Raw genomic sequence first — 72,089 nt, 5'->3', positions numbered from 1 at the left:
AGGACGGTATAATGTAAATGTCTCAAGTAAAGATGATGGTTTAAAACATAATTTTATCAAATCAAGCCAATTCATGCGAATACTGTCGTATATGAACAAAGAGAAGACCTAGAGTTCACTAACATTACAGCTAACTGCAGGAAACAGATATCCGGGGTGAGTGTAAAGAAAACGGCATACAAAACATTACAATCCCAGCCGGCAATACGATAAGTGTTGCGATAGTGATGTTAAAAATTGTTGTTTCAGAAGAAATGCAAAGATGTGCTTTTTACGAGCGCCCGCTCGACACATGACGTCACATCTCCGCGCTGCTGTTTTGGTGCGCTTTATGGAAGTTTGAATCGTTCGAGTCATACACACACACACAACTGCAGCGATGGAGCTCGTGAACACAAGCAGTGTGAGAGGATTCCTGAGATCTTGCGACGATCTGACTGAGAAGATTCGCTGTTTAATACAGAAGAAACTCATCAAGAAGTACTTGAGCAGGTATAAAAACCTATTTTATTTGTGGATTAAAGAATAGAATAAAAAATAGCCATTTCTATAATAAAAGTATTTCTCTCTCACTATGGACAACCAATCCCATGCATGCCAAACTATCATTTGGCATAACTAATCATTATCAACATATATTTTTTTGATAAAAGAGTTCCAAATGGCACTTATTTTTGACCCCGTAAGCACTCCAAAGTTCACTTTGTCCACAAAAAGGAACTTAGCCTTAATTTACTTTATGGGTGTTAGGTAAATACATTTATTAAATTGTACACATTCATTCATGCACACATGTTATGTGTTTCTTCTCCTCTCACATTAAATCACAATTTAGAAAAAAAAGAAATTAGAAACAAGTTGATTATTTTTGTAGTTGTTTAACATTTCTCAAAACATTTGTCAAATATGAAATGTTTAGTTTAGCTACTTGCACCTTATCTAGCACTTTATGACCGTTATCAGCTATTATCAGATACTTTTGTCCTAACATAGACTATTGTTTTAGCTCTGGTTTAACCTGCTGTGCGTCTGTTCACCGTCCATCATGTGCTCTAACACTGCAGCATCAGCTTGTTCATTGACTTTGAACTGGTGTATGAATGTGTTTATTTTATGTTAACTTTATTTTTGCTATTGTACATACATTTTATTCTTCTAACTGTTTATCTTTGTTTTAACACAGTTGGAGAAGAACAACAGGGAGGTTGGAAGACACAGTAGAGGAACTACAGAATAAATATGGAGAGAAAACAGCATTAAAAAGGATCAAGTCTATAGTGAAAAAAATCAGAAAAAAGAATATCAAACGTAGGAAAAGATTTATCATTTTACTTTGTTAGTAGTGAATATGTTTCTCAATCTTCAATAAGTTTTACTATAACGTTTACATGGTTTTGGTTGTGTATTTAATTGTTAATTTTTTTTTTTAACAGATGGTGACGTTCAGACGCTGAGCATTCAAACACATTCTGGAAACATGACAAACCAACAGCCTAACAACCATCTACAACGACAGCATAATAATACTAATAATAATAATAATTCTACATCATTCGGACGGCTATTAATTCAGATCCCTAATCAGCTTACCTTCACAATTGACCAAAAGAATGGTGGGACAATAGTTGCTCCAATCATGGTAGAAAAGACAATTTATGGTGATGTTAACATCAGTGTGGTGAGTGTCTGATAAGTTAGTCCATAGAGTGTAGAACTTTGCATCACTACGGTGTGACAAAATACACCCAAAGATACTAAGTAGGAGAATATCTAACTGTAGATTGTGATCTGAGATCTCTTTAATTTTGTGCCGGATGTTAAAAGGTATTTGTTAATAACAAAAACTTTAAATTAACATAATATTAATAAAATATGGTTAAATTACATTTTGAAAATGTTTATTTACAACGTTGTGTGTTGTGATACCTCGCAATGTTAGAGAAATCTGGTTGCACTACGCCTAAAACTTAATCATCCACATCTAAACATTATCATGGTTTTGTTGTATTTTAAAACACTGTTTTTCTTATTTCCTGATTTTCATTTTTCAGGTCGATATTTGTAGAAATAAGCAAAATACATTTATAAAACAAAAAAGAACCGGTTAATGGCCTTGTGTCAGAACACAACAGGTTATTCTAACTTTGAAAAGTGTCATACAGTATTTGATTTTTACAAATACCTAAACCAACGGGCCTAAACCGTTGACCCCTGAAGTTATGACTTCTGAAGGCCTAGATTCGCTCGTTGAAAAAATTGTATTTTATTAGCTAAAATCATTGTCTGTATTCATAAAATAAGTCCTCACGGGTGTAAAATGATCTGTGCCAATGATCTGATTTTAAGAAAGATCATTTCTTATCTTTATTTGCATGGGACCAAGGAGGCTTCCGTGTCGTTCCGCCATCTTGAAACACTATAATACCAGAGAGGGACAAAAAGCGCTAGCCTAACTCAACACGTTTCATCATCAACACTACTATAGTCAACCACCAAATTATGACTTAAACACGTTTTAAGTATTACATTAAAAAGGCGTCATTGACAAAAATTGTAATTCTGAATTAAGTAATAATTATAACAAAAAGTTGAAATTACAATTATGACTATGCGTCATAATTATGAGATGAAAAGTTTAAATGATGATGTACTAAATTGAAATTATGATAGATAAAGTAAATATTCCATAGTGAAATTTTCTGAATTCTATATAATTGTATTTGTGAAAATGATTCAGTACCGAATCTTCAATAAACTGCTTGTTTCTGCAGTTCGTGTAGGCCTCTAAGACTATGAATTACTAAAAATGATTATTGAATAACTTGAATTTTGTTGACAATGTAAAAAAAAAATTGTCTTCCCATACCGGGAGTCGAACCCGGGCAGCCTGGATGAAAGCCAGGAATCCTAACCGCTAGACCATATGGGAGGCAATGATACTGCCCCGGCAAATTTGAAAGGCTGCACTGCACAGTACATTATAATGCAGGATCATACTTATGCCGAGCCACGGGAGAAGGAATCCTCATCGCCTAAAAGCTAACATTTAATTTATCGGTATGTAAATAAATATCAGGATAGCTTTTCCCCATGTGGAAAGATCTAATGAAGGAGAAAGACTTTGAAAGGGAAGTTGCCTGATTTCTTCTCGACAGGCAAGTCAAAGGTATGGTCTAAATTACAAGCTTTTTTCATTGCTTGGTTGTGTAAATCATTATATAGCTGCCATAACAGTACAAAAACATGTATCGTTAAACTCAATGAAGCGCTATTGGAAGCCATGTTGTCATAGCTTCTTGACACATTACGGCTACCGCAGTTGCAACACGCATTTGAAAAAGCGAGTAGATGGGAGAACCACTAGATGGGAGAAATTCTTTTTGGAGAACTAACTTGTAGTTGGGTCTTTAACAAAAAAAAAAAAAAAAAAAAACCAACAAGCCTCCACAATCGAGGAGGTCAAAGGGTATGCTTCCTGCTATAGATAGTATCATCAGCTCTCCCCAAAGTCTATTCATGCGGCCAGCAGACAGATTTTAAACACCGATTTTACACTTCTACATATATTTTGAGTAGATAACCGATAGTATATTCTCAGTAAAGGGTTTCACCCTGTGTGATTCCACACTGATTAAGGATAGTTCGGGGAATACAAGTTAAAATGATCTTATACGATCGTATACTTATACTTTGAATTATGACTGATAAAATTAAATATTCGCTCAAGACCAACTTTACTTATGCCGCGTCAGTGATTTTGCAGATGATACAACTTAGTCTAAATAAGAGCAATGTGGAGTCCTCGGATTTCTTAAAAACAACACAACAACAAAACATTGTGACAAACTATGACAACATGTTGTATGGACAAAAGATCTAAGATGCCCAAGGACAGTTTTTCAACAATCAACAACTAAACGCTGTTTAGTAAAAATTCTACTTTAGGTTACCGTTAAACAAAATCATTACAGTAATCTTCTAAGAAAATAAATAGAAGATATGATTTTAATAAAACTTTAAAGATTTCTTTTAATTTTAAAATACCTTATTTAAACTTGTATGATTATGCTTTTAAATGAATTTAGTATAAACTCTGGATGTACTCTGTAAAAGGCGTTAGCAGACTAGATTTACTGTGACATTGTCCCCCGAGACTCATCTGGTCTGATACCCTGTTTCCTGAAGCTTCAGATCACACTGTGGTTTATCTCTGAAGGATCTGGGGCTGTAGGGTGTTTTTGTTTATATATTTATTTAGCTAAAACTTTGTTTACATTTTAGTAACATATGTTATTAATAATAATTTAATTTAAAATAGAGATTAGTTTATTTTTTAGAACCGTGTGTGTGCACAAAATGATATTAAATGATTTATTTATTTATTTATTTCATTTTGAAAATGTACAAATGTAGTTTTCTGTGTTTAGGTGTACGGTACAAAATTCATTATAGCTATGGAAAGCCCCCACCATAAAAATTTAAACCCCGCATGGACAAAAAAATGCTGATTGAATCTTTTCATATAAATGAGATTTAAAACGACTAAAAAGTACAGTTTTTCTACAATCTAAAGTTTTTGAACAGACAGACATTGTTTAATAACAATTATACTTTAGGTCACCATTAAACAAAATCATTACAGTAATCTTCTAAAAGATAAATAGAAGATATGAATGTATTCAAACTTTAAAGATTTTATTTAAACAGTCTTTTAATTTTAAAAGATCATATTTAAACTTTTACGATTATGTTTTGAAATAAATTCAGAAAGATGACGGCACGCTAATTTACCGGAACCTGTCACAGACACACGTACGCACACACACACATACACACACACACACACACACACACACACACACACACACACACACACACACACACACACACACACACACACACACACACACAAACATACCATTTGTCTGGTGCTTCATGAAATCTTCAGTCAGCAGACTTAGATGAATTTTATTTTTATCTAAAACTGAAATTTCAGTAGATTTTTATTTTTTATTTTTTTATATACTTTTAAAGAACAGAATGTTTTTCAACTTTAGTTAAATTAGCAAGATAACCATTTTAATGTATACCCTTTTTTATGTAATATGATTTTTATTCTTTTGTTTATCAAAAACAATTGGATCAATAAGATATTTATTTTATAAGCATTTAATTATATACTTTTATAAAGAACTGAATGGTTTTCAACTTTAGTTAAATTAGCAAGATAGCTATTTTATTTTATACACTTATAGGCCTAAAGAACGGAATGTTTATGTAATATGATTTTTTTATTCTTTTGTTTATCTAAAACTGAATTAAATGGTTTCAGTAGATTTTTAGTAAGATATTATTGCATATTATTTGTGTGAAATATAAAACATGATTAGGGTAACTCTCTTTTTCTCACTTTCACTGTTACCTCAGGAATGTGGAGGGGGTCATGTCAGAGGACACACACACACACACACACACACACACACACACACACACACACACACACACCCACACACACACACACACAGGCACACTACTCTGGCTGGAGAGACATTCAGAAAAACAGTGTTTTTGTTTTACAACTTTTAATAATGTATTGAATTTAAAAAACATTATTACGACTTTTAATAAATGTATTAAATTTAATTAAAAAAATAAAATAAAATAAAAACAACATTTTATAAAGATATCATTTAAACTTTGAAATAAATTTAGCACTATTGTCTCATTCTGATCGCTGAATAAACCTAGGAGGAGAGAGAGAGAGAAACACTGACATTTATGTTATATTATTTTATAATCTTTTCATTTATACTTTAAAAGAACAGTATGTTTTTTCAGCTTTAGTTAAATTAGCAAGATAACCATTTTAATGTATATAAAGAACGGAATGTTTTATGTAATATGATTTTTATTCTTTTGTTTATCAAAAACAATTGGATCAATAAGATATTTATTTTATAAGCATTTCATTTATACTTTTATAAAGAACTGAATGGTTTTCAACTTTAGTTAAATTAGCAAGATAGCTATTTTATTTTATACACTTATAGGCCTAAAGAACGGAATGTTTATGTAATATGATTTTTTTATTCTTTTGTTTATCTAAAACTGAATTAATTGGTTTCAGTAGATTTTTAGTAAGATATTATTGCATATTATTTGTGTGAAATATAAAACATGATTAGGGTAACTCTCTTTTTCTCACTTTCACTGTTACCTCAGGAATGTGGAGGGGGTCATGTCAGAGGACACACACACACACATACACACAAATACACACACACACACACACACACACACACACACACACACACAAACACATAACTGAACTGGACAACAAAGTCAAACTTTCTGTCAAAAAACAGATCACAAACACAGAAAATACACCCAGCTTGTGTGCACAAGAGATAATGCTTGTGTGACACAGTCTTCAAACTTTCTGTCAAAACCACATGATCTACGACTAGCTAGGACAATAGGGCAAACCATAACAACATATGCCGGAAAGACACCGGTAGATAAAAACAACATATGCGGTAGATAAAACTGTCAAAACGCATGATCGAACGGTCGATAGGACCAATCCATATCCATATCTATACACGCCAGAAAGGGCGGGACAGCTCAACGGACAACCGGAAGGGCGGGGACCAGATGTCTTATCTAGTGGGCGGGACCGGAAGTCATCAATCATTTTGACACATGGTGTAGGGTTATCACTACTCAAGTCACTGTAGAAATTATGAATTTCTTTGCTTATTATTGTAGGATCAGTATTTTCAATATTATTCACCATTAGGGAAATAATACTGTTTTTAGACTGCCGTCTTTTTTCTAACCTACAAAAATAGGACGTGCTTTTCTCTCCCTCCTCTATCCATTTGGCCTTTGATCGAATGTATGCACCTTTAGCTTTCTTGATATACAAGTTATCCAATTGTGTTTGAAGAGAAATAAAATTACTTTTTTCAACGCTACTTAATACATTTTTACTGCAATACTTATTAATCTCAAATATAATCTTGTTTTCATGTTGTCTTCTTAATTTGGCAAGCATTTTACTATAGTTTATAGAAAATTCACAAATTTTAAATTTAAGAAACTCCCATCTGGCTTTATGAGAACTGAAATCATTACTATTCTCAATTACTCCAATTAAATCTTTTATCTTTGCACAAAATCCTTCATTTTCAAGCAAATCATTTTCAAGCATTTCCAATATCCTTTTTTATATGAAATCTTAGTCTTTGGCTTAACAACCAAGACAATAGCACAGTGATCTGTTAGAGGCGCTGGTGAAATAGAGCAATCCTTAACAAAATGTAACAAATTATCTGAAATTAACCAATAATCGATCCTCGATTTACTAGATGCATTAGGTCTAAACCAAGAAAACTGTTTGATGTTAGGGTTGAGATGTCTCCATACATCCAGTACTTTAAGGTTGTTGCAAAAATGAGTAATCATAGAGTTTGGTTGAGGGGAACTACTTTTAGGTGGATGCCTGTCAAGCGATTCATCTGGTGTAACATTAAAGTCTCCACCTATGACAATATTATCTGTTGGGAATAATCTTTTGAAATTACAAATTAAAGCAGAGACCTCAGCAAAAAGCTGCTGATTTTGTTTTGCATTGTTATGACCATATACATTAACCAAAATAAAAAAGATAGATTCAATATCCAGCACAATTGCAACCCAATGTCCATTAGAATCAGTTTTAACAGAAATCACTTTACCTGGACAGTTGTTAAATAAAATTGCAGTCCCTGCAGAGTGGGAGGATCCGTGGCTTAATGTCAGTTTATCTCCCCATTGACTCGACCAAAAAGCAGCATCCGTTACGGTAGAGTGTGTCTCTTGTAAAAAAATACAATGCGAACCAGTTCCTTTACAAAATAAAAACATATAGCCTTTCTTTTGACCTTATCTTGAATGCCCCGAACATTTAAAGAGAGTAATGAAAACGGTAACTTAACTGGAAACATACGAAGAACAAATAAAATTAGAAAAGAACAAACACAGATTGCGAACTCGAATCAGATATGTACTAAATGGATGACAATTAACCGAGTACATACCTCGCAACCTAGCATTTCTCCAAATTATCACATCTCACACCATCCTACCCGTAAAAAAAAAAAAAAAAAAAAAAAAGTTCAAGTGCTGGATTTCGTTGGGTCAATGCGTCTTCCTTCAATGTAGCCAAACGGACCTCGGTAATACGCTTTTTTTCCTTCTTTACGTGCTTGAGCAATCAGCGGCCACAGAGCGGCACGAGCGTTTCGGTCTTCCTTCGTGAAGTCTTCCACAAATCTGACTCCCTGGTTTAGGCAAACAGATGAGTTTTTCGTTGATTTCCATATTTCGTCCCTATATTTGCGCATTGTGAATTGTACGATCATCTGTCTTGGTCTTCCTGGTTCCTTTTTACCGATCCGGTGCACTGTGTCAATAATATCATCTAATTTCTGTATCAAGTGCGGAGCAATTTCGGCAATCAGGTCAATCACTTCCCTGCGGGGATCCTCTTCAGTTTTCTCCTTCATGCCGTTAATCCGGAGATTCCATCTTCTCTTATATCGTTCAAGATCAGACGTTCTGTTTTCCAGGTCATTGTGTGCGGTGGTTAAACCCATGACCGATTTGCTCAACTCTTTGCACTTTTCTTACAGTCTTTAATTTCAGCCGAGTTAAATTCGACAGCTTTGGACATCTCTGCAATCATGATGCTGTTGTTTCGCATTTGATTCACCAATGCTTCTAACTTTTCGTCTTGTGAATCGAAGCGAGCAGTTAGGGAAGTAATGGCTTGCAGCAGAGTAGCATTGGTGATGTCCTCTTCTTGAGATTTTATCTTTTTCGACATATGTACTTTAGTTGGTGTAAAGTGAGAGGAATCGCGACGTTTCTCTGATGAATCAGTCTTTGTTTCCATCTCTGAATCTGCCGTGGTTTGAGCCACGCGATGATCCGGAGGAATAACAATCTTGGGATGAGTCGTTTGGTGAGATTTTCGCATTTTGTAGGTCAGCAACAATAGCACAGAACTTTAAAGATACTCTGGGTAGGTGTAATTGAGAAACAAGCTATTTTCATAATAGAAAACGGGAGAAAACTAAGCCGCTTAGTGAGAGCGCATGTGTTCAGCCCGCCATCTTGCCGGAACTGATTCAGTTCTCCATCCTTCAAAGGCCGTATTCGAAGGCCGGTTGCGTCATCGCGCCGCGACGAAGGCTTCCCTGATTCAAAAGCGACGCCAAATGCACCCTTCGTTTCCCCGTGAAAAGAAGGATACATAAATGGACACTTAGCGGCCTATTCTACCCCATAAGTCATTGCGCGCCGTTGACGACAGCATTTATTTATTTATTTTTAAAGGCGGCGAGACTAGAGATCGGTGGTGGACAGCAAATTCACATTTAAATGTAAGTATTATGTTTTAATTTACTCAAATAGCTAGCGAAACCAGAGTTAAAGTTTCTTATAAACTTCTTCTTAACTCCTTCGTCACCATTGCGTGGCTACATTTATCAGGTAGTTTTAGGCAAAACTTGTGGTAATAACGTTATTAGTTTAACGACCTATTTGTAATATTTACACTTGTGTATTATAAGAAATATCACTCACCCAATAAAGCCCAAAACAATAAGAAAAGCAGTAGATAAGGCAATGGGGTTTCACTTTTATGTGTTTTTGTAGTGCTGTCATGCAAGCTATGTGGTTTTAACCAAATTTAGTATACAGAAATATGATTTCTTAAGTATTTTGTATGCATGTCTTGATGTGTCATATTTTGCAGTGTTAACAATGCACTTAAGATTGCTCCTCTGTGTTAAGTACCCTTTTCTGCTTTTTTAGAACAATTCAGGAAAAAATGGGTCTATATATATATGGATCTATGTATATATATATATATATAAAGAAAAGTAATACACACATCTTTGCTGAAATGTTTTGTCCTGTTGTTGTTAACAAGCCATGGTTCATTTGCTCTGCCTTTAGGATTGCAAGTGTCCTGGGACAGGAGAGGGTGTGAGTGGGAAACCCACTGCTGACACTTGGCCCTGGTTTGTCCTCATGGATGAGGTGTTTGGACAGAGGCATTGCACCAACCCCCCTGTCCTCATCGCCTCAATCCCTGAGGACACACCAGGGCCGAGTTCAGTAGTGGGTGCCCACGGTGAGGAGGAGCACCACCACCAGCACCAGCACGAAGGCGGCGAGACAGGACGAGTTTTTGGACTTGATCAGAGAAGAAATGCAACTACAGAGGGAGGCAGAGGCGAGGAGTGCACAGGAAAGAAGGGAGAGGATGGACAGGCTGTTTTCTCTTCTTGAGAGAATGTTTGAAAAATATATATATTTTCTACATATCCTTGTTTAACTTTTTTCACTTTTATTTTTTAAAAGAAAAATTATGTACATTTATTTTTATGCAACTTTAATTGTGTAAATAAAAGAGAATGAATTGTTCTGGACATTGTTTATTTTTGTAATGACAGTCATAATTTCTGCATGAAACAAATTCTATACCTTTTTATTTTTTCAAATAAAATTGGTAAATGAAAATCATTTGTTCTTTAGGCTACATTAAAGTACTTTTTCCAACTATTTACAAAATACGTTAAACATATCAAAATCAACATAAACATTTAATTTTACAATACATAAAATAAGAAAAAAAAACATTTAGACTCTATTGAGCTGAGCTGCTGGACCGGGATGGGCTGCCCCTGGTAAGGCCTCCTGCTGGTGGGACATCATCTGGGATGATCTCCAGAGTGTTAGAGTGCATATTTCCACTATCCACTAAGTTGTCTACCAACAGGTTTGCAGGGCTGATTCAATCGACGGCTTTCTGAAAAAAGTACTTTTAATAACTACTGCATTTATATTAGGCTACTACTGCATTACTGCGTAGGCTATGTTGCATTTTACATCTGTATATTTTCAATATACAGTAATATCTGGTTGTTACATTATTTTGTGTAGTTTAATGTAATCATATTGTGATGTGAGGGAAAAAAGTACTTCAGTAGGTTACTTCACATTTGTAAGTGAATACTTAACGAAATATGCAGTTCCGAAAATTAAAGTAACAAAATGTAGGCTTATTGTCACAATATTAACAAATTGTTGCTAACTACAGCAGCGTCCCATATCAAAGGGCGCATCTGAGGCGCTCGGACCGGTCTAGCCTACGGAGAATTGTTCTTGTCGCCTGGCAACTGTGACAGCTGCAGATGACGAGCGCGAGAAATACTGGACTTTTTTATATTCAATTGGGTTTTGTATTCAAACAGGGCTAAACCGAAAATACATGATCCGGCAGCGCCAGGGCTAAAAAATCCTCACCATGTCCTCCAGTAAAATATAAAACATAAAAATGACAATAGCCAATTCTGGCTCCATAGTTGTTTACTCAGTTATCAAAATGAATGATCAGGATAGCAGCTGTCCTCTCGCACCGTTGCTTGGCGCCAGGAGCGGTGATCTGGAACACCTGGTTGCACAATTAGGAAATCCTAGGAAGGCTACATGGTGCGTCCTTCAGAGGACGCATAGGCTGCATCTTTGAAGTCTGCGTCCTTCGAAGGATGCAGCCTTCAACATTGGGACACAGCTAATGCCTTTCACATGGCACATCTTCTTCCACCAACATTTTACCAAGATAAAACCCAACAACTCTAATATACAGATGACACCTAGTGGATACTCCAGGATACTACATCCCCTCCTCCTTAAGCTATCAATTGGTTAACCTTTTTTTTTTTTTTTATAATTTTTAATTATTAATACTATTACCACCAATATCACTGACTAAATACTAATAACATTATTTACAAAATATAACACGTCAACATGATCTCTTCAGTGAAACGATGAACTTTTCCTCCTCCGATGGGGTGGCCATCTAGCGCCTCCACAGTCAGAGAAGACTCACAGGGATTTAATTTTAGTTGATGTAATGACGTGAATTCATGAGAAATGAAGTTCCCTGTGGCTCCTGAGTCGAGCATGGCAGTAGTGACAATAGTTCGGTTTTTGATGTGCAGGCGAATGGGTAACAGGATACTGGATGTGAATAAATTTTCTTTGGTGTGAGAACTCACCGATTGAGGTTTGCTGACAGGACGAACAGGGCAGGAAGCTTTCATGTGACCTGGTTGACCACAGTACAGGCAAAGACGGTTCTGCTGGCGACGCTCTCGTTCTTCAGGTGAAAGATGAGTAAATCCCAGCTGCATTGGTTCGTGCATTGTAGTGGATTCGTGAGCGGTGTATAGGGGTGTTCTGACTCGGCGTCGATAACGCATGAGATTGTCAACCTGGATAGTGAAATTGATGTATTCGTTCAGGCTCCTACCTTCATCTCGGCAGGCCAATTCAGACTGTAGTGCGACTGTGAGACCTTTTCTGAACAGAGTTTTGAGGGTATCCTCTATCCAGTTGGTTTGTGCAGCGAGAGTGCGAAAAGTGAGAGCGTAATCAGCGGCGGTGTTCCTTCCTTGAGAGAGTTTTAACAATTGTTCTCCCGGACCTCCTTCTGCTGTGGAGTGTTCAAAGACATTACGGAATTGTTGAAGGAATGCTCTGAATGAGGAAAATGACGAACCCTCTGGTCTCCAAACTGCCGTGACCCATTCAAGTGCCTTTCCAGTCAACAGTGAACAGACGAACGCGATGCGTCCGGCATCGTTAGAGTATAATGAAGGTTGCTGATCGATATAGAGATTGCACTGTAACAGAAACCCCTTGCATTTAGTGGGATCACCGTCATACTTCTCCGGGAAGGCGAGACGAGTGTTAATTGAAGTACTGACGGGATGTGCTGATGCACTCTGTGCTTGTTCCGAAGGAGCGTGACTGGTTGAAGTTCGGAGAGCTTGTAGTGCTTGAACGAGTTCCTCAGTGAGGGCGGTAAGACGACTCAGCTGATGATGATGAAGAGATAACTGTGATGCTTGAGCAGATAGTTCAGTGGTGATCTGCATGACTGCTGCTGGATCCTTAAGTGGCGAAGTCTTCTGTTGTGATGAGGCAGAGACAGTGGGATCCATTTGCAGCTTTATTAGAGAGTAGTCAAGACAGGCAGGGTCAAACACAGCAGACAGGGCAAAGCAGGCTAGGCAGAGACAAACCAGTTGAACAGGCAAGGGTCGAGGCAGGCAGCAAGAATCAGGAATCAATAGACAATCCAGGTCAGGGCAGGTAGCAAAGAATCAGAAGCGATAAACAGTCCAAGGTCAATAACAGAAATCAAACACGGGAATAAACACTCAGAAATGATGGCCGGGGCAGAATCAAGACTTCGCATTGAATGTGTGTGTGGAAGTGGTTTATATGAGTGTGTGTAAATGAGGTGCAGGTGTGTAACGCAATCAGTCCCAGGTAAGCGGCATTATGGGAAATGGAGTTCAATGGGTAAAGTTAATATTCCGGGGAAGGTTCCCTCCGGTGGTGAAGAGGAGGCGGTGCGGGAGCCTGCTCTGTAACACCTCTGATGCTTCAAAACCCATATAGATGTCCATATCTGATCATTTGAACTTATTTCTGGTCAAGGGTCCTCAAAATTTTTCAAACTATATAAAGTTATAGACTCTTTCTGATGATAAATCAGCTATTCAGAGGTCCCCTTTTGACCTACTGAACATATTTCTGGCCAAAGAGTTCTAAAAGATTAATACAATACTTTCAGACTGATATCTTCGGATGTTATATCCTCCTGACAAAAGTCCATTTTTGACATACTGAATTCTGACCAAGGAGTATTCGAAACTTGGGCTTTCTATACATACTCCGAGGAGTATGTATAGAAAGCCCAAGTTTCGAATACTCCTTGGTCAGAAAAAAATTCAGTATGTCAAATATGGACTTTTGTCAGGAGGATGTAACATCCGGACACTCCATATCTGACCTTTCGAACTTATTTGTGGTCAAAGTGTCGTCAAAATTTTTCAAACTATATGAAGTTATAGAATAATTTTGATGATAAATCAGCTATTCAGAGATTTTGACCTCCTGAACATATTTCTGGCCAAAGAGTCCACGATCTTGGGCTTTCTATACATACTCATAGACTCCTTCTGATGCATCAAAAGCCATATAGATGTCCATATCTGACCTTTTGAACTTATTTGTGGTCAAAGTGTCCTCAAAATTTTTCAAACTTTATAAAGTTATAGAATTCTTTTGATGATAAATCAGCTATTCAGACGTTTTGACCTCCTGAACATATTTCTGGCCAAAGAGTCCTCGATCTTGGGCTTTCTGTACATACTCATAGACTCCTTCTGATGCTTCATAAGCCATATAGATGTCCATATCTGACCTTTTGAACTTATTTGTGGTCAAAGTGTCCTCAAAATTTTTCAAACTATATAAAGTTATAGACTCCTTTTGATCATAAATCAGCTATACATGGGTCCCCTTTTGAACTCCAGAACATATTTCAGGCCAAAGAGTCCTCGATCTTGGGCTTTCTATATATACTCATAGACTCCCTCTGATGCTTCAAAACCCATATAGATGTCCATATCTGATCATTTGAACATTTCTGGTCAAGGTTCCTCAAAATTTTTCAAACTATATAAAGTTATAGACTCTTTCTGATGATAAATCAGCTATTCAGAGGTCCCCTTTTGACCTACTGAACATATTTCTGGCCAAAGAGTCCTAAAAGATTAATACTGATGTCTTCAGACTGATATCATCGGATTCTATATCCTCCTGTCAAAAGTCCATATTTGACATACTGAATTTTTTTCTGGCCAAGGAGTATTCGAAACTTGGGCTTTCTATACATAATCCTTCTGATGCTTCATAAGCATATATATGTCCATATCTGACCTTTTGAACTTATTTGTGGTCAAAGGGTCCTCAAAAATTTTCAAACTATATAAAGTTATAGATTCTTTTGATGATCAGCAAATTCAGAGGTTTTGACCTCCTGAACATATTTCTGGCCAAAGAGTCCTCGATCTTGGGCTTTCTATGCATACTCATAGACTCCTTCTGATGCATCATAAGCCATATAGATGTCCATATCTGACCTTTTGAACTTATTTGTGGTCAAAGTGTCCTCAAAAGTTTTCAAACTATATAAAGTTATAGAATCCTTTTGATGATAAATCAGCTATTCAGAGGTTTTGACCTCCTGAACATATTTCTGGCCAAAGAGTCCTTGATCTTGGGCTTTCTATACATACTCATAGACTCCTTCTGATGCATCAAAAGCCATATATATGTCCATATCTGACCTTTTGAACTTATTTGTGGTCAAAGTGTCCTCAAAATTTTTCAAACTATATAAAGTTATAGAATTCTTTTGATGATAAATCAGCTATTCAGAGGTCCTCTTTTGAACTCCTGAACATATTTCTGGCCAAAGAGTCCTCGATCTTGGGCTTTCTACACATACTCATAGACTCCTTCTGATGCTTCATAAGCCATATAGATGTCCATATCTGACCTTTTGAACTTATTTGTGGTCAAAGTGTCCTCAAAATTTTTCAAACTATATAAAGTTATAGAATTCTTTTGATGATAAATCAGCTATTCAAGACGTCCCCTTTTGACCTCCTGAACATATTTCTGGCCAAAGAGTCCTCGATCTTGGGCTTTCTACACATACTCATAGACTCCTTCTGATGCTTCATAAGCCATTTAGATGTCCATATCTGACCTTTTGAACTTATTTGTGGTCAAAGTGTCCTCAAAATATTTCACACTATATAAAGATAAATAAAGATAGTCAGGACACTTTGACCTCAAATAAGTTCAAAAGGTCAGATATGGACATCTTTATGGCTTTTGAAGCATCAGAGGGAGTCTATGAGTATGTATAGAAAGCCCAAGATAGAGGACTCTTTGGTCAGAAATATATTCAGGAGGTCAAAACCTCTGAATAGCTTATTTATTATCAAAAGGATTCTATAACTTTATATAGTTTGAAAAATTTTGAGGACACTTTGACCACAAATAAGTTCAAAAGGTCAGGTATGGACATCTATATGGCTTAAGAAGCATCAGAAGGAGTCTATGAGTATGTATAGAAAGTCCAAGATCGAGGACTCTTTGGCCAGAAATATGTTCAGGAGGTCAAAACCTCTGAATAGCTGATTTATCATCAAAAGGATTCGATAACTTGATATAGTTTGAAAAATTTTGAGGACCGTTTGACCACAAATAAGTTCAAAAGGTCAGATATGGACATATATATGGCTTATGAAGCATCAGAAGGAGTATGTATAGAAAGCCCTAGTTTCGAATACTCCTTGGCCAGAAAAAAATTCAGTATGTCAAATATGGACTTTTGTCAGGAGGATATAACATCCGAAGATATCAGTCTGAATGTATTGTATTAATCTTTTAGGACTCTTTGGCCAGAAATATGTTCAGTAGATCAAAAGGGGACCTCTGAAAACCTGATTTATCATCAGAAAGAGTCTATATCTTTAAATCGTTTGAAAAATTTTGAGGACCCTTTGACCGGAAATAAGTTAAAAAGATCAGATATGGACATCTATATGGCTTAAGATGCATCAGAAGGAGTCTATAAGTATGTATAGAAATCCAAAGATCGAGGACTCTTTGGCCAGAAATATGTTCAGGAGGTCAAAACCTCTAAAAAGCTGATTTATCATCAAAAGGATTCTATAACTTTATATATTTTGAAAAATGTTGAGGACACTTTGACCACAAATAAGTTCAAAAGGTCAGATATGGACATCTATATGGCTTATGAAGCATCAGAAGGAGTCTATGAGTATGTATAGAAAGCCCAAGATCGAGGACTCTTTGGCCAGAAATATGTTCAGGAGGTCAAAAGGGGACCTCTGTATAGCTGATTTATCATCAAAAGAATTCTATAACTTTATACAGTTTGAAAAATTTTAAGGACACTTTGAGCAGAAATAATTTCAAAAGGTAATCCTTAAGCCATATCTGTGTGGATATCTATATTGGCTTATGAAGCATCGGGAGTCAATGAGTTTGTATAGAAAGTTAACATCTGTTGACTGAATGTATAAGTAGATTAATGTGCAGTGAAGGAAAATCATTGCACTAGCTGTTGCTTTACAATGGACACAATTAACTCATTCCGTTGGGCAACGATAGAATGCACTGAAGAATTAACATATAGATAAAGCACTTTTCGCATTGCATTGCACACCAGAACTTACTCCTTCCCATGTTGATTAAAGATATAACATTTATGTTGTTGCATTGCATTGCACAGAGGATCTAATTCATTCCCATGTTCATTAAAGAGATAACAAGTGTTGTTGCATTGCATTGCACAAACGATCTTAAGTTGTCCACTGAACAATAACATATAGGCTATGCACTTCTTGGATTGCATTGCATTGTACAGTAGATCTAATTCATTCCCATGTTCATTAAAGAGATAACAAGTGTTGTTGCATTGCATTGCACAAACGATCTTACGTTGTGCATTGAAGAATAACATACAGACTATGCACTTTATGCATTGCATTGCATTGCACACCAGAACTATCTCCTTCAAATGTTTATTGAAGAGATAACATATTTTATGCAACATTGCAACGTTGTGCATTGAAGAATAATATAGGCTATGCAATTCTTGCATTGCATTGCACACAAGAACTAACTCATTCCCATGTTCAGTAAAAGAGATAACATATTTTATGCAACATTGCATTGCTTTGCACAAACGATCTAACGCTCTGCACTGAAGAATATTTATGGACTTTTTGCATTGTATTGCATTGCACACCAGAACTAACTCCTTCAAATGTTTATTAAAGAGATAACATTTTGCATTGCACAAACAATCTAACGTTGTTTATTGAAGAATAATATAGGCTATGCAATTCTTGCATTGCATTGCACACCAGAACTAAATCATTTCCATTTTCTTTAAAGAGATAAGGTGCAATGATGTTGTATTGCACTGCACAAACGATCTAACGTTGTGCCTTGAAGAGTAACATAGGCCATGCATTTTTTGAATTGCATTGCATTGCATGGCACACAAGAACTAACTCCTTCAAATGTTTATTAAAGAGATAACCTGTTGCATTGCATTGCACAAACGATCTAACGTTGTGCATTGAAGAATGACATATAGGCTAAATGCATGCATTGTATTGCACTGCACACCCGAACTAACTCGTTCCCATGTTCATTGAAGAGATAACATATGTTATGCAACATTGCATTGCTTTGCACAAACGATCTAACACTGTGCACTAAAGAATAACATTTATGCACATTTTGCTTTGCATTGCACAAACGATTTAATCTTGTGTATTGAAGAATAACATATAGGCTAAATGCATGCATTGTATTGCATTGCACACCCGAACTAACTCCTTCCCATGTTCATTAATGGGATGACAAGTTGCATTGCATTGTATTGCACAAACGATCTAACGTTGTGCACTGAAGAGTAACATATAGGCTAAATGCATGCATTGTATTGCATTGCACACCCGAACTAACTCCTTCCCATGTTCATTAAAGAGATAACATATGTTATGCACAAACGATCTAACGTTTTGCATTGAAGAGTAACATTGGCTCTTCACTTTTTGCATTGCATTGCATTGCACACCATAACTAACTTTTCTAACATTTGAAGGAGTTAGTTCTTGTGTGCAATGCAATGCAATGCAAAAAGTGCATAAATGTTATTATTCAGTGCACAACATTAGATCGTTTCTGCAATGCAATGCAATGCAACATGTTATCTCTTTAGTGAACATGGGAAAGAGTTAGTTCTGGTGTGCAATTCAATGCAATGCAAAAAGTGCATGGTCTATGGTCTACTCTTCAATGCACAACGTTAGATCGTTTGCGCAATGCAATGCAAAATGTTATCTCTTCAATTAACATTTGAAGGAGTTAGTTCTAATGTGCAATGCAATTCAAAAAGTGCATGGCCTATGTTATCTCTTTAATAAACATTTGAATGAGTAAGATCTGGTGTGCAATGCAATGCAATGCCAAAAGTGCATACCCTAAATGTTATTCTTCAGTGCACAACGTTAGATCGTTTCTGCAATGCAATGCAATTCAATGCAATGCAACATGTTATATCTTTACTGAACATGGGAAGGAGTTAGTTTCAGTGTGCAATGCAATGCAAAAAGTGCGTAAATGTTATTCTTCAATGCACAACGTTAGATCGTTTCTGCAATAAAATGCAATGCAATGCAACATGTGTTATCTCTTTAATGAACATGGGAAGGAGTTAGTTCTGGTGTACAATGCAATACAATGCATGCATTTAGTCTATATATTATTCTTTAATGCACAACATTGATCGTTGAGACAAACGATCGTTTTGTGCAATGCAATGCAAAATATTATCTCTTTAATGAACATGGGAAGGAGTTAGTTCTGGTGTGCAATGCAATGCAAAATGTGCATAAATGTTATTCTTCAGTGCACATCGTTAGATCGTTTGTGCAAAGCAATGCAACATATTATCTCTTTACTGAACATGGGAAGGAGTTAGTTCTGGTGTGCAATGCAGGGATAGAAGTGCATATGTTTTTCTTCAATGATGCACAACGATAGATCGTTTGTGCAATGCAACAACATATGTTATCTCTTTAATGAACATGGGAATGAATTAGTTGTAGTGTGCAATGCAATGCAATCCAAGAAGTGCATAGCCTATATGTTATTGTTCAGTGGACAACGTTAGATCGTTTGTGCAATGCAATGCAACAACATAAATGTTATCTCTTTAATGAACATGGGAAGGAGTTAGTTCTGGTGTGCAATGCAATGCGAAAAGTGCATTATCTATATGTTTATTCTTCAGTGCATTCTATCGTTGTCCAACGGAATGAGTTAATTGTGTCCATTGTAAAGCAATGATTTTCCTTTACTGCACATTAATTAATCTACTTATATACATTCAGTCAGCTGATGTTAACTTTCTATACATACTCTTCGACTCCTAATCCAGCCATAAAGAAGTCCATATTTGACCAAAGTAACATAATTCTGGCCAAAGATTCCTCGATTTCTATACATACATCATTGACTCCTGATGCTTCATAAGCCATATAGATATCCATACAGATATGGATATCTATATATGGCTTATGGCTTACCTTTTGAACTTATTTGTGGTCAAAGTGTCCTCAAAATTTCTCAAACTATATAAAGTTATTGTTGGAAAGACCGAGTCATGTGCGCATGCGCTACTTACTGTCAGTCATCATGAGCAGAGAGCGGGACTGTATGCGCCGGACCGTACAAGCAAGACTGTGTGTGAAAGTGCGTCAATAAATATATGTAAGTTGACTGTTTACCTAGTTTGGTGATCAATACTTGTTAAGGAGCTGTAAAGCCTTGATGTCATACTTTCATAAAGTGATGCATGTTTAAGAGAGATTAATCTGTTAATCGCGTGAGGTTGAGGGCTCGTGAATGTGCCGTTTATGTGCGATATTACTTGCAATTTATAATATTTATATTGCACTGTGTTTGATTTGTGCATATGTATGTGTGATCGTTATATTAGTATTTGAAACTCTTGTTATTTCGAGTTTAAGGACGCGATCTTTATGATTATGTGCCGTTCATTTAAATTACCTCAGATTCAGTTTCGGTTTTGAATGTTATGCCATTTCTGACCACCGGGTGGCGGTGTTGCATATTTTCGTTGCTTGTATATTGATTTCTTTATTTAATATAGAATCGAACCTGATAATTCTTTATTTGAGAAATGTAGATTTGGAAGTAATGTTTGTATAATAATACTAGATACATTTGTTAATATATATCTTTATTTCTTTCCCTTTGTAGACCACAAACACACACATCTAAATACAGCAACCTGTGTACTGCTGTGTTGTGCATAGCCAAAACTGTCATCAATAAACCACCTTTGCATGGAACTGATTCAATCTAGTGTGTTCTGATCGACACCCCATTGAGGAAAGCTAGAAATAATAAATCATCACCTATTACAGTCCAATCCTTCTATCGAATAAATGGTCCTTCGAGCCGGATCTGGCATTCCTTATGGACAAAGAATTGATCAGTATCACTATGCAACCTGAAGAAGCACATGCACAGATTGTAAGACCCAAACGTCAGGTCCATCCTCCTGCCTACCTTAAAGACTTTGACCTTACAACTGTGCGTCATAGAGCAGCCAGTCAGCCGGTATCGCCTTACACAACACAACATACACAGTGGCTTGGAGATGCTGCAGAGAACGTTCCTTCACCTTCTACCAGAGTATCAAGTCCCATAAGTCAAGGTCCAAGGGACACAGTGGACGAATGGTCTGTAGTCGGGGAAAGGGATCCTTTTTTCCAAGGAATGGATAACACTGAACTGCAACAACCTAGCACCATCTATACTCCAGTGCAGCCAGTTCACCATCCTCAGTCTTCTCCATATCATCGGCCATGGGAAGAACATCAGTCCACGCCATTGCCAAGTACATCTTTCCCTGCACAGGATAGACTCCTCCCACATCCTGGAACGGCATCCTACCATTCACACTCCATGGTGTCTACATCTTTGCCCCCACCTACCTATGGTAAGCATCGCCAGACAGACTACACAACAGCGCCACCTCTAAAGCCACACCAGCCCCTTCCTGCTACAACAGGTGAATCTAAAATGTTAGACATTCTGGGAACAATGATGGGTGAGCTTCAGATAATGAAAGATCAGATCTTAGCGGCGGCACCTACTAAATCACACATTCAGCCAACCATGTGTGGTGAACGTGCTGGCCATGATTTCCCTTCCTGGCAGCATCCTGAAAACCCAAGTCACCCTCTTTATCAGAGAACAGCTCTTCCTATGCCGGGCCTCCAAGCAGATACTCCTGTCCCTCACTGGCATTCCAGGACATTGTACAAGTCCCCTAGAGAGACTTTAGATTACCCTACACAGGTGCGTTCTCAGTCCCAGCAAACCACAGGGCCACAGTTAGTACACAGAGATCCTTATGCCTCTAACCTGAATCCTGTAAGACAAGAAACCACCTACCGAGGTCCAGTGCCAACCATACCCAACTTTTGTACTAAGGACCCCAGTGAGTTTACTCGTTTAAAGATAGCTCTTGAGAACCTTCTACCATCAGATGCCACAGAACTGTTCCGGTATCAAATCTTGCTGGATCATTTGAAGCTAGACGAAGCTCGTTTGGTGGAATCTCAATTCACCATTTCCATACTCTGCTACTATGGCTGCTCTGAATGAAAGGTTTGGCCAGCCTCACAAGTTGGCACTCAAGAAGATTGCCAAAGTGATGGATTCCCCAGATATCCGACGAGGAGATACTGAGGCCTTTGACAAATTTGCTCTACAGATTAGGGCTTTGGTGGGTATGTTGGAAACTCTTGGAGATGAAGGTGAAGCCGAGCTTCGATGTGGGTCACATGTAGAGAGACTGCTAAGTAAGTTACCTGCTGAAATGAGATCAGGATTCCGAAGACAGATGTACCACCGTCCTGGGTCTGTGTATAACCTTCGTGAATTTTCCGGGTGGCTCTAGTATGAGGCCTGGTGTCAAAGCAGTGAGTCACAGATCAGTTACAAGAGTCAGAGACCAGAACGCTGGAGAGAAACCAAACCCACTGCCCGTTCAGCTACCATCCTTCATGGAGCGGACGACATTGCCACAAAGATACCCTCAGCACCGTCTCAAGTTAGACCAGTTAAAGCGGAGAAACCTAAACTCCCACCTAGAGCTTTTTGTCCTTACTGCGATAACGAGGACCATTATCTTAGTCAATGTCCCACTTTTAAGTCCTTTGATAAACAGCAAATGATTGAATGGATCCAGACCAATCATCGTTGTTGGCGCTGTGGACGTGCACACCAAGCTGCCCAGTGCACACTCAAGAAGCCTTGTAGCATCTGCAAAGGGAAGCTGTTACAAATCTTGCATGAGGTCAACACAAAGTGTACCAGAGAAGGTTCCTGCCTTGTTAGTTCAACCACTGAGACACTGTACTTGAACAGACCCACTGACTGCAGGCGTGTTCTCCTAAAGGTCATCCGGGTCTTGCTGCGCTATGGAGGCAAGACGCTCGACACCTATGCTGTCATGGATGATGGGTCCGAGCGCACTATTCTTCTTCCTGATGCCACCCATGAGCTTGGTATACAAGGTCAAGCCGAAAACATAGCCTTGCAGACCATCCGCCAAGATGTGCAGACCATCAGTGGTACCACGGTTACCTTCCACATATCTCCTGCCACTCAACCACCGAAGACCTTTAAGATCAATGCAGCATTCACTGCGAAACGTCTTGGTCTGGCCGATTACTCCTATCCTGTCAGTTTGTTGGAGAAGTACAAGCATCTTAAAGATCTCCCCCTGCAGGCCTTTGAAAGAGTGAGTCCTTTACTTCTCATCGGAGCTGATAATACCAATCTAATCACACCAATTGCACCTGTCCGAATTGGTCCACTTGGTGGTCCGGCCGCCATAAAGACGAGGCTAGGATGGACACTGCAGGGACCAGCCAAGATCTTGGAGACCAAGTTGCAGCCACAGCAGTGCCTTTTCCTGTCTCTCACCCCTGCGGAACTAGAACTCAAAAGAGATGTTGAAAGGCTATGGCAACTTGATGTTTTGCCTTTCCGTTGTGAAAAGCAGGTGACAAGGTCCAGGGAGGACCAGGAGGCCATTAACCTCTTAGAGACCAGGACAACTCGTGTGGAGGTGAATGGAATTTTACGCTACGCGACACCCTTGTTGCGCAGAAAGGATTCATCCTCATTTTGTGCTCCGAAAGAGGCTGTGGTTCCAAGTCTCCAGAGTATGGAACGACGACTAACCCAAGATCCAGAGAAAGCAGCCGTGTACAATGCTGAAATTGAGAAGCTAGAACTGAATGGAGCAGTTACCAAACTCTCAGCTGCTGCAAGCACTATGACAGGGGAGACCTGGTATATCCTGCACCACTTAGTCAGCCACAATGATAAGGACCGTATTGTGTTCAATTGCTCTTTCCAATATAAAGGACTGAACCTTAATGATTCCTTGATGCCTGGTCCAACCTTGAGCCCTTCTCTGTTAGGTGTTCTACTTCGTTTCAGGGAGCATTGTGTGGCTATCAGCGGTGATATACGTGGAATGTTCCACCAAGTTCTGCTCTTACCTGAGGACAAGCCCCTCCTGCGCTTTCTCTGGCGTGGCATGAGACGCGGTGATCCCCCTGACATCTATGAATGGCAGGTGCTGCCGTTCGGAACCACGTGCAGTCCCTGCTGTGCATCCTTCGCCCTCCAAAGACATGTCTCATCGCACAGCACAGCGGATGAAGATGTGAGACATTCCGTGGAACGCTGCTTTTATGTGGATAACTGTCTACAGAGCTTCCCATCTGCTCAAGAGGCACGGCAGTTACTAGACAAACTTCGTAAGCTGCTAGCGTACGGAGGGTTTAATATCCGTCAATGGGCCAGCAACGCGCAAGAAGTCGTCAGTCACTTGCCACCAGAAGCCAGATCTCCCAAGCTAGAGCTGTGGCTTTCACATAATAAAGAAGACCCACGTGAATCCACCTTGGGACTGAATTGGCACTGTGAGTCGGACCACCTAGGATTTAAGCATAGACCCGTTACTTACAGTGCTCTGACGATGCGGAACATATATCGTGTGTTAGCAAGTCAGTATGACCCCCTTGGTGTCATTCTTCCTTTCACCACACGAGCCAAGGTGATTGTTCAACAGCTCTGGATTAAGAACAGGAACTGGGATGATCCACAACTTCCCGATGATCTTCAGCAGGCATGGAAGGTGTGGGAAGCTGAGCTTCAGTACTTACCTCTTGTAGTACTCCCTAGGTGCTACATTCCATCCAGCATGGACAACTCAGAGGTCACTCGGGAAATCCATATCTTCACCGATGCTTCTGAGAAGGCTTATGGGGCAGTCGCTTACCTTCGCTCAGAAGATCCATGCGGGAAGGTACACCTTTCATTCCTCATGGCCCGATCACGTGTTGCCCCACGTAAGCAGTGCTCAATTCCTAGACTGGAGCTGTGTGCTGCTCTAATAGGAGCGCAGTTGGCCAAGCTGGCTGAAAATGAGCTCACCTTGAAGATCCAGAAGGTCACTTTCTGGACAGATTCAACAACTGTCCTCCACTGGTTACATTCCGAATCCTGCCGCTTCAAGGTGTTCGTGGGCACTAGGGTGGCAGAGATTCAAGAATTGACTGACCTTAAAGGGTGGAATTACATTGACTCTGTCAGGAACCCTGCGGATGATCTAACCCGTGGTAAGAGCCTGAAGGACCTCATTGAACCCAATCGGTGGATCCAAGGGCCAAAATTCCTCCTCCAACCTCAGAGTACTTGGCCGGCACCACCAGTTATGCACAGCTTAGTGCATGATGACGCTACGGAATTAAAGCGAAGTGCCTTCTGTGGCGTGATTAACTCAGCACCAGTGACAGCAGATGGTAGTAAGTTTAGTAGCTGGAAAGACTTGGTCAAAGCAGTAGCACAGGAGTTGCACAGGGCGGCAGAACAAAGTGGCTCTCCTCCAGCCAGTGCTTACCAGAAAGCAGAACTGACCGCGCTGAGACAGGTCCAGATGGATAGTTTTCATGAAGACTACCATCTGTTGAAGAGTGGTAAGCCTGTTCGTTCTAGCAGCCGCTTACTTTGTCTCTCCCCAGAGTTCGACAGAACCAGTGAGGTAATACGGGTTGGAGGACGATTAAGGCGGGTGGAAGGATTAGACCCAAGCACAGTACACCCTATCGTGTTGGATTCCAGTCACCCAACACTCAGCTACTCATAAAGGAATATGATGCTCGCCTTTGCCATCCAGGACCAGAGCGAGTGTTTGCGGAGCTCCGTCGAAATGTGTGGATACTGAAAGGGAGAGAGGCAGTGAGAAAGCACCAGCGAACATGTCTTGAATGCTGTAAATGGAGGTCAAAGCCAGCCTCCCAGAAGATGGTTGATCTCCCTCCACCACGACTTCGGTTGTTCAAGCCTGCTTTTCATTCAACCGGAATGGACTGCTTTGGGCCTCTTCTGGTCAAAATAGGTCGTCGGACGGAGAAGCGGTGGGGACTTTTATTTAAGTGCTTGACCACCCGGGCAGTGCACCTTGAGGTGCTGACATCTATAGATAGTGATGCCTTTCTCATGGCACTACGTCGGTTTATAGGTCGCCGTGGGAAACCTGCAGAGTTATATTCGGACCAAGGCACCAACTTTCGAGGTGGTGAGAGAGAGCTTAAAGAAGCCTTCAGTCAGCTCAGTGGTGATCTGCAACAGCAGCTAGCGAAGCAACAAATTAGCTTTCATTTCAATCCTCCAGCTGCTCCACACTTTGGAGGGGTGTGGGAACGCGAGATTCGTTCGGTAAAGGCCGCACTTTATACAACCCTGGGCTCAGAATCAGTAACTGAAGAAGTGCTTCGAACTGTCCTCATAGAGATTGAGGCCATCCTCAACTCCAAACCTCTTGGTTACGTTTCAGCGGACATTGCTGATGCAGATCCGATCACCCCAAACTGCCTTCTAATGGGGCGGCCAGATGGGTCCCTACCCCAAGTCATATATCCAGTGTCTGAGCTCCTAGGAAGACGGAGATGGAGGCATTCACAAGTATTGTCTGACAGATTCTGGACGGCCTTCATAAAATATTACTTACCTGACATGCAGGCCAGGGGAAAGTGGCAGAATCCATCAGTAGACATCAAACCCGGGACAGTTGTCATGCTAGTTGACCCTCAGTTACCCCGTTCATTCTGGCAGATCGGGAGAGTACTTAATGTCTTTCCTGGGGCTGATAATCGAGTTCGAACAGTCGAGGTGCAGATTAAGGACAAAGTCTACACAAGACCCATCGCTCGACTGATTGTTCTTCCAGAGATCCGAGATGAAGGTGATGAAAGCCACACTAGTGACCAACGGTAGTCCATATAGTGTCGGCCTTTCAATGGAGCAAATTTGTAACCAAATTTGGGGGCGGCTGTGTTGGAAAGACCGAGTCATGTGCGCATGCGCTACTTACTGTCAGTCATCATGAGCAGAGAGCGGGACTGTATGAGCGCCGGACCGTACAAGCAAGACTGTGTGTGAAAGTGCGTCAATAAATATATGTAAGTTGACTGTTTACCTAGTTTGGTGATCAATACTTGTTAAGGAGCTGTAAAGCCTTGATGTCATACTTTCATAAAGTGATGCATGTTTAAGAGAGATGAATCTGTTAATCGCGTGAGGTTGAGGGCTCGTGAATGTGCCGTTTATGTGCGATATTACTTGCAATTTATAATATTTATATTGCACTGTGTTTGATTTGTGCATATGTATGTGTGATCGTTATATTAGTATTTGAAACTCTTGTTATTTCGAGTTTAAGGACGCGATCTTTATGATTATGTGCCGTTCATTAAAATTACCTCAGATTTAGTTTCGGTTTTGAATGTTATGCCATTTCTGACCACCGGGCGGCGGTGTTGCATATTTTCGTTGCTTGTATATTGATTTCTTTATTTAATATAGAATCGAACCTGATAATTCTTTATTTGAGAAATGTAGATTTGGAAGTAATGTTTGTATAATAATACTAGAGACATTTGTTAATATATATCTTTATTTCTTTCCCTTTGTAGACCACAAACACACACATCTAAATACAGCAACCTGTGTACTGCTGTGTTGTGCATAGCCAAAACTGTCATCAATAAACCACCTTTGCTTGGAACTGATTCAATCTAGTGTTCTGATCGACACCCCATTGAGGAAAGCTAGAAATAATAAATCATCACCTATTACAGTCCAATCCTTCTATCGAATAGTTATAGTCTCCTTCTGATAATAAATCATTGACAAAAGAGTTCTCAAAAGGATGTTGTCTACCATAAACGAATACAGACTCCTTCTGATATTAAATCAGCCATATGTCCATATTTGAACTTCTGAACATATTTCTGGCAAGAGACCTTGAACATTTACCTTACTATACATATTTCTCCTACTATACAGACTTCTCATGATGTTATATCAGCCAGACTGTAGTCCATATAAGACCAATTGAATATATTTTTGGCCAAAGAATCCTCAAAATGTTTTTTACTATTATAAACTTATCGACTCCTTCTGATGTTAAATCAGCCTTACAGAAGTCCATAATTGACCTCCTGAAAATATTTCTGGACAAAGAGTCGATCTTGGGCTTTCTATTAATACTCAGAGAATACTTTTGATACTTCATAAGCCATATAGATGTCCATATCTGACCTTTTGAACTTATTTGTGGTCAAAGTGTCCTCAAAATTTTTCAATGAAGTTATAGAATCATTTTGATGATAAATCAGCTATTCAGAGGTCCCCTTTTGACCTGAACATATTTCTCGCCAAAGAGTCCTCGACCTTGGGCTTTCTATACATACTCATAGACTCCTTCTGATGCTTCATAAGCCATATAGATGTCCATATCTGACCTTTTGAACTTATTTGTGGTCAAAGTGTCCTCAACAGAAATATCTTCAGGAGGTCAAAAAGGGACCTCTGAATAGCTGATTTATCATCAAAAGGATTCTATAACTTTATATAGTTTGAAAAATTTTTAGGACACTTTGACCACAAATGTTCAAAAGGTGAGATATGGACATCTACATGGCTTATGAAGCATCAGAAGGAGTCTATGAGTATGTGTAGAAAGCCAAAGACCAAGGACTCGTTGGCCAGAAATATGTTCAGGAGGTCAAAAGGGGACCTCTGTATAGCTGATTTATCATCAGAAGGAGTCTATAACTTTATATAGTTTGAAAAATTTTGAGGACACTTTGACCACAAATAAGGTCAAAAGGTCAGATATGGACTATGCACTTCTTGCATTGCACACCAGAATTAACTCATTCCCATGTTTAGTAAAGAGATAATATGTTGCATTGCATTGCATTGCATTGCAGAAACAATCTAACGTTGTGCACTGACGAATAACATTTAGGGTATGCACTTTTTGCACTGCATTACATTGCACACCATAAACTAACTCTTTCCTATGTTATTAAAGAAATAGCATTTTGCATTAAATTGCACAAACGATCTAACTTTGTGCATTGAAGAATAACATATAGGCTATGCACTTTTTGCAATGCATTGCATTGCACACCAAAACTAACTCCTTCCAATGTTCAAGAGATAACATGTTGCATTGCATTGCATTGCACACCAGAACTAACTCCTTCAAATGTTCATTAAAGAGATAACATTTTGCATTGCATTGAACAAACGATCTAACGTTTTACATTGAAGAATAATATATAGGCTATGCATTTTTAGCATTGCACACCAGAACTAACTCCCTCCCATGTTCATTAAAGGGATAAAAAGTTGCATTGCATTGCACAAACGATCTAATGTTGTGCTCTGAAGAATAACATAGGCAATGCACTTTTTGCATTGCATTGCACACCAGGACTAACTCCTTCAAATGTTTATTATAGAGAGAGCATTTTGCATTGAATTGCATTGCATTGCAGAAACGATCTAACGTTGTGCATTGAAGTTCACTTTTTGCATTGCATTGCATTGCACACTGAAACTAACTCCTTCCCATGTTCATTAAAGAGATAACATGTTGCATTGCATTGCATTGCAGAAAAGATCTAACGTTGTGCACTGAAGAATAACATTTAGGGTATGCACTTTTTGCATTGCATTACATTGCACACCAGAACTAACTCCTTTACATTTTTATTAAAGAGATAATATATGTTCTGGTGTGCAATGCAATGCAATGCAAAAAGTGCATAAATGTTCAATTCTTCAATGCACAATGTTAGATCGTTTGTGCAATGCAATGCAAAATGTTCTCTCTTTAATAAACATTTGGAGTTAGTTCTGGTGTGCAATGCAATGCAATGCAAAAAGTGTATACCCTAAATGTTATTCAGTGCACAATGTTAGATCGTTTGTGCAATGCAATGCAAAATGTTATCTCTTTAATAAACATTTGGAGTTAGTTCTGGTGTGCAATGCAATGCAATGCAAAACCTGCATATCCTAAATGTTATTCAGTGCACAACGTTAGATCGTTTCTGCAATGCAATGCAATTCAATGCAAAATGCTATCTCTTTAATAAACATTTGATGGAGTTAGGTCTGGTGTGCAATGCAATGCAAAAAGTGCATGGCCTATGTTACTCTTCAATGCACAATGTTGGATCGTTTCTGCAATGCAATGCAACTTGTTATCCCTTTAATGAACATGCTAACTCCTTCCGAGTTAGTTCTGGTGTGCAATGCTTAAAAATGCATAGACAAATGTTATTCTTCAATGTACAAAGTTAAATCGTTTGTGCAATGCACAATGCAATACAACATCTCTTTACATTGGAAGGAGTTAGTTCTGGTGTACAATGCAATGCAAAAAGTGCATAGCCTAAATGTTATTCTTCAGTGCACAACGTTAGATCGTTTCTACAATGCAATGCAATTCAATGCAATGCAACATGTTATCTCTTTACTGAACATGGGAAGGAGTTAGTTTCAGTGTGCAATGCAACGCAAAACGTGCATAGCCTATGTTACTCTTCAATGCACAACGTTAGATCGTGTTACGATCAATGTTATCTCTTTAATGAACATTTGAAGGAGTTAGTTCTGGTGTGCAATGCAATGCAAAAAGTGCATGGCCTATGTTACTCTTCAATGCAAAACGTTAGATCGTTTGTGCAATGCAATGCAAAATGTTATCTCTTTAATAACCATTTGGAGTTAGTTCTGGTGTGCAATGCAATACAATGCAAAAAGTGCATAGCCTAAATGTTATTCTTCAGTGCACATCGTTAGATCGTTTCTGCAATCCAATGCAACCCAGGTGAAAAAAAAGTGCACTAAAATACATTTTATTTAAGTGCACTTAGTACACTTCCATAATACACTTTCATAATGTACTTAAAGTGCTCTATTTTCGACACACTTATTTTGCACTTAATATACTAAAAGCTCATCTTTAGTACTGCTTAATATAAACTTAAAATCATCTTAGTGTACTCAATTGTGCTTTTTTGAGACACACTGAAGATGAATTTAAGTGTATTTTTAATATACTATTTCATATTTTTAAAAAATGTATTTTGTTACCACTTTAAATATAATTGAAATCATCTTTAAATACAATAATAAACTATTTAAATTATAATAATAATATTAAATTATATACAAATTATACTTAGAATGTATTCCGAGATTAAAAAAAGTGCACTAAAATACATTTTATTACACTTCCATAATACACTTCCATAATGTACTTAAAGTGCTCTATTTTCGACATACTTATTTTGCACTTAATATACTAAAAGCTTACCTTTAGTACTGCTTAATATCAACTTAAGATCATCTTAGTGTACTCAACTGTGCTATTTTGAGACACACTGAAGATGAACTAAAATACGCTTTTAACATACTATTTCAGCTTTAATTTATTTTATTTTGTTACCCCTTTTAGTACAATTGAACCCATCTTTATTGCATTTTAAATACACTTAAATTTAAAATTTAAGAATATATAATATATACAAATCATATTTATGTATTGCTCATTTTTTTTTATATAGTAAATCATTTCAAATATGTTTTAATACTGTGAACAGTACCTTTATAAAACAATTAAATATGTTAATGGTGTATTAAAACACATTAAAAAAAATTGTATAAAACACACACTTTGAAAGCTAGTAAACTTTAATGTATTACCCAGTGTACATCAGTACAGCAGCATATGTAAACTGTAAAAAAAAATACATTAACATAAAATACAGTGATCTGCAGAGGTATTATAAACAACAACAAAAAAACTAACTTCAATAAACCCAACTAGTCAATAAAGTGCAATCATTAATAGCTGCAAACAGTTACAGTACTGTTACTGATTGGTCTTTGAGTTTGCCTTATTGTTGCATTTCCTTCGAATCAATGCTTGCACCTCAGACGTGTTGGAAATTGTTTGATCACAGGGTCTATGAAAGGGGGAAAAGATGAGTTTATTTTTATATTAAAGCAAAATTAACCTCTGTTAAAAAAGTAACTGTTCCCTATCAAAAGGGAACTTGCACTGCTTCGATGATGCTATTGGGGAACAATGTTCTCTAGGCGCCTCTTTCATTCTTCTGAGTCGCACTAGTCGTGTCATAGGCTGTCGCCAGTCAAATTCTATTGCCGAGATTGTACAGCTTTTCAAACACTGGTTTACATGGAGGGTGTTCCCCATATCGTCATCAATGCAGTGTCTCATTCCCTGTTCTCAGGGAACAGAGGTCGTAACCTAGACGTTTTTTATTACAACACAGTACACTGTAAAAAAATTCTAACCTCTCCAAGTCAAAATTTTCTAGTGACGGGTCACATCTAAATTTTTTAATTGGCCCAAGTGCAATTCTTGTTGCAATAGTCTGTTAACATTGGCTCAATGAGAAATAATACGTCAGACTAATTGAAAAATTTAGATGTGATCAGTCACTAGAAATTTTTGACTTGGGGATGTAATTTTTTTTTTTACAGTGTATAATGTTTTGACATTTCCCTCTGTTGTACATACAAGGTGAAAAAGACATACTGTTAAATGTATTATAAATGCATTAAAGTATATTTGTTTTGTACTAAAAACATACTTAAGTACATATTTATTACATTTAATAGTAAGTCTTTTTCACCTAGTAAAAATGGAATTCTTTAACATAGCATGTAATTCTTAGTTCATATATTTTAACAGTAGACATTTAATATAACATGTTAATTAAGAAAAGGAGTTAATAAAATAGCTCTTGAACAACTGTGAAGTCTACATATGTCACTGTATCACAGCAAAAAAGGGCAATTTAGGCTAACCGTTTAACTGAAAAAGTATACGCAGCCAACAAGAATAATAATTAAAATGTACAACAAATGCTAATCTTGTTTTAGTCAGCCCCCTTTGACTTTGAGAGCAAAAAAAAAAGTTATGTGCAGAAACACAAACTCTCAAACTCTTCAAAGAGTTAAGGAAATTAGAAGTAGTGCAAAATATTGTAAGCCATGACAAGTGACTTGCAGCTGTCCCAAAAAAACAATTAAATAGATTTTTACATGAATGAACACAAATTAGACTAGACTAAGAAACTAGGAAAAAATGTTGGAAAAAAACTAGGACAAAAACTAAACAGTGAGCTATTTATTTATGCAAAACAGCAACTAAAACTTACCAGTAACTTCTGATAGCAGTATCTTCATCTCTTCGAGATTCGACTTGGAAAAAATAAAAACACTAACAGTTACTTTTTCTATTAACGTTAGAAAAAAAATCTAAATACTGTCATGATCACTCATTAGTTACAAAACATTTAAGAATTCCGTTAATCTTAGAAATAAAAACTGAAATATCGTAGACTAATGAAACCTTCACGTTTGAAAAGGTTAATCGCAAAAAAACTCACCTAATCCATATGAATCGCGTGGTTTCCTCCAAGTCCTCTAAAGAAACACGATCGCTCTAGTTTGAATTTAGACTTCTATCTCTGAATTATTACACCGTGTCCTAACTACACGCGACGCGACGCCGAAATATAATCACATTCAATGAACGCACAGCCGTCAGCAAGCTCTGAGTGAGGTGTGAGCTCATAATTACACCAGAACCAATCACAGACGTTCAACAGCTGGAACCAATCAGGATTAGTCACGTGTGTTATTAGTGTTTTTCAAATTCAAACAAGTACAACATATTTTTGGACAACATTTAAACATATTTGGAAAATGTATCTATGATGCATTTAAAATAATATGATGTTGATATCCATGTGGGAATTTCAGTAGTAAAAACATATCATGTAATGGACAACAGCCCTTTACAAGTAGCCTACAAACAAGTAAAAGTGAACAACATTCATTTTAAGTGCTTATTGCAATGCTTAATGATAGTTGACAAATGTTTATAATACATTAGAAGTTGGTACATTATACAAAAAAATCTAAAATATTAAAATGGTAAAATGATACATATTACAAATATATTGCAGTAGGCCTAAGTGTTTAAAGTACTTTAAACACATTAAAAGCTTTTTATATTTTAGATTAACCATTTTAATATTTTAGATTTAGCTATGTTCTTACACAAGTTACACAAATGTACTTTAATTAAGAGCAACATAAGTATGTTTTCTTTAAATACACTAAAACTTCACACAAATGGTAGATTGTGTTAGCATATTTCTTAAAAATTTAACTAAGCATATTTATTAACAATGTACTTGTAGTGCTTTTTTTTAGAAATATATTAAAAGTATGCTTGTGTTTAGCATATTTCTTAAAAGTATAATTAAGCATATATTTATTACCAAGGTACCTTTAGTGCATTTGTTAGAAATATATTAAAAGTATGCCTGTGTTTAGCATTTTTATTGAAAGTATAATTAATCATATATTTATTACCAATGTACTTGTAGTGCATTTGTTAGAAATATATTAAAATTATGCTTGTGTTTAGCATATTTATTTAAAGTATAATTAAGCATATATTTATTACCAATGTACTTGTAGTGCATTTGTTAGAAATATATTAAAATTATGCTTGTGTTTAGCATAGTTATTTAAAGTATAATTACGCATATATTTATTACCAATGTATTTCTAGTATACTTTTTAGAAATATATTAAAATACAATTCAATGTATTTTTTATGCACTTCAAATAAGCATGTTGGTAATACAAATGTATTATACTATTTGTATTTCAAGTATATTTTTAATACATTTAATACTATGTCTTTTTCACCTGGGAGTACCTTATACACTTAAAATCAATTTAAAGAATTAGTAATATTTAGTTTATTTTTATAAAGTGTACTTAAATACTACTTTTGGGAAAATTCAATTTTTGACTATTACATTTTGAATATATTTTAAGTAAAATCAATTTAATTTAAACTTATAATAGCTATCTAAAAGTGCACTAACAATGAACTATTTTTAATGTGTTAAAAATGTACTTGTAAGAAATACACTAATAAAACACTTCTGTGTATTTTTTCAATAGTATATCTTTTTTCTTATGCACTAAAAATACATTTAAAATATCAATGTTATTTAGTATACTTTTGCAATTACACTTAAGTACTACTTAAGTAAAAATATACTTTTAATTAGTGTATTTATAGTGTATAATTTTTAAACTTTTCTTTAGCACAAAAAATAGGAATGTACTACAAATGTACTTTCTTGTATTTAAGTGTTTTTTTAGTGCACTCAAGTACACTTTATTTTCACCTGGGAATCCAACATGTTATCTCTTTACTGAACATGGGAAGGAGTTAGTTTCAGTGTGCAATGCAATGCAATGCAAAACGTGCATAGCCTATGTTACTCTTCAATGCACAACGTTAGATCGTTTGTGCAATGCAATGCAAAATGTTATCTCTTTAATAAACATTTGAAGGAGTTAGTTCTGGTATGCAATGCAATGCAGCATGGCCTATGTTACTCTTCAATGCACAACGTTAGATCGTTTCTGCAAGGCAATGCAAAACGGTCATAGCCTATATGTTTTTCTTCAATGCACAACGTTAGATCGTTTCTGCAAGGCAATGCAAAAAGGTCATAGCCTATGTTTTTCTTCAATGCACAACGTTAGATCGTTTGTGCAATGTAATGCAAAATGCTATTTCTTTAATAAACATTTGAAGGAGTTAGTTCTAGTGTGCAATGTAATGCAGTGCAAAAAGTGCATAACCTAAATGTTATTCTTCATTGCACAACGTTAGATCGTTTGTGCAATGCAACTTTTGTTATCCCTTTAATGAACATGGGAAGGAGTTAGTTCTGGTGTTTGCAATGCATAGCTTATATTATTCTTCAATGCACAGCGTTAGATCGTTTGTGCAAAGCAATGCAATGTTGCATAACATATGTTATCTCTTTAATGAACATGTGAAGGAGTTACCCATGAAAAGACGTAGTATTAAATGTATTAAAAATATACTTGAAATACAAATAGTATGTTTATAATACATTTGTATTACCAACATGCTTATTTGAAGTGCATTAAAAATATATTGAATTGCATTTTAACATATTTCTAAAAAGTATACTAGAAGTATATTGGTAATAAATATATGCTTAATAATACTTTTAAGAAATATGCTAAAATACCAGCATAATTTTTATATATTTTTAATAAATGCACTAGAAGTACATTGGTAATAAATATATGCTTAATTATACTTTTAAGAAATATGCTAAACACAAGCATACTTTTAATATATTTCTAAAAAGTGCACAATAAGTACATTGGTAATAAATTATACTTTTACAAAATATGCTAAACACAAGCATACTTTTAATATATTTCTAACAAATGCACTAGAAGTACATTGGTAATAAATATATGCTTAATTATACTTTTAAGAAATATGCTAAACACAATATTTGTGTGAAGCTTTAGTGTATTTAAAGAAAACATACTTATGTTGCTCTTAAAGTACATTTTATGTGTAACTTGTGTAAGAACAGCAAAATGATTAAGCTTTTAGTGTGTTTTAAAGTACTTTAAACACTTAGGCCTAGTGCAATATATTTGTAATATTTATGTATTTATCATTTATATATATATATATATATATATATATATATATATATATATATATATATATATATATATATATATATTATATATATATATATATATATTTATTTATTTATTTATTTATTTATTTATTTTGTATTATTATTATTATTATTATTTTGTATAAAGTACCAACTTGTAATGTATTATAAACATTTGTCAAGTTTATTAAGCATTGCAATATAAGCACTTAAAATTAATGTTGTTCACTTTTACTTGTAAAGGGCTAGGCTGTTGTCCATTACATGATATGTTTTTACTACTGAAATTCCCACAAGGATATCAACAGCATATTATTTTAATTGCATATAGAGATACATTTTCCAAAGATGTTTAAATGTTGTCCAAAAATATGTTGTAGGCTACTTGTTTAAATTGGAAAAATACGAATAACACACGTGACTAATCCTGATTGGTTCCAGAGCCGTTGAACGGCTGTGATTGGTTCTTGCTGTGCGTATGTTCCTTGAATGTGATTAGAGAAGTCTAAATTTAAACTGGAGCGATCGTGTTTCTTTAGAGGACTTGGAGGAAACCACGCGATTCATATGGATTAGGTGATGTTTTTTTGCGATTAACTTTCTTAAATGTTTTACAACTGCTTAACGTTGAGTGATCATGACAGCATTTATATATATTTTTTTATATAACGTTAATAGAAAACGTAACTGTTAGTGTTGTTTTTATTTTCCCCCCCATCTTCAAGTTTGCAAGACGTGTGACATTTGGAACCTCATTATGTTGTGATTCTAGGTTTGTATTACATTTACGTTGTCTTTGCCAGTCGTATTTTTACTCAGTGTAACAGCACGTCTTTTTCAGTTCAGCTATATTCAATTTGACCAATCAGAGACAAGCTTTTCAAGTCGAAGTCGAATCAGACTCGAAGAGATGAATACTGCTATCAGTAGTTACTGGTAAGTTTTAGTTGCTGTTTACATAAATAAATAGCTCACTGTTTTTTTTTTTTCTTTCTTTTTTTCTTAGTTGGATATGTCTCATGCATTTGCTAATATGACGTGTACGTGTAATACTGACGATAACCGCTGTAACATGATGCTGATACTGATTTCTAGCAACTTCAGCACTGGGTATAATAGTCAAAGTCTAAAGTCTTTGATAAATGTGTTTAAAATCTATGTGGAGAGATTTGTCTCTGTCTTAAAACAACTATAAAACATTGTCCAATGCATCTGCAAAAAACAGAATTAGTTATTATAACATGTACAACATGACATTAATTTTGTTTGTATTTGCTAAATGAAGCTGTGTATTTATTTCTGATTACCTGAAAATGTTGGCTTTATTGTTATTTTGTAAATGATCTTTGAAAAGTAAAAAAAAAAAACAACAAAAAAAAAACTGACCAGCCAATTATGGAAGTGTGTGATTGGTGTTTATATTTGTTCAAGCTTGACAACCTTATTGCCTTTTTGATAACTTTCTATGGCTGCGTTTACACTTTTTGACATTAACATGCGACCTGTATCCGGAAGTTGTCCACTTACACATTTAAAAGGCAAGTGTAAACGCGCTTCTTTATTTGCAATCAATTTCCAATCAGTACACACTTCCATAATTGGCTTGTCAGTTTTTTGCAAACTTTTCGAAAAAAAGATTGTTTACAAAATCTTATTATAGATTAGGCTAAAGATGATAGATTTATTATAATGATAGAATGATGATAGATGAAGATGATACTCTATTATTAATAGAGTTAAAGATGTTTAATTTGTATCATCTTTTCTCTTAATCTGGTGGCCTGCTTCAGACCTAATTTAAATTTATGCAGGAAACAGAAATCCGATCAGTTATCCAGATACAGAGGCTACTTAATGTGAACAAATGTAAACGCGCCATGCCTGACTGATATATAAATATGTATATATGTATGTAAATCTCTCTCTTTTTTTAAATATTAATATTTGTTGTTTTTCAGACCAGCTGCTATAGAAGAAAAACTGAAATCTGAGTGCAGTGACAAACAAAGAGTAGAGTAGTAAGTATGGTTTAATCTCATATCACCTCTGTTATAGAGATTTTTGAATCAGGCTTGTTGAAAGGCTATTCGGTCAGTCTTGGTAGGAAAATGTTAGCAAAACGTCCATTTCAGGCTGTATCACGCATCTTTTTTTTTAATTATGTAAGGACATTAGCTCTAAGGGGAAATATTAATAATAATCCATAATTACCAATTATGATTAATTATTAATATTTGGGTCAGTTAATCAGATTAACTTTGAGGTAAGCCAAAGTAATATTACAATCAATTAATCAGTTCCAAAGAACTCTTTGATTATTCATTTATTCTAAGGACAATGTATTGTTCATGGTCGCTGAAAAATAATTATTCCTTATGTACAGCAATTAGCATGTAGCAAGATCAAAATCGTAAAAGGGACTTTGTATGCAAACAGAGGATCAGAAACCAAATTCATAATCGTGCACAAATTTTATTAACTAAATCACAAACATAACTAACACTAAACAAACATAAATACATTCATACATCCATACATACATGCATAGGTAAAGGGGTGAGTGGTGTGGAACAGGAAATAGAACTATGGAATAAGATCTCAGTATGAGAAGAAGAACCATCAGCTTATTTCATAGCAATCTCATCAAAGAATACTTGCATGGCAGTTGCAATCGTGGAAAATTCTTGGATTGGATTGGATTCGTTGATTGGGTCTATGGCCTTGAAGAAAAGCATGGTGGCTTCGAGCACATGGCTGTTGTGAGTCGAAGCCTGCTGTCCTGGCTTGAAGACCAGGAGTGGATCGTTGAGTCAGTGATGGTAAAGTTGCAGTTGTTTTCTAGATTGAAGAAAAGTCTGACTCCCTTTTTGGAGTATGAAAGCATGGCAGGCATTGCTCAGGCCTGTTTGGGCCCAGGGAGCTGGGCCCAAGTGGGGGGGAAGGGGTCCAGCCCCTCCCCCAGTAACAGCAGAAGCTGCCTTGTTGTCGGATGAGAAGCGTTGAGAAGAGAGAACGGTCACTGTGGTCAGTCTCTAATAAAGCCTGAGAATGGCCACCCCTCTCTGGGTTTGCTGTACCAATGAGAAGGGTGGACTGTCTGGCGGGAGTTTCTTCTGTCACCAGGATTTACAAGCCTTTGTCTTAAGCGTGCTCACTCGGACTGGCATGCTGGATTGGTGTTTAATGACACTACTAAGGAAGATTCTTAGTAATTCTAATGTGTTGCACAGCTATTGGCATATCATGTACACAATCATTTCGATCTTCAAAGCACCAATTTATCGAGACCAAACATGGTTACATAGACAGTTGGTCTTGTAATAACTACATAGTATCAAAGAGATCATAGTATCAACAGAATTATTAAAAGACAAAACACACAACAGTAAATCATTCTCAAAATGTTCTGGAATGCCTGTTCATTTCATGTCAGTCAGTTCATCAATAAATGAATGCAGGAGAGTTTGTTCTGATATCTGTGGCAGAGTTAGTTACTTGTTAGCATTCCTGAGAGTCATAAAACATCCTATCTGATCGCGGCCATGGCAACCAGGCCCCTTTCACCCCGCCTGGGGGTTGGGACCCTGCTCTCGGATGGAAGTTTTAAAGATTGGTGTGTGCATATGGCAAATAATTGTGTCTGATTTGTCTCAGTCGCTACAATTATATTATTTAATTTGCCAATATTTACTGATATTTATTTCAATGCTTTACAGGCTTTAGTGTGTTGTTTCTTTGACGGAATTGCTCAAATAAACACTTTTTGCTCAAATAAACACTATTTTTTTTTTTCAAAACCCCCCAACCACCGCTGGTAGTTGGTCCATTACCACGACAGTGGCAAAAAAAACTCCCACCGTCACAGCCCTATAACCCGAAAGTAAAACAGATAATTTTATAATTAAATATTGCAATACTTTGCACTACTGTATCGATATAATTGCGTGCGCAAAATATCGCGATACTGAACAGAATTTCGATTTTTTTTTTTCCCCCACCTGAAAATTATCTGAGAAGCAATATTTGGACATTAATATAATGAAAAGTATTATGCAGTATCTACTTAGATACATTTTGAAAAAGATAATCTTGTGATTTGCTTAAATATCTGATTACGAAACACAATTTTGGCTGTTTATAGCATTATCTCTTTTAATGTGATAAAAACGCTAAATAATAATTTTGACTATGTATTGGTATGTAATTATGGTGTAAGGTGCTGGAAAAAGCTTTAAAATGGACCTTGAAAGTGCTTGAAAAGTGAAACTTGAATTTGACCTTGGAAAAGGTGTACGAACCCTGTTTTTTGCTGTGATACAGTGACATATGTAGACTTCACAGTTGTTCAAGAGATATTTTATTAACTCCTTTTCTGAATTACATTAACATATTATATTGAATGTCAACTGTTAAAATATGAACTAAGCATTACATGCCATGTTAAAGAATTCCATTTTTACCAGGAGAAAAAGACTTACAATTAAATGTATTAAATATGTACTTAAGTATGTTTTTAGTACAAAACAAATGTACTTTAATGCATATATAATACACTTAACAGTACGTCTTTTTCACCTTGTATGTACAACAAAGGGGAAATGTCAAAACATCATACTGTGTTGTAATAAAAAACGTCTAGGTTACGACCTCTGTTCCCTGAGAACAAGGAATGAGACACTGCATCGATGACGCTATGGGGAACACCCTCCATGTGAACCGGTGTTTGAAAAGCTGTACAATCACGGCAATAGAATTTAACTGCCGACAGCCTGTGACACTACTAGTGCGACTCAGAAGTATTAAAGAGGCGCCTAGAGAACAGCGTTCCCCAATAGCATCATCGAAGCAGTGCAAGTTCCCTTTTGAAAGGGAACAGTTACTTTTTTAACAGAGGGTAATTTTGCTTTAATATAAAAATAAACTCCTCTTTTTCCCCTTTCACAGACACTGTGATCAAACAATTTCCAACACGTCTGAGGTGCGAGCACTGATTCGAAGGAAATGCAACGAGGCAAACTCAAAGACCAGTCACTCCAATTCACTTGAAGGATGAAGATGGTTTGAGTTGTAACAGTACTGTAACTGTTTGCAGCTATTAATGACTGCACTTTATTGACTGTAGTTAGATTTATTGACTCAAGTTAGTTTTTTTGTTGTTTATAATACCTCTGCAGATCACTGTATTTTATGTTAATGTATTTTTTTTTTTTTTTACAGTTTACATATGCTGTTTTACATATACACACTGGGTGTAGTACGTTAAAGTTTACTAGCTTTCAAAGTGTGTGTGTGTGTTTTATACAAATATTTTTTACTGTGTTTTACGGAATGATAATTTTTCACTGTATTTGTAATACATTAAAATATATTATTTTCATACTGAATGGTTTTATAAAAATGTATTTTTATTATACTAATAGTGGCTCTTATAGTGTTCTTCTAATACATTATTAATAAGCTGATATTATATTTAAAATATACTGGGAACACATTAATGTGAAGCTAAAAATATACTTAAGCTGTAGTTCTAAAACATATTTAAAGTGTATTAAAAGAATTTAAAGAAGTGCTATTAAATTACACTAAATGTACTTAAAATAGGTCCATTTTAACACAATTAAGTATATTAAAATATATTACTATTACCTTAAAATTGAACTTAAATACATATTAAAGTACATTTAGTATACTTTAAGATGTCTCAAAATAACACAATTAAATATATAATTAATACAATACACTTAAAATACATTAAGTATATCAAAATAAGCACAATTTAAATATATTTCCTTTTCACCTGGGTAGTTCGGGTGTGCAATGCAAAAAAAGTGCATACCCTAAATGTTATTCTTCAGTGCACAACGTTAGATCGTTTCTACAATGCAATTCAATCCAATGCAACATGTTGTCTCTTTACTGAACATGGGAAGGAGTTAGTTCTGGTGTGCAATGTAATGCAGTGCAAAAAGTGCATACCCCTAAATGTTATTTCTTCAATGCACAACATGAGATCGTTTGTGCAGTGCAATGCAACATGTTATCTCTTTACTGAATATGGGAAGGAGTTAGATCTGGTGTGCAATGCAATGCAAAAAGTGCATACCCTAGATGTTATTCTTGCACAATGTTATATATGTTATAAATGCACAACGTTAGATCGTTTCTGCAATGCAACATGTTATCTCTTTAATGAACATGGGAAGGAGTTAGATCTAGTGTGCAATGCAATGCAATGCAAAAAGTGCATAGCCTATGTTACTCTTCAATGCACAACGTTAGATCGTTTGTGCAATGCAATGCAAAATGTTCTCTCTTTATAAACATTTGAAGGAGCTAGATCTGGTGTGCAATGCAAAAAGTGCATGGTCTATGTTATTCTTCAGAGCACAACATTATGTGGCGTTCTATATAAGGACAGACAAAACACCGACTACGCCACCCTAGGAATTTCACCCAGAGAATGATTCTTCTTTATTTCCTAATTGCAATACTATTGATTCACTTAAGGACACACAGGTAAGTAAACAATTCAGCCAAAGACGAGGTTCAATTTTTAAAAGAGATAACAAATTTTATTCAATAATTTAAAACAATTCAGAACACATTCATACTTGCTGCGAGGCCTACCGGTGGAGGAGAAAGGAGTCACAACGGCACGAAGAAATCCCAGGAAAGGTCACCACGTGAACACACAAACACTAAAAAAAACACAACAGTGAACACAGCAAAGTAAAACAGAATAGACGACACAACACACAGGAAGGGGAAACCACCACCCGGACACCAATACCCCCACCTTCGGCTCTCAGCCACTGAAACAGACACACACAATCAAGGGGGATTCACTCAACAGAAAAAAAGAAAAGTCAATATAATATTGAATAAAGTACAATGAAACCTTGGCCAAGGAAGACAAATTCAACAATAAAACAGGATAAGACAAAATATAAATAAACATTAACTGGATTAGTTTATCTAATGAGATAAACTAAAATCACTGATAAAGAAACAAAATTAAAAAAAAGCAAATTAACTAAATTGAAAACAAAGTAATAGAAAAGAAATATAAACACTCAACTCAAATTATAACTGTAAAGAGTCAACCCCTTCAACTGCATCCAAACAGTTAAAACACTGGCCCAACGTCAAACTAGAGGCTCGCACAGTCAAACGTACGGCCGTGAGGGTCCAGTGGCCGTAATTGCCCAGTGGCCGTGAAGGCAGGACGGGCGGGCAGCGATCGAGTAGAGTTGATGATGCAATGTTCAAAATGTGCGTTAAACAAACAGCAATCCAGGCAAAACCGCAGCTAGTGAATAAATGCTCTGCAGCTGACGTCAATCTCCAGTTGAACCAGCCCAGTTCCTGTTATTTATAAAATAAAAAAATGAATTAACCCCAAATCAAACAAATAAATCCTACATCATGTATCCTACATACCGATCAAGCAGCGTTTTGTATCACCCAGGAGGAGGCAGCTCAAAGGGTACAAACAGTACAGGCAGCTTTCAGTAACATCCGCTTTTAAATGCGTTGAACGACGGAATAAAGGGCTGGCCCGCCAACCGGAGATCTATAAGCATTCAATGCATAGTAAACATAACGGCAGCCGATACCAATGGAATAAGGGCAAAGACAACAAAGCTACTACTTTACCTACAGCAGAGCAACACACGGAGTGAGTGACCCGGAAGTATGACGCACTTCCGTCACCAGCGAGCAAGAGGGCAGTCAGAAGGACTACTACCTGTATTTATAGGGGGAGCCTGTGGCAGTAATTGGTTAAAAGAACGCCAGCTCGTTATGAGTTAACTCATACTGCTACAGTTAGATCGTTTCTGCAATGCAATGCAATGCAACGTTATCTCTTTAATGAACATGGGAATGAGTTAGATCTGGTGTGCAATGTAATGCAGAAAGTGCATAAATGTTATTCTTCAGTGCACAACGTTAGATCGTTTGTGCAATGCAATGCAAAATTTTCTCTCTTTAATAAACATTTGAAGGAGCTAGATCTGGTGTGCAACTGCAATGCAATGCAAAAAGTGCATAAATGTTATTCTTCAGTGCACAACGTTAGATCGTTTGTGCAATGCAATGCAATGCAACTTCTTATCCCTTTAATGAACATGGGAAGGAGTTAGTTCTGGTGTTGCAATTGCATAGCCTATATTATTCTTCAATGCACAGCGTTAGATCGTTTGTGCAAAGCAATGCAATGTTGCATAACATATGTTATCTCTTTAATGAACATTGGAAGTAGTTAGATCTGGTGTGCAATATAATGCAATGCAAAAAGTGCATTGCCTATGTTACTCTTCAATGCACAACGTTAGATTGTTTTTGCAATGCAATGCAAAATGCTATCACACCAGAACTAATTCTGCACAAAGCATTGCATTGCACAAACAATCTAACGTTGTGCAGTGGAGAATAACATCCCAGCAAACATTGATCCGACGGCAACGTCGTGTCCCTGGCCAAAAATAGTCGCGGTATGACGGCATAAATCGGTAAAAATATGTAACACAGAACATTTCCTAAAAATGCATTCAGATACATTTGTACATGTCTACAGTTCTCTGGGGTTGCATGTATAATTGTTATTTTGACTTTTAGCTACGTGTAGTTCAATATATAGTGTATCGGGTGAGAGGACGTCACCTGGCGACGTCTTTTACACGTGCATTTATAGTCCATCATGACCCTCCATCATGAAAGAGACAGGGGTAGCTGCAGCTTGGAGCAATGGGCGTGGCAAGAGGTATGGGCGTGGCAGGAGGTAGGGGCGTGGCAGGAGGTTTATCATTGGTCAAAGGAGTTTCCTCCTGGTGGACTGGACAGAGTCAGAGCATGAGTCAGAGCCATAGAGAGAAGTTGTGACACAGCAATGGCGGTTTGTGGAGCCTCTCTACATTTCCCGAAAGCAGCAGCAGCAGCGCGGTAGAACAGACCGTTTGTGATGCACTTTTAAAAGGTAAGACGTTTAAAGAATAAGATTGTATATTATCAGTACATCTGAATCAAATTAACTTGTGTATTAAAGCATGCTAGTTTACAATTGCTCTCTAAATTAGTAGTTTTAGGGGACGTTATCAGATCAAAGAAAGGTCACTGGATAAGGTTAGTAGTGCATAACAAACCACGAACAGCCTATTAATGGTTAAAACCGTTCTATTAATGCATTTTTATCCTTTGTTGTGTAATAAGAGGTAAAGGCTTCTAAACGTCATAAAATTGGGGAGTGTGATAGGGAAGTGATAAAATGAGTATCCGTTTCATTTCTCATTAAATGTGTAATAACAAAAAAAAAAATCATTATTTTAGATTGCATATTTGAGTAACAAAAACGTATGGGTGGAGTTTTTTTAGGCACTGTGTTTCTGTAAGCTACCTGTCTATATTATGTTTCAGCTCAGCTGATTTTTGGATTGATGGAAAAGGGAAATGGAAGTTTATTCGTGAGATTAAAAACAATGCTTAAAAGCAGCAAGCCATTTACAAAAACAAATCACACTAGACTAAATGGGAAATAATACTAAATACCACAACATGTAATATATGCTACTATAATTTTTCCCATTTTTGTCTCCTTTATCTCTTTCAACACAAGAAGCAGAAAGGGATTCAGTGGATCCTGGAGACTCCCTGCACTGATGCTGTACCTTCACCTTCAGTTTCAGCTCCTTGGATTTTACAAGACTTTCCTTGCTCCTTATTTTTAATAAACATTAAACTTCCCAGTGTTGGTCTTTGTGAAAAAGTTCAGATGCACCCAAGTATGATTAGTGCACAATATAGCATAAAATCTTTAGTTCTATTTAGACTGCTCCTCTATGGGGCGCCGTTTGTAAAGCGGTTCACACTGAAAATAACAGCAACATTTTGTCACATTTAGCTTCAAACAATGTTTAAAAAACTGGTATGAATTTTTGACGGTCACTTTTTAGCACATTTACAACAATATGTCAACTTAGAGATACTTTAAATAGTTAAATCTAAATATTAAATGTTATACCTAAATGTTAAATCTAAATCTAAATGTTAAATCTAAATCTAAATGTTAAATCTAAATGCTAAATCTAAATGTTAAATCTAAATCTAAATGCTAAATCTAAATGTTAAATCTAAATGTTAAATCTAAATGTTAAATCTAAATCTAAATGTTAAATCTAAATGTTAAATCTAAATCTTAATGTTAAATCTAAATATTAAATCTAAATCTAAATTTTAAATCTAAATGTTAAATCTAAATCTAAAAGTTAAATCTAAATCTAAATGTTGAATCTAGATGTTAAATCTAAATCTAAATCTAAATGTTGAATCTAAATGTTTCGGGTGAAACTAAATATTTAACTAATATGCAAATTCAAAATGCCGGTAACCGGATTTAGATTCAACATTTAGATTTAGATTTAGATTTAACATTTAGATTTAACATTTAGATTTAGATTTAACATTTAGATTTAACATTTAGATTTAGATTTAGATTTAACATTTAGATTTAGATTTAGATTTAACATTTAGATTTAGATTTAACATTTAGATTTAACATTTAGATTTAACATTTAGATTTAGATTTAACATTTAGATTTAGATTTAACATTTAGATTTAACATTTAGATTTAGATTTAACATTTAGATTTAGATTTAACATTTAGATTTAACATTTAGATTTAGATTTAACATTTAGATTTAGATTTAACATTTAGATTTAACATTTAGATTTAGATTTAACATTTAGATTTAACATTTAGATTTAACATTTAGATTTAGATTTAACATTTAGATTTAACATTTAGATTTAACATTTAGATTTAACATTTAGATTTAGCATTTAGATTTAACGTTTAACATTTAGGTGTAACATTCAATATTTAGATTTAACTATTTAAAGTATCTCTAAGTTGACAAATATTGTTGTAAATGTGCTAAAAAGTGACCGTCAAAAATTCATACCAGTTTTTTAAATGATGTTTGAAGCTAAATGTGAAAAAATGTTGCTGTTATTTTCAGCGTGAGCCGCTTTACAAACGGCGCCCCATACTCCTCCTGCTGACTCGAGTATATTTTCTCCTCTGTGTCGGACACGACAAGAACAACATAGAGGAAATGACAGACAACATGCTTGACGTGCAGTTTATTCGACATTTATAGACATTATTAGACATTTATAAAATCCCATTGTGCTAAATCAATGCTATATATATATATGTATATATTGTGTATATATATGTGTGTGTGTGTGTGTCTAATTGACAAATAAACCTTCAATTTTTTTTTTTTTTTAAATCTCAAAATCTTTTCAAAACTGATGTTTTATTAGTTTTTATTTTTGGTTTATTTATATTTTTGAGTCATTAACTTTGACTTTTTGAAATTTAAACAATTTTCAGTTGTAAACATTTCTAAGTGTTTAAATTCAACTGATATGGAAAGTGTATCAACCTACCCATACTTGAAAGCAGTTTTTACCAGTATTAGAGAGATCTACAACTCTTTTCACTCATCATTAAGGCTCCTCTGAACGATGCATTATATCATGTATACTGTAATTACCATAATAAAATAACCATGTTTGCAGTTGTGCCAACCTGACATGCAAATTTCTGGACAAAAGTTTTTCAATTATCTCAACAGCTTTAAAACTTCTGAAATTTATTAACTTTGTTTATATGAAAGGTTCAAATGACGCCATAGAATTTCATTTTTAATTTTTTATTCTTAAGACACCATTTGAGTTTTTAGACTGTTCATTTGTGCGGACAGTTGCTACTATAGTATGAATCAGTGAAGGAATGAGTTTTGACTTAGAACACAAGCCCTTGATGGCAAATTCAATTGAAGTTTCAAAAAAAATAATTGTAAAAATGACAACTGAATAAATGTTTTTGGATAAAATGGTGTTTGTTTTGCTTAATTGATTAATGTCACTTAAAAGAAGTTTATTAAACCGTTTTTACTTCATTTTATAATTATATGGTGAGTGTTTGATCAAACACGTATATAGCCTATGTATGCCTTTATACAGCAAAAACATTTGCTGTACCATTATTATAAAAATAACATTACTATTAGTTTGTATGTACTTTAAATGAACGTACAAAACTAGTATGACTTTAATAATGTCAGGAGACATTTTTATCTTTAAAATAATAATTTAATTTGTTTTTTAATGATTTAAAAAAGTCGCGGTGGTGATGACGTCATGTAACCCGCGCCCTAAATTTGAGAATGTATTCTCAATATCATTATTGCTATTTTCACAGTGAAAGAAATGTATTTGGTCTTGTATAATTGTTTGTTGGCCAAAAGTGATTAAGTATATGGCTCGCTTTTATGCGGATCAGGAAGCTTTCACGGCACGCCCCGTTCCTCCTGGCACGCCCCATTCCTTTCCGACCTCGTGGCACGCCCATTGCTCCAGGCTGCAGTTACCTCTACTTGTCATGAAATCCTTGTGAAATATGCAAAAGCTGTGCTTAATCCTTGCATGGTTAATACTGCAAACATTAATTTAATTGCCAAAGTAGTTTTTAAGAGGTTGTGAAGACGTCCACTGACGTCCTTTACACGTCAAGGCTGTGAACAGACGTCCACTGATGTCTTTTACACGTCTAGTCAAGCAAGACAGAAAAAAAACAGGAATTATCTTTATGAAATACACGAATTGTATACAAAGTAAATATATTTACTTTATCTTGTTTAAATAAATTATAATCACACAGTTCCCAGTGTGGTTAAGTGAATGCAAAGCCTCTGCATTTTAGTCATTATTTCAACCTGTAGCCTATACGTTGTGTTTTTTGTTTTTTTTATGGAATGTATGCATATACATGTAAAACAGAAATATATCTGGTCACCATTTATGTCTGAGTTGGATGTAATTGCCAAAACTGTGCTGCCAAGATGTAACAAAAGATCTCCCGACATTATCAAATCCCGCGATAGGTTAGATTATCTCACGAGATGTTAACACGTTTTCCCCATAGACTTCACTCCGGAACACTGAAGTTTGAACAACCACGAAGAGAGGAGGAATTGAGGCCCATATTATTAGAAATCTACTGTTGGGTACGTACATTTTGTATTATTAGATTCACGTGCTAGAGTTTTACTTGTTTGACATGAATGAACCGAAAGAAATGATGCCCACATTGTCAACTGAAATTGGCTAACTGAGTTTGGCTAAAATTAGCTAGTAGGCTAAAAGTTAATTTGTTTGAACTTATACAACGGTATACCATAGTATAAAGTATGTTTAATGATACAGTCAAAGTTATTACTGTAAATTATTAATGTAGCCTTTTGAGAGTTTCTTTCAGAAAGTAAATTATCTGAAGTAGAATGAAATGTTTAGCTGGATTTGAACATGTATGTTTTCAGTAACTGCTTTAAAAATATTTTGTAATTTTAGAATTGCTAAACATGTCTATTCAGGGGACATCACAGCCCACCTGTCTTTATCAGAAATGTCCTGTTCACTTTCTCACTGTTACACACCTAGAGGTGAAGAGGCAGGGGACAAATGCTGTTTACCTCAAATTTTTAATTTTCATTTATTTTAAAAAGAAATATATTCTCTTCCCTTAGATGCTGTGAAGAGGTGGAGCCCACATGCTACAGACACTGAAATTGATGCAGCAATGGCAGAACACCTGAAACACGCTCCAGGAAGAGCTGGGGGTGGTGGATACAAAAAATGAGCAAAACAATGTGTTTAAGGGATAGTTCACCCAAAAATGAAAATTGTCATCATTTACTCAACCTCATGTTTCAAACCTGTATACCTTTCTATGTTATGCTAAACACAAAGATGTTTGGAAGAATGTTTGTAACCAAGCAGATGTCGCTTCCCATTAACTACCATAATCATTTTTTCTCCAATAATGGTAGTCAATGGATGCTCTGTTTGCTTGGTTACAAACATTCTTCAAAATATTTTGTGTTCAGCAGAAGAAAGAAACTCATACAGGTTTGGAATTTGGTGAGTAAATTACATAATTTTCATTTTTGGGTGAACTATCTTTATATTATAATTCAGTATTTTGCAATTGGTATTTTAGTTTGGTTAACAAATCGAGAGCTTAGAATTATAAGGTTCTATCTCCATTTATTGTAGTTTATTGAGGATCAAAGTTTTTAAACTCGGTTTATGTTTTGTGAGATGGAACCTTTTTATTTTATTAATAACTATTAACAAAATATTTTTTTTTACAAAAATAACACCACACAGGCATTAATAAACACCTAATGGATCAGATTGTCAAAAACTCAATTTCGACCAAAAGTGGAGATAGAACCTTGTTAAAAGTCCGTGCCCTGACATAGACTACGTTACCCATAATGCATGTGTTCATTTGTAGTTTTACTCAATCGCGGTTGCGCGAGGTACTTTCACTTTGGTTTGGTCCAGTGCCATGAGAGCATCATTCACGGTGCAGAGAATTGCCATCCTTTGTTAATCCTGTGCTAATCTTGTGTGTATGAGTGCTGTGTGCGTCCTTAAGATGTAAGTACGACTTTTGCATGAATGACGCGTTTATCGCAGAGTTATTAGCTCAGGTGGCGAAGTTGTTATACTCGTGTTATTCCCTACTGTTATACTGCTGCGGCCCGCTACGGCGCTCCACATGCGTTTCTAAAGTAGCCATATACTGTATATACTTTATATTGCCTTGCAAATAACTGCAAATATTATATTTAATTTGTAGTTTGCCTGTTTTTTGGCACATTTCACTATTTTGAGATTTATGGCATTTATGCAAGTTCATTTATAGTGTTAGAGCTCCCTCTAGTGGATTTTGGTTGTACTGCGGGTGATTTCTTTATGCATCTGTATGTAACCATAGCCTACTTGTTTATTAATATACATTTTATTGTATTTTCTGTTTCAGATAACCACACACACACACACACACACACATCCACAAACACACCTAATTTGTCATATCAATACCTGTAAACCATCCTCATCTCCATGTACCTGACTCCTCCTCAATAAATTCTCAAAACTGCAACATTGGATTTGCCTATTCCTTCTGACCGAGGAAGACTCAGTTGACGAGCAATCCATAATCAGCCGCAGACGCACACGGTCTATCACAAGTGGTCCTTCGAGCCGGATGTTTATTGGCTGAGTCAACAAGATGGCAACTCCACAAGATGAAGTTCCTCAGGAGAAGAGTCCAAAGCATAGTCCCCGTCCAAGAAGGAGCAGAAAGCTTCCGGGACATCTGGCGGAGTATGATCACGACCTACCTGATCCAGAGGAGACAGAGTCTTCAAGCAGCAGCAGTTCAGAGGAATCTGATATGGAGAAGAAGAAGAAGATGAAAAAATGGAAGAGAATGGAGGCAGCTTGGGGCAGTGTACTGAAAACGATGAATGAGATGCAAATCACTATGAAGGAGACCAGTGGTGCATTAACCAAGCGTGTGGAACAACTGGAGCGAGCATGTAAGTCATGCAGTCCTCTCCCTCCTCAGAGTGATGCTCAACAGCAAGATAGAGCCGCTTCGCTTCCTGCTCTACTCCAAACACCACAGCCTAGCAGTGTGGGCATGAGCAGCATCCATACTACTGATCAGCTACACGTCCTGGAACCAGCAGTGAGGCAGGACATTAGAACGCCTGTGAACCTGTTAAGGCCAGTAGAACCTATTGCATCTTCACCAATGCGAAATGCAAGCCCCATTCTCCAATCAGCGCCAAGGCCAGCTCCACTGCCTTTAAGCCCTATCATTCAGCCTACTTCAAATATTCAGCCAACGCCGCTGCCACAGAACCTTGTAACTCAACCTTCACAGCAGCCAGGCGCAATGCTAGTACCTCAACCTGTGCTTCAGCAACCGCCAGTGACACCGCCTGTACTACAGCCCAGGGTGAATACTGCATTTCAGCCCGCAGGTCAGTCTGCACCTTGGCCCACGCCACAGCCTGCTCCCCAGCTGAGAATCCCTGTGGCCCATTCAGGTATTCAGCCGGCATCGCTACCTGCTCCGCCCCCCAGAATGAGTCATGTGATTCAGCCTGCTCTACAACCTGTCAATCAAGTAGCCCAATCAGTACAGTTTGGGAGGCTTGAACCACGTCAGGCTGAGCCCCTATACAGTCAGAGGTACCAACACCCGCAGCCTTCAGGCAGCTCCACCCAGGTACTCTCTGCACAATCTCACGACTTCTCTGCAGTCTCAGGGTCACTGTATCAGCCACCACCAGGGATATCAGCGCCGCAGGCTTATAACCAGCTTTATGTAGCTCCACCTCCTGATTCTGCCAACTACTACTCTGCTGCTCATCCATCAGTCTCTGCCTACCCCTCACTGCCTGCTGCATTTACTGCACAAGCCGCAGTACCACCAGCAGCAGAAGTCACCCAGCCAAACCTGATGGAGATGATCTTAGCATCCTCATATGGCATCCCGAAGCCTAGACTGGTGACATTCAAATCAGGCAGAGAGAGTGACTTTGCATTACTGAAGAAAGGACTGGACAGCCTACTTGGGCCACATGCTCATCTCACAGAGGAGTATAAATATCACATCCTGATAGATCAGTTAGAGCATCCATGTGCGTTACAAGTGGCCAGACGCTATATTCACGACCGCACTCCTTACACTAGTGCAATGAGAGCTTTGGAGCAGAGATATGGGCAACCCAGGCAATTAGTCCAGAGTGAACTGAGTGCTATACTTAACTGCTCTCCTATTAAGGCAGGTGACCCTCAAGCCTTTGAAGATTTCTCCCTGGCGGTGTCCAGTCTAGTGGGCCTCCTCAGTACTATGGACGATGTAGCAGCCAGTGAGCTCCAGTGTGGTTCACACGTAGACAGGTTACTCACTAAGCTTCCGCCTAGTTACAGAGACAGTTTCATCGAGTACTGCATCACACGTGGTATCATACGCACTGGCAGCAGTTGCACCTACAATATGTACGACTTCTCCGGGTGGCTCGAGCGCAAGTCCCAAGTTCTACAGTTATCACGGCAAGCCATTCAGTCACAGCCCTCAGACAGACCACGCCCAGAGAGGGGCAACCCCAGAGTCTCTGCAGGGTCCAGGGCACAGAGTAAGTCTACATCCATCTATTATGGCTCAGATCCCGCTCAAACACAGCCAAAGATGGACACTAAGGCACACATTACTAATCCTTCTTCCTCCTATAAGAAGAAGCAGTTTAAGCCATACTGCCCATACTGTGAAGGGACAGAGCACTACCTCAGTGGCTGTGTAGATTTTAAGAAGCTAGACCTCAAAGCTGTAGCTTCTTGGATAAAGGAAAAATCCAAATGTTGGCGCTGTGGCCGTAAACATACCCCCGAGCAATGTACTCTTAAGAAGATGTGCAGCACCTGCGGAGAACAGCACTTATTAGTGCTTCATGACCTGGCTGAAGCGAAGAGGAGGGACCCGAATATCCTAACAGTGAGCACCAGCCGAGTGTTTTTGGCTCCTATCAGTCACTCTGGCCGTGTAATGCTTAAGGTTGTGCCCATCCAGTTACACCATCAAAGGAAATCTCTGGACACATATGCTCTTCTTGATGATGGCTCAGAGAAAACCATTATACTCCCTGCTGCTGTCAAGTCGTTAGGTTTAATCCAGGAGGAGGAAACTCTGTCTCTGCGTACTATTCGTCAAGACGTGATCCATATTAAAGGAGGCTATGTCTCTTTCCAGGTGTCCCCAAAGGCCAAGCCAAAAATACGTTACAACATAACGCGTGCATTTACCGCTCAACAGCTCAGCCTAGCTGAACAGTCATGCCCAGTGGAGCTCTTAAAGGAGAAGTATCATCATCTACAGCGAGTGCAGCTTGAAGGATTCAATCAGATACAGCCACTTGTGTTAATCGGCTCTGACAATGCTCACCTCATAACTCCTGTCTGTTCTATCCTGCGAGGCTCAGCCCAAGGACCTGTCGCCGTCTGCACCAAGCTCGGGTGGGCTATCCAGGGTCCGAGCTGCAGTATGCCCACACAGCAGGGGGAGGCGCACTGCCTGAACATATCATGCCTTTCTCCTGCCATTGCCCTTCAACAGGATGTACAGCGTCTGTGGCAACTAGATGCTCCCCTCCATAGACCTGGAAAGGAGGACACACGCTCAAAGGAGGACAGAGAGGCCATAGCAATGTTAGAGGCCAAGACCATCAGAGTACCTGTGGATGGTGTAGAGCGATATGCCACCCCCCTGCTCAGGAAGAAGGACTTCCCACAGATGCATGTCTCCTCTGAAGTAGTGAAAGGCCTTCTGAGGTCCACTGAGCGTAAGCTAGCTAAGAATCCTGACCTGGCACTCACATACAACCAGGAGATCAAGAGGTTGATAGATTCTGGTTATGTTGTAAAGCTGACTCCCGAAGAGATTCATAGCTCTGCTGAATCTTGGTATGTACCACACCACATTGTACATCACAACAACAAAGCTCGGGTGGTCTTTAACTGCTCCTTTGAGTTCCAGGGGACCGTTCTTAACCACTACCTCCTGCCAGGACCTCCTCTGGGGCCTACACTTCTGGGTGTACTCCTGCGTTTCCGCCAGTATCCTGTTGCAGTGAGCGGAGATATAAAGGCCATGTTTCATCAGATCCGCCTGCTCCCTGAAGACTGCCCCCTGCTGCGGTTCTTATGGAGAGACTGTGAAACAGAGAGGCCCCCAGATGTATATGAGTGGAGAGTCCTGCCCTTTGGGACAACGTGTAGCCCCTGCTGTGCTACCTTTGCCCTTCAGAGCCACGTAAGGGAGCACAGAGACACCTATAAAGACATCTACGACTCTGTCCACACAGCCTTCTACGTGGACAACTGCCTGCAGTCCCTTTTTGACCCACAAGAGGCCAAGTTGCTCATTGACAGAATGAGAGAGCTGCTTATCCAAGGTGGATTTGAGATACGACAGTGGGCGAGCAACATCCCTGAAGTGGTCGCTCATCTGCCAGGTACTGCCAGGTCAGATAGCTGTGAACTGTGGCTAAACCTTAAAAGCCTTGATCCCCAGGAGTCAACACTGGGTCTCAGCTGGCACTGCACTACTGACGTCCTGGGATACAAGCACCGCCCTGTAACCTACACAACTGTGACGCTGCGCAATGTTTACAAAGTACTGGCCAGTCAGTATGACCCATTGGGTTATATCTGCCCCTACACTACAAGAGCAAAGCTCATTGTGCAGGCCCTGTGGAGCACCGAGAGAGGATGGGATGAGCCCATAGAAGGAAACCTGCTTCAGTCCTGGCTTGAATGGGAAAAGGAATTATCTTATCTCCAGCATATCACCATTCCTCGATGTTACGCTCTTCCTCACAACAGCAACAGTGCGACATATGAGGCTCACATCTTCTGTGACGCCTCAGAGAAGGCGTATGGAGCTGTGGCCTATCTCAGAATCATAGAGCAGCAAGCTCACATCTCTACCTCCTTCATCATGGCACGCTCCAGAGTAGCGCCCCGCAAACAGGTGTCGATACCCCGACTGGAGCTGTGTGCTGCGCTCACTGGAGCCCAACTGGCCAAGGTACTTCAAACTGAGCTCTCACTACCCCTTCACTCAATCTACCTGTGGACAGATTCCACTACAGTGCTTCAGTGGATCCAATCCAGCTCCTGCAGGTACAAAGTTTTTGTGGGGACTCGGATCTGTGAGATACAGGAGCTGACCTCTCCGGAACAGTGGGGGTATGTAAACTCTGATGATAATCCAGCCGATGACATCACAAGAGGGAAACCACTATCAGAGCTCACAGTCTCCAGCCGATGGGCACAGGGCCCACACTTTCTCACACAGACTCCTGACACCTGGCCGAAGCCCCCGACAGAGTTCCCAGAATGTGGCAGTGAAGAACTCAGAAAGACCGCCTTCTGTGGCCTTACAAATGTATCACCAAGTTTGCCAGATCCAGCACAGTACTCATCTTTAGATGATTTGATTCTGGCCACTCACCAATCCCTGCAGGGGGCGGCTACCACCCCCTACACTGCAAGTGAGCGTCTGGAGGCAGAGACCCAGCTGCTTCAATCTGCGCAGAAGGACAGCTTCCCAGAGGAGGTCCAAGCCTTACAAGCAGGTAACCCTGTTCGCCCGAGCAGTCGTCTCAGCGCCCTTTCCCCTGAGTATGACAGCCCCAGTGGACTAATCAGAGTGGGAGGCCGCCTGCGTCAAGCTACAGATGTAGACCCTGACAGCATCCACCCAGTTGTGTTATCACCTGATCACCCTCTGACTCAGCTCATCATAAAGCACTATGATGTTCAGCTGTTTCACTCTGGTGCAGAGAGACTCTATGCAGAGTTACGCCGCACCTACTGGATTCTCAGAGGTCGCCAGGCCATTAAGAAACATCAATACCGGTGTGTGGACTGCAGGAGATGGCGCTCCTCACCCTCCACACCAAAGATGGCTGATCTTCCCTCATCTCGGCTGAGACTCTACAAACCGCCCTTCTGGTCTACAGGCGTAGACTGTTTCGGACCATATCTGATTAAGATTGGGCGTAGGAGAGAAAAACGCTGGGGAATCATCTACAAATGCCTCACCACTAGGTGTGTCCACTTAGATCTCATCCCTAGCCTTGATACTGACTCTTTCTTAATGTCATTACGCAGGTTTATTGCACGCCGGGGGAAGCCGTACGAGCTGTGGTCCGACCGGGGCACCAATTTCAGGGGCGGCCATAAAGAACTACAGAGCGCCTTTGAGAGCATGGCACCAAAGTTGCAGCAGCAACTGGCTAAGCAGACTATCAACTTCCACTTCAACCCACCGTACTCTCCTCATTTCGGGGGAACCTGGGAGAGGGAGATCAGATCTGTTAAGTCAGCCCTGCAAGGCGTCCTGAAAGACCAAGTTGTGGCAGAAGAAGTGCTCCTAACAGCTCTCATAGAAGTTGAAGGGCTCCTTAATTCTAAACCACTCGGATATGCCTCCTCTGATGTGGCTGACCCGGACCCCATCACGCCAAACTTGCTGCTAATGGGGCGGCGCGACGCTGCATTACCACAGGCAGTATACGGCCCTCATGATACCCTTTCCAACAGAAGATGGAAACACAGTCAGGTGATCAGTGATCATTTCTGGAAACGCTTTGTCCAGAACTACCTCCCAGGGCTTCAGCTGAGACATAAATGGAGGAAATCTACTGATAATGCTACTGTGGGACAAATTGTGATGATTGTTGACTCCAACCTTCCCAGAGGACTTTGGCTGGTTGGGACCATCACCAAGGTTTTCCCAGGAACAGATGGTGTTGTTCGAGCTGCGGAGGTGAAGGTTAAAGACAGTATCTACATTCGCCCGGTAACCAAACTGGTGGAGCTCCCTGAAATGCCTGAGGATTCAAGCGGAACTTCTTCAAACTAGTTGACTTTTGAATGAGTGTATTTGCCAGGCAAATACAGGGGCGGCTGTTAAAAGTCCGTGCCCTGACATAGACTACGTTACCCATAATGCATGTGTTCATTTGTAGTTTTACTCAATCGCGGTTGCGCGAGGTACTTTCACTTTGGTTTGGTCCAGTGCCATGAGAGCATCATTCACGGTGCAGAGAATTGCCATCCTTTGTTAATCCTGTGCTAATCTTGTGTGTATGAGTGCTGTGTGCGTCCTTAAGATGTAAGTACGACTTTTGCATGAATGACGCGTTTATCGCAGAGTTATTAGCTCAGGTGGCGAAGTTGTTATACTCGTGTTATTCCCTACTGTTATACTGCTGCGGCCCGCTACGGCGCTCCACATGCGTTTCTAAAGTAGCCATATACTGTATATACTTTATATTGCCTTGCAAATAACTGCAAATATTATATTTAATTTGTAGTTTGCCTGTTTTTTGGCACATTTCACTATTTTGAGATTTATGGCATTTATGCAAGTTCATTTATAGTGTTAGAGCTCCCTCTAGTGGATTTTGGTTGTACTGCGGGTGATTTCTTTATGCATCTGTATGTAACCATAGCCTACTTGTTTATTAATATACATTTTATTGTATTTTCTGTTTCAGATAACCACACACACACACACACACACACATCCACAAACACACCTAATTTGTCATATCAATACCTGTAAACCATCCTCATCTCCATGTACCTGACTCCTCCTCAATAAATTCTCAAAACTGCAACATTGGATTTGCCTATTCCTTCTGACCGAGGAAGACTCAGTTGACGAGCAATCCATAATCAGCCGCAGACGCACACGGTCTATCACAAACCTTATAATTCTAAGCTCACGAAATGTTAAACATTGAAAAAAATAAAGAGAAATTTTGGCTGTTCAAGATCAATAAAATGTTGTGCTTAATCAGAACATGCTTCTTTTTTGCTTATGTCCACAAATAATGTGTTATTGTTTTTGATGTACACGTGATTAAAACGTTTTATTGACGTTCAGGTCTGACTAGACCAATTTTGGACCTTTTTAGAACCTTTGTCAAGATGTGTAAACCTTGATTGCCTTTCACGATGTTACACAATAGGTGTGTGATTATTTTATATGCAGGCTATTTATTTTATATATACACTTAAATTATGCAGCAACACATTAAAACACATATGACGACGCTTTTACACGTCCAGGGACGCGCAGAAGAGACGTGGAATTCACGGCCAGACGACGTCAAAGACGTCGGTTCAACTTCCATTTTGGAACTATTTTTCAACCATGACGGGACGTCTCTGTCGGACGTCTTTTCAACGGTCATTAAACGTCCAAATGTTTGCTGGGGTTAAAGTCATTAGTTGTAAAGCTTGAGGTGTAAATCTTGTTCTCATACACAGATATGACCTATTTATGAATGAAATTCATGCATTTATTTGTTATTTAAACTGATGCAAACAGGGAAAGAGAGTAGAAAACACTAATTATCCTGTCGCCCCCTCTAGTGGACAGCATTAAGTATTACGGCCTTCATTGCTCAGAGAACGCAAATCAATGGCTTTTTTGGGAAAGTAAGTCTGACCAGTTAGAAAAGATATAAGCGAGTCAGACCAGTCTCAAGGTCTGAGCTGAGTTTGGTGAAGCATTAAAGTTCTAGGCGGAGTCGATTTCTCATAATAATTGTGGTAAGGATGGTCTTAGTTGTAGCTAGGCAGGCAGCAAAAGGAAGAAAAAACTGAATTCTCTTAAAGATGATTTAATTTTCTTGTCAGGGCATGCTCCAACAGTGTAACAGGGTTCCATCCACCAAAATTCCAACACAGGAAAAAATAAAGTAAAAACAAAATAAAAGAAGAAAAAAAAATAACAAAATAATATTTACATAAAGAACGTCAAACACGTTGGCTACTGGCCCAACAGTCACCCTTTTTTTCTCAGTCCAAACAATTAGACTCTTTATAGTTGAGGCTCCTCCCCTCAAATTCAAACATACCAATGGCAAGGCTATCTCAATTACAATATACATCAGATTATTTATGAGACCAGATTTAACATCAACATTCCAACATGAATATTAGCATCTTCTTTATCAAGCTCCATTTTCATCATGAAAATCAACGAGAATCTAAAAAGACATGCATTCAATGTAATAACATTTCACATTCTCAATACTTGAACTCCTCCTCCTTTGGGAAGGTATAAATCAGGCTTCCTGTTCGCGAGCCCCTCCTATTAGGACGTTCCAGGAAGAAGGTAAGACAAGAGATTCAGCATTAACAAACAAATCATTATTTGTATAATTTACATTCACCTTTTCTTATTTCCAGGCACAAAAGGATAAGACAGACAAAACATGCGTCGCACTGGAATGTGCACCTTCCATTCGACACATGTGTGAGACAAAACAGTGAATAAAATCATCTTGAACACACAACCCATTGTTTGGTTCTTTGAATTGAAAGTTACAAACCTCATTTTATCACAATAATAATAAATAATAATAATGTTTAATTATATGCTGGCTTTCTCAAGCCAACATAAGAAAACTCAGAGAAACATCGAGTATGTAGTACAATTGTATTAGTTTTATAATAAAACTAATAACATTTTAAAGGTAGGCCTATGCCGTGCTCTTCAACCGACATGATTTTAATTAATCCCAAACCTGGTAATTTTGTCAGTATTAATGTACGTTCACTGATTCTAGCTTCTCTCTTTTCTGTCTCTTTATTTTCATGTGAACTGAGTAGGCTACACATTCATTAATATAAACTTTATTTCCGTTCAATTTTCAAAATGATTTATACATCTCACACGTCTACCTGCCTTTTGATGTAAATAAAAGACGAGAGTGGAAAATGTTACGAACATATTATCATGGTACAGTTCAGCCAATTATTGATTTTTATTTCCACTTCCCTTTTATCCAAAGAAACGGAACTATTTGCACTGTATTTATCAATGGGAAATCATGCTAAAATAATCTTTCATAGGCTGTGTCTCACATTATTGGGGTCGCTTGCAAGTCTCAGCAGCACGAATTACGTGACCAGCAACATATTTCTGCTTCAAATATTGTGCGTAGTTAACAGTGAGTGGTGGTTTCAGACATTATTTTATTAAAGTGCGTTTGTCAGTGCCGCACTCGTACTGACTCTTATTCTGCCTGCTCGTAGAGCGGTTTGACCAATCAGATGAAAGGGGCGTTTCAGCACCGCCCACGTGTGCAAATGAAATATCGAACCCATAAACCGATTTGTAAACCACAAACGAAAAATGAAAAATCGAGCCAAAATCTCATTTTTCGTTTTTTAAACTAAACTAAAAAACGAATAAACGAGCTGGTTTTCATAAACACTTTAATTAACTGAAATAAAAATTAAAACTAATAAAATAATAACTCTGGCTGTTAGGGACACAATTCGGGATTAAGTTTTGAAATTACTTTTTTTAGGTTTCGGTTTTGTTCATACTTATTTAGAAATTGGTAACCTGTTTTAAGTAATGTTCAGCTACTTGTATGTATTTCTACCAGTTTTGGAGTGGGGTGGGGAGTGGGAAATGATTTGATTAAAAATGGTTTGTGATAATACATGTTGGGATGAAAGGTACTGGATTGAGTTTATGTTCATGTTTGTTTGGTTTGTTGTATATGTGTTCATTGTTAAAATGTGACTTTGATGTCCACATAAAATAACCCAAAAAAGTGTTTTTGTCTACTTTTGGTCCTTGAGAAAAAAAGTTTTGTTTATTACAGATGGCAGCAGGCTTTTAATGGTATACCTCTCTGTATGTTGCAATGGTACATAATATAGATGTTAATAACTTAACTTAATAACACTGAGACACATAAGGATTAAAAGATGGTTTCAGTTTGATAACAAGGCTGTGTATAGATGATCAGATGTCACTGATTTAGTTGACCTGTGTGGTTATCCCATTGGTTATACATTGTCTAATCTTGATTTCTTTGTTTTTTTAGTCAAAATCTTTAACATACATAAAATATATACAAGTACACATACATGCGTACATGTACTCATGTACACAGTGTGATGGAGCATAGTGCAAAGGATGTTGGAATAAATAAGTGTTATGTACTTGAGGTAGGTGGGTTTGGTATACAGTATATACAATATAACAATATGAACAGCTCTGAAATAGAAAATGATGAATACATAATAAGTAGTAAACAGGTGGCTGATTAGAGACAGAGTTACTGGGTTATAGCACAGGAATTGTTCCTGACACTGTTCATCAGAGTCAGCTGTTCATCAGAGTGATGGCTTGTGGGAAGAAACTGTTCCTGAGTCTGTTGGTTTTGACGTACAGTGCTCTGTAGCGCCTACCAGAGGGGAGAAGCTGGAACAGGTTGTGTCCAGGGTGAGATGGATCTGCAGTGATGCTTCCTGCCCGTTTCCTGACTCTGGAAATGTATAAGTCCTGAATGGAGGGCAGGTTGGCACCAATGATTTTTCTGCAGTCCTGACTTGGACTCTACTTGTAGTCTGCTCCTGTCCTCTTTGGTGGCAGATCCAAACCAGACAGGGATGGAGGTGCAGAGAACAGACTGGATGATGGCTGTGTAGAAGTGGATCAGCAGCTCCTTAGGCAGGTTGAGCTTCCTGAGCTGGCACAGGAAGTACATCCTCTGCTGGGCCTTCTTGATGATGGTGTCCGTGTTGGGCTCCCACTTCAGGTCCTGGGATATAGTGGAACCCAGAAACCTGAAGGATTCCACAGCAGACACAAGGCTGTTGAGTATGGTGATGGGGGGCTCCTCCAGAAGTCCACGGTCATCGCCACGGTTTTGAGCGTGTTAAGCTCCAGGTTGTTCTGACCGCACCAGAGAGCCAGCTGATCAACCTCCCGTCTGTAGGCCGACTCGTCACCGTCCCGGATGAGGCCGATGAGCGTTGTGTCGTCAGCGAACTTCAGGAGTTTGACAGATGGGTCTCCTGAGGTGCAGTCGTTGGTGTAGAGGGAGAAGGGGGCGCCAGTGCTGATAGTCCTGGTGCTGGATGTGATGTTTCCCAGCCTCACCTGCTGACTCCTGTCAGTCAGGAAGTTTGTGATCCACTGACAGGTGGAGGCTGGCACAGTGAGCTGGGTGAATTTGGTGCTGAGGATGTCCGGGATGATGGTGTTGAACGCCGAGTTGAAGTCCACGAACAGGATCCTTGCATATGTCCCTGGAGAGTCGAGGTGTTGCAGGATGTAATGCTGACCCAAGTTGACTGCATCATCTACTGACCTGTTAGCCCTTGTAGGCAAACTGCAGGGGGTCAACAAATGTTAAAGCTTTTTAACATACTGATTTTGCCAGTTCTCTTTGATATAAACACAAGTCAAAAGGTCAAACCCTTGTTGCCACAGAAAGAGTCGGTGCACAGAAGGGGGTAGAGTGACCTCTGCTGGTTGAGCTTCCACATAGCAATAAGGGCTATAAATATGTTACAAAACTAAAATGTGAATTAAATAATAGAAACTTATAAATAAATAGGCTACCTGCTATCCTATGCTACATATAAAATGAGTTCACTTGTCTTAATCTGAAGTTACAGGTCACCAATGGTCTTACAAATGTTTAATTCTCCCTAACAGCCAGAGTTATTATTTTATTAGTTTTAATTTTTATTTCAGTTAACTAAAGTGTTTTTTTTTTTTTTTTCACACCCAGTGCTACTTTAGTTGTACTAAAAAACGTTATATTCGTTCAGTTTTAGTCTGCAATCACCTCGCTAACTATAGTTACTTTTATTTTGAAAGTGTTACCGGTTACTTTCGCTTCCAAAAAAGAAATAGACCACGTGACTTCCGTTTTTGGTTTATAAACGAAAAACGAATTGACTGAAGTTCAAAGACTCTCTTCATTCTTTGTTCAAAAAGGAATAATGATAAAATTATCGCCAAAAATGAAAAACGGGCCGTTTTTAATTGGTTTTTCGTTTTTTGATTCTGACACCAAAAACTGTTATTTGGTTTTTCGTTTTGAAACAAAAAACAGAAAAACGGTATTTTCGTTTTATAATTACAAACGAATTACGGATTATCCAGAGATCCCCTAATCACGGACCACGGACCTTCCGTCCATTCCAAATCCGTTTTCAATTTAAAAAACAGAAAACGAAAAAACTAATCGTTTTTTAATTTATAATTTTATTGCCTTTGTTTAATATTTACTTAAAGTTATATTTTTCTATTCTGCCATAAGCAGAAACGAGAAAACGCCCCCTTTATTCGTTTTTTCGTTTTTTCAAAAAAACGACAAAACGAGATTTCGGCTTGATTTTTCGCTTTTTAGTTCACAGGCAAAAAACAAATAAATGACTTCAAAATTCGTTTTCCACATGTGGGCGGCCTGACACGCCCCCTTCCGCCGATTGGTCAAGCAAATCTAAGCATGTGACGTCATAAGTTGTCGCTCAGGTCTGTTCAACAAAATAATAGTCCTCTACTATGGCTACAGATTCTTAAACTGTACAGGGCAGGTCCTATTGGGCTTTCTTCTGTGCAACTTTACACGTTTCACATAAATCTTTACATCAGAAATATTAATTATTAGTCTGCCACCAGCCTGTTTTATTTAGCTGTGCGTAGTTAAATCTGTGTGGTGAAGCTGCGCTTGACAGCGCCGAGCGGGAGAGGCTCACTGACCAATGTTCAGGCAGCAGTCAGAACTTTTCTTTTAGACGCTCTGCTTTGACACGGAATGGTGATTGCAAATACTGTAATGCCAATCGGCTGAGGGTGGGTACCGATGATGGTGAAATACATTTTTATACATTGAAACTGTAATCATATCCGCGACCTGTGAGAATGAGACAGATGATTGACAGGACGATAGCGCAGGCAATTAAAGGCGCAAGATAACTTCTGTTAACAACAACAAAAAAAACATAAATAAAAAAGTGTTTAATATAAGTGACTTTGTCTTTGTTTTATTGTTTTTGTTGTTTTTAATCAAATAAGTGTGAACCACAAACTGAGCCTTCGTTTTAAAGGGCAATTCCAAATATATATATATATTTTTTTTTTTTTGTTATAGTATGGGCATTTTATAATACAGCATAAATAAAAACAAACACGCGTAATATGTATGCCTATAGGCAAAACACCACAGTTTTTTGGTTTTGTTTGTGTGAACTTTTATCCCCAACCATATTTCTTCATGGGCTCCACGCCAGGGGTCATGCTCAGCACCCCTATTTCCCATGGTACTAACTGTAACTAACAGTATGCTGACCCAGTTTATATTTAAAATCTTTGGTATATGTAATCTATATGTAATATCTTAAAACACTTTACAGTGTGATGGAAATAAACTTTTCTTAAAGCGTGTTGTATATCGCCACAGATTTATTGGCACCCTTCTATCTGTGTTGTATACTGTAATAGACAATTGTCCTGCAGAATGATGAGTTTTTTTGTAAGAAAAACACTGCAAGCAAATGTCGAATTGTTGTTTGAAATATAAATCAACAACGTAAGAGGCTTTAGGCTGTCTGATTAACTCTGTATGAACAAACACCCAGCTTTGCAGTATACGTGGCACAGAAGCAGCATCTGATCCTGCATTTAGATGTACATTACACACTGTCTAATGCAGCTCAAAGGAGGCACTGTGAATTTGCATAGCAAAAAAAAAAAAAAAAAAAAAAAAAAATATATATATATCCTATATGTGTAAAGGCAGGATCACCTACTGTTGGAACCCAAACGGAAGTCCAGTCCTGGCTGTATAATCAAACAATAAAAACGAGAAACAATGCATGCCATGCCAGAGGACAGTAAGGCAAACTATTAAGCATGAACTCGAACAGGATCAATTAAGATTTTCAAAGCATTTTGAAACTCTTCTTGGTGGAAATTGACAGCACGTTCAAAAAGAGATGATGCATCATGCTGCAGTAGCATTATGGGGTGCAAGCTGTGCGTCAACCAATGGGAGGCAACATCTACACAGTGCCCTAAATGCCACTCCGAAAAGTACAACATCACTGAGGCTGCGGGTCTCTCCAGTGCCCTGGACGCAATTAAAAATATTGTTTAATTTTCAATTCAGTGTTTCAGTGAGTTTCAACTTTTGGGGAGAATCCATTTCAGTCACCAGAGGACCAGGATGCTGAGAGGCAGTTTTCTATGCAGTGTCCTGACATTTCATCTCTTTTTGAACGTGCTGTCAATTTCCTCCAAGAAGTTCATGCTTAATAGTTTGCCTTACTGTCCTCTGAATTAACACAAAGTAGTTAATAGTAAAAATGGGGGAAACTGGATTAAGTTCCTGTGGAATCAATAAATGTTCTTGATGCATTGTTTCTCGTTTTTATTGATATTTTATTTTATTGATTATACAGCCAGGACTGGACTTCCGTTTGGGTTCCACCAGTAGGTGATCCTGCCTTTACACATATAGGATATATATATATAAATTTTTATTTCTTTTTTTTTTTTTGCTATGCAAATTCACAGTGCCTCCTTTGAGCTGCATTAGACAGTGTGTAATGTACATCTAAATGCAGGGTCAGATGCTGCTTCTGTGCCACCTATACTGCAAAGCTGGGTGTTTGTTCATACAGAGTTAATCAGACAGCCTAAAGCCTCTTACGTTGTTGATTTATATTTCAAACAACAATTCGACATTTGCTTGCAATGTTTTTCTTACAAAAAATCCTCATCATTCTGCAGGACAATTGTCTATTACAGTATACAACACAGATAGAAGGGTGTCAATAAATCTGTGGTGATATACAACACGCTTTTATATTTGTATATCACTTTTAAGAAAAGTTTATTTCCATCACACTGTAAAGTGTTTTAAGATATTACATATAGATTACATATACCAAAGATTTTACATATAAACTGGGTCAGCATACTGTTAATTACAGTTAGTACCATGGGAAATAAGGGTGCTGAGCATGACCCCTGGCGTGGAGCCCATGAAGAAATATGGTTGGGGATAAAAGTTCATACAAACAAAACCAAAAAACTGTGGTGTTTTGCCTAGAGGCATAAATATTACGTGTGTTTGTTTTTATTTATGCTGTATTATAAAATGCCCATATTATAACAATAAACATAAAATATATTTGGAATTGCCCTTTAAAACGAAGGCTCAGTTTGTGGTTCACACTTATTTGATTAAAAACAACAAAAACAATAAAACAAAGACAAAGTCACTTATATTAAACACTTTTTTATTTATGTTTATTTTTGTTAACAGAAGTTATCTTGCGCCTTTAATTGCCTCCGCTATCGTCCTGTCAATCATCTGTCTCATTCTCACGGGTCGCGGATATGATTACAGTTTCAGTAAAAATGTACCATCATCGGTACCCACCCTCAGCCGATTGGCGTTACAATATTTGCAATCACCATCCCGTGTCAAAACGGAGCGTCTAAAAGAAAAGTTCTGACTGCTGCCTGAACATTGGTCAGTGAGCCTCTCTCGCTCGGCGCTGTCAAGCGCAGCTTCACCACACAGATTTAACTCCGCACAGCTAAATAAAACAGGCTGGTGGCAGACTAATAATTAATATTTCTGATGTAAAGATTTCTGTGAAACATGTAAAGTTGCACAGAAGAAAGTCCAATAGGACCTGCCCTGTACAGTTTAAGAATCTGTAGCCATAGTAGAGGACTATTATTTTGTTGAACAGACCTGAGCGACAACTTATGACGTCACATGCTCAGATTTGCTTGACCAATCGGCGGAAGGGGGCGTGTCAGGCCGCCCACATGTGGAAAACGAATTTTGAAGTCATTTATTTGTTTCTTGCCTGTGAACTAAAAAGCGAAAAATCAAGCCGAAATCTCGTTTTGTCGTTTTTTGGAAAAAACGAAAAAACGAATAAACGTTTTCTCGTTTCTGCTTATTTCATTTCAAATTGGAAAACAAACTATCAAAAGGCAGAATAATAAAAAATATAACTTTAAGTAAATATTAATCAAAGGCAATAAACTGATAAATTAAAAAACGATTAGTTTTTTCGTTTTCTGTTTTCCATCCATCCATCCATCTTCTACCGCTTATCCGGGACCGGGTCGCGGTTGCAGCAGTCTAAGCAGGGATGCCCAGACTTCCCTCTCCCTAGACACTTCCTCCAGCTCTTCCGGGGGGACACCGAGGCGTTCCCAGGCCAGCCGGGAGATATAGTCTCTCCAGCGTGTCCTAGGTCTTCCCCGGGGTCTCCTCCCGGTGGGACATGCCCGGAACACCTTCCCGGGAAGGCGTCCAGGAGGCATCCGGAAAAGATGCCCGAGCCACCTCAACTGACCCCTCTCGATGTGGAGGAGCAGCGGCTCTACTCTGAGCTCCTCCCGAGTGACCGAGCTTCTCACCCTATCTCTAAGGGATCGCCCAGCCACCCTGCGGAGAAAGCTCATTTCGGCCGCTTGTATCCGGGATCTTGTCCTTTCGGTCATGACCCACAGCTCATGACCATAGGTGAGAATAGGAACGTAGATTGACCGGTAAATCGAGAGCTTCGCCTTGCGGCTCAGCTCCTTCTTCACCACGACAGACCGGTACAGGGACCGCATTACTGCAGAAGCTGCACCGATCCGCCTGTCAATCTCCCGTTCCATCCTTCCCTCACTCGTGAACAAGACCCTTGAACTCCTCCACTTGAGGCAGGAGCTCTCCACCAACCTGAAGCGGGCAAACCACCCTTTTCCGACTGAGAACCATGGCCTCGGATTTGGAGGTGCTGATTCTCATCCCAGCCGCTTCACACTCGGCTGCAAACCGTCCCAGTGCATGCTGGAGGTCCTGGTTTGATGAGGCCAGCACGACAACATCATCCGCAAAGAGCAGAGATGAAATCGTGTGGTCCCCAAACCTGACCCCCTCCGGCCCCTGGCTGCGCCTAGAAATTCTGTCCATAAAAATTATGAACAGAACCGGCGACAAAGGGCAGCCCTGCCGGAGTCCAACATGCACCGGGAACAAGTCTGACTTACTGCCGGCAATGCGAACCAAGCTCCTGCTCCGGTCGTACAGGGACCGGATAGCCCTTAGCAAAGGGCCCCGAACCCCATACTCCCAGAGCACCCTCCACAAGATGCCGCGAGGGACACAGTCGAATGCCTTCTCCAAATCCACAAAACACATGTGGATTGGTTGGGCAAACTCCCATGAACCCTCCAGCACCCTGTAGAGGGTATAGAGCTGGTCCAGTGTTCCACGACCGGGACGAAAACCACACTGTTCCTCCTGAATCCGTGGTTCTACTATCGGCCGGATTCTCCTCTCCAGTACCCTGGCATAGACTTTCCCAGGGAGGCTGAGAAGTGTGATCCCCCTATAGTTGGAGCACACCCTCCGGTCCCCCTTCTTGAAAAGAGGGACCACCACCCCGGTCTGCCAGTCCAAAGGCACTGTCCCCGACCGCCACGCGATGCTGCAGAGGCGTGTCAGCCAAGACAGCCCCAGAACATCCAGAGACTTGAGGTACTCAGGGCGGATCTCATCCACCCCCGGTGCCTTGCCACCGAGGAGTTTCTTGACTACCTCGGTGACTTCAGCTTGGGTGATGGACGAGTCCGCCTCTGAGCCCTCAGCCTCTGCTTCCTCAATGGAAGACGTGACGGCGGGATTGAGGAGATCCTCGAAGTATTCCTTCCACCGTCCGGTGATATCCCCAGTCGAGGTCAACAGCTGCCCACCTCCACTGTAAACAGCGTTGGTAGGGCACTGCTTCCCCCTCCTGAGGCGCCGGACGGTTTGCCAGAATCTCTTCGAGGCCGACCGATAGTCCTTCTCCATGGCCTCACCGAACTCCTCCCAGGCCCGAGTTTTTGCCTCCACAACCACCCGGGCTGCAGTCCGCTTGGCCCTTCGGTACCCATCAGCTGCCTCAGGAGTCCCACAAGCCAGCCAGGCCCGATAGGACTCCTTCTTCAGCTTGACGGCATCCCTTACTTCCGGTGTCCACCACCGGGTTCGGGGATTGCCGCCTCGACAGGCACCGGAGACCTTACAGCCACAGCTCCGAGTGGCCGCGTTGACAATGGAGGTGGAGAACATGGTCCACTCGGACTCAATATCTCCAGACTCCCTCGGGATCTGGTCGAAGCTCTGCCGGAGGTGGGAGTTGAAGATCTCTCTGACAGGAGATTCGGCCAAACGTTCCCAACATACCCTCACAGTACGTTTGGGTCTGACGAGTCTGTCCAGCTTCCTCCCCTGCCATCGGATCCAACTCACCACCAGGTGGTGATCAGTTGACAGCTCCGCCCCTCTCTTCACCCGAGTGTCCAAGACATACGGCCGGAGGTCGAATGAAACGACCACAAAGTCGATCATTGACCTCCGGCCTAGGGTGTCCTGGTGCCATGTGCACTGATGGACACCCTTATGCTTGAACATGGTGTTCGTTATGGACAAGCTGTAACTAGCACAGAAGTCCAATAACAGAACACCGCTCGGGTTCAGATCAGGGGGGCCGTTCCTCCCAATCACGCCCCTCCAGGTGTCACTGTCGCTGCCCACGTGGGCGTTGAAGTCCCCCAGTAGAACGACGGAGTCCCCAGTCGGAGCACTTTCCAGCACCCCTCCCAGAGACTCCAAGAAGGCCAGGTACTCTGCACTGCCGTTCGGCCCGTAGGCACAAACGACAGTGAGAGACCTATCCCCGACCCGAAGGCGCAGGGAAGCGACCCTCTCGTTCACCGGGGTGAACTCCAACACATGGCGGCTGAGCTGGGGGGCTATAAGCAAACCCACACCAGCCCGCCGCCTCTCACCATGGGCAACTCCAGAGTGGTGAAGAGTCCATCCTCTCTCGAGGAGTGTGGTTCCAGAGCCCAAGCCGTGCGTAGAGGTGATCCCAACTATCTCTAGTCGGAATCTCTGAACCTCACGCACAACCTCAGGCTCCTTCCCCGCCAGAGAGGTGACGTTCCATGTCCCTAGAGCTAGATTCCGCGTCCAGGGATCGGGTTGTCTAGGCCCCCGCCTTCGACTGCCGCCCGATCCACTTAGCACCGGCCCCTTACGGTCCCTCCTGCAGGTGGTGGGTCCACGGGAGGGTGGCCCCATGTCGCTCCTTCGGACTGAGCCCGGCCGGACCCCATGGGGGGAGGCCCGACCACCAGGCGCTCGCATACGAGCCCCAACCCCGGGCCTGGCTCCAGGGTGGGGCCCCGGCTGCGCCATGCCGGGCGACGTCACGGTCCTCGAATTTATAGTCGTCATAAGGGTTTTTGAACCGCTCTTAATCTGACCCGTCACCTAGGACCTGTTTGCCTTGGGAGACCCTACCAGGGGCATATAGCCCCAGACAACATAGCTCCTAGGGTCATTCGGGTACTCAAACCCCTCCACCACGGTAAGGTGGCAGTTCAAGGAGGGGGTTTTCTGTTTTTTTAACTGAAAACGGATTTGGAATGGACGGAAGATACCCTGATTCATTTGCACACGTGGGCGGCGCTGAAACGCCTCTTTCATCTGATTGGTCGAAACGCTCTTCCTTCAGTAAGCTACAAGCTTTTCTTTCTGTCAGGCAGAATAAGAGTCAGTACGAGTGCGGCACTGACAAATGCACTGTAATAAAATAATGTCTGAAACCACCACTCACTGTTAACTACGCACAATATTTGAAGCAGAAATATGTTGCTGGTCACGTAATTCGTGCTGCTGAGACTTGCAAGCGACCCCAATAATGTGAGCCACAGTATATGACAGATTATTTTAGCATGATTTCCCATTGATAAATACAGTGCAAATAGTTCCGTTTCTTTGGATAAAAGGGAAGTGGAAATAAAAATCAATAATTGGCTGAACTGTACCATGATAATATGTTCGTAACATTTTCCACTCTCGTCTTTTATTTACATCAAAAGGCAGGTAGACGTGTGAGACGTATAAATCATTTTGAAAATTGAACAGAAATAAAGTTTATATTAATGAATGTGTAGCCTACTCAGTTCACATGAAAATAAAGAGAAAGAAAAGAGAGAAGCTAGAATCAGTGAACGTACATTAATACTGACAAAATTACCAGGTTTGGGATTAATTAAAATCATGTCGGTTGAAGAGCACGGCATACCTTTAAAATGTTATAAGTTTTATTATAAAACTAATACAATTGTACTACATGCTGAATTGGTCGATGTTTCA

At 38.7% G+C, this 72,089-nt stretch overlaps 1 protein-coding gene and 3 long non-coding RNA genes across 4 annotated transcripts; 3 read left to right on the top strand and 1 right to left on the bottom strand.

Moving 5' to 3' along the window:
• The first annotated feature begins 37,191 nt into the window (after positions 1–37,191).
• LOC307147293 lies at positions 37,192–43,798 on the top strand. Its single transcript, XR_013819272.1, has 3 exons — positions 37,192–37,526; positions 38,549–38,608; positions 41,535–43,798. It is a non-coding gene; the product is annotated as an uncharacterized lncRNA (long non-coding RNA).
• Positions 43,138–44,304, bottom strand: LOC307147294. Its single transcript, XR_013819273.1, has 3 exons — positions 44,247–44,304; positions 44,031–44,163; positions 43,138–43,955 (listed from the first exon to the last, which is right to left on the bottom strand). It is a non-coding gene; the product is annotated as an uncharacterized lncRNA (long non-coding RNA).
• Positions 44,305–45,310: 1,006 nt separating this feature from the next.
• On the top strand, positions 45,311–46,419 carry LOC307147030. Its single transcript, XR_013819207.1, has 3 exons — positions 45,311–45,354; positions 45,391–45,567; positions 46,204–46,419. It is a non-coding gene; the product is annotated as an uncharacterized lncRNA (long non-coding RNA).
• Positions 46,420–50,968: 4,549 nt separating this feature from the next.
• LOC307147503 (uncharacterized protein) lies at positions 50,969–58,790 on the top strand. Its single transcript, XM_079852255.1, has 3 exons — positions 50,969–51,102; positions 57,196–58,201; positions 58,587–58,790. The coding sequence occupies exons 1-2, from the start codon at positions 51,077–51,079 to the stop codon at positions 57,947–57,949; spliced, it is 780 nt and encodes a 259-aa protein (XP_079708381.1). The 5' UTR covers positions 50,969–51,076; the 3' UTR covers positions 57,950–58,201; positions 58,587–58,790.
• The last annotated feature ends 13,299 nt before the right edge of the window (positions 58,791–72,089 follow it).

The sequence above is a fragment of the Squalius cephalus genome, assembly GCF_949319135.1.
Source record: "Squalius cephalus genome assembly, chromosome: 19".
Classification (NCBI taxonomy): domain Eukaryota; kingdom Metazoa; phylum Chordata; class Actinopteri; order Cypriniformes; family Leuciscidae; genus Squalius; species Squalius cephalus.
Note: the sequence above shows the minus strand (reverse complement) of the source record. Positions and strands in the feature narration are given on the sequence as shown.

Bases quoted from the DNA above. Each gene is read 5' to 3' on its own strand.
- LOC307147503 (XM_079852255.1), top strand. From the start codon at position 51,077: ATGAGTGCTGTGTGCGTCCTTAAGAT. The intron at 51,103-57,195 runs GTAAGTACGACT...GTCATTACGCAG, and splicing joins GCTGTGTGCGTCCTTAAGAT to GTTTATTGCACGCCGGGGGA.